General features: G+C 36.2%; 1 protein-coding gene and 1 long non-coding RNA gene across 3 annotated transcripts in view; one reads left to right on the top strand and one right to left on the bottom strand.

Annotated features, from left to right (window-relative positions):
* Positions 1–4,589: 4,589 nt before the first annotated feature.
* LOC145691058 (uncharacterized) lies at positions 4,590–39,278 on the top strand. Of its 2 annotated transcripts, XM_081766706.1 has the most exons (4): positions 4,592–4,937; positions 15,844–15,993; positions 17,004–17,350; positions 31,824–39,274. In XM_081766706.1, exons 1-4 carry the CDS (start codon positions 4,767–4,769, stop codon positions 33,433–33,435), a joined length of 2,280 nt encoding a protein of 759 aa, XP_081622832.1. In that variant the 5' UTR covers positions 4,592–4,766; the 3' UTR covers positions 33,436–39,274. The 2 variants fall into 2 exon arrangements, with proteins under 2 accessions (XP_081622833.1, XP_081622832.1); XM_081766707.1 differs by lacking the exon at positions 15,844–15,993 and having other exon boundaries at positions 4,590–4,937; positions 31,824–39,278.
* Positions 39,279–63,421: 24,143 nt separating this feature from the next.
* The window catches only part of LOC145689095 (uncharacterized), a 10,126-nt gene continuing 1,458 nt past the window's right edge, over positions 63,422–72,089 (bottom strand). Inside the window, exons 2-3 of the long non-coding RNA XR_014132093.1 lie at positions 64,921–65,067; positions 63,422–63,919 (exon numbers count right to left, since the gene is read on the bottom strand). This is a non-coding gene — a long non-coding RNA (uncharacterized LOC145689095). The remainder of the gene's footprint in view (positions 63,920–64,920; positions 65,068–72,089) is intronic.

Consider the following 72,089-nt stretch of genomic DNA (forward strand, 5'->3'; position numbering starts at 1 on the left):
GTGCAGATTAATTTTACTACTGCTTTCCCGTAAGGTACAAATGTGCATCCTAACATGCTACATACAAGACTGTGCAATAATAATAGGCCCTAATAAATAAATAAAATCGGAATGCTATTTAATAGTGTTGGGGCAGGAGCATTGAAGGGGGTCCACGGGAGAGTTGTCCGTACGGATCAGGCGTGTCATCGATGGAGGTTATAGTACAAGAATAAGAATCCTATAAATTAGAATAGTGCAACAAATCCTTGACGTCGTATTCACTCATTTGAACTGAACTATATCTCTTGTAATGATTTGATACTGGTAACATTAAACTTCCAAACATAAAATGCTGGTTTCCTACATTATGCAGGCATGTTTCGACAGTTGGAATTATTACGGAATCTCAGATAATTCTCCTTCATACACACTCACATTTTAACAGTAAAATTACTATTCGTTTGACGGATTATTCTTAACCAGTACCAAAACAGGGATAGATTCGTGAAGAAAGTCTAATGCAGATATGGGCGGTAAGTCCTGTAGCTGAAAAATATCATTATTTCGTTTGGTTTTCTGTGATTTCAGCCTTTTCTTTAGGCAATCTTCGATGCCAAAGCATAAATAACATCAAATGGCAGTCATTGCCTCGTGATACAGACAATCTTAGAAAACAGTTCGATTTTTTTTCTTTCTGAGTGTGGTTCTGTCATCAGCACGCCATTTGAAGAATTAGATTTTTTTAAAACTTAGTATAGGGAACGATTTTATACCTAAGCACCACTTTACTTTTTAACGTCACCTAGCCTAACTCGTATTTAATGTTTGGCTAAGCTAAGGCCCAGGTTCGATTCCCGGCGGGAGCTCATGTGGTTCGGATTCCACGTTAATCAGTAGGAGCGAATGCACTCAGTACCTATCCTAAAAAAAATGCTTTTTTTCTTGTTTATTTTAGCTTTCTGCGCCTGATAACTGCTCTCATTTAAATATTTGGACAAGTCATTTGATTTTTAGTTCTACAATCTGGTAGATCTAATGATCTACAGAACATTTTTCAGCTGATACACACTCCCCTATGTTCGTATCTCTCAGCTGAATTTTCGGGTGCGTATGGAATTCTACATAATCCATTCTGTAGAATTTTTTGTAGGAAACAGGATCCTCTGTAAGTTGTTTATTATTCACCACTGAAAATGCTGCTTTCCTGTGCATTATTGCGGCAAAGAATTCACTCCCTGGTCCACCAGCTTTCTTTACTCTCTCTCTCCTTTTTTGGGAGAGGGGAAGGTAGATTTTATGTCAGCTACAGAGCAGATATCGCTGCTATGGCTATTTTAACCTCTTCGGATGAACTCATATTCTAAAATAGAAAAACAATGATATTTACATTACGACAGTCGATTGCCCTGTGCGTAACACGTGTTTCGTCTGTTTAATATCTAAAGATATGTGTAACTTAAGCGTGAAACGATGTATATCTTTTTCTTTTCTTTTTTCTATATACCTACGAACGGGTTGAGATCAAGCAATTGATATTTTCTTCTTCCAAATTCTTTCCCATCTGATCACGATTGCCTAATTGTGTTCTTTCCTCGCGTCAAACAAAATATATCAACGACAAAAATCAGTGTCCTTTTTACCCCCGTGTAAAAAGACCGCTTGGAGTGAAATACGTCGAATTCTTCATACTTTCCCATGCTGCCACTTGCCTTTAGTCTCAGTTGACGATGCAACTGACTTATTTACTGACGTCATACAGGCTGTAGGTAAAGTTTTTGTACCTTTCCGTAAAAGACTTTCTTCAAAGTTCCCCCCGTAGTTTGACGAGGCACTAAGGTGCATACTTCGCAAGAAAAAGTGCATCGAAGCTATGGAAGGATTTTCCCAGTGAATATACCTACAAGAACTTTACAGATATTAGAACACATAGTAAATATCTTATGAAAAGAAAGTACGAGGGTTAGACTGAACACATTACAATCCATACAAAATAATAACCCTAAGCGTTTCTGGTCCCTAATAAACAACCGAAGAAATAGTTCTCGTATACCGACAGAACTGACCTACAAAAATGCATGCCTAAATGAAAAAGACAGGGCAAAGTTGTTAAATGAATATATTTGGTAGTAGCTTTGTTTCATCCCCTCTCACCTTCCCTTCTTTCTCCTACCATGTTCAACCTATTTGTTCTAAATCTTTGTCTTCTATCAATACCACTCCGACCGAAGTACTTTCTCTCGTCTTGACAATGCCCCAGCAGCGCGTCTTGCTTCCAACGCAGTGTTGCCAGTTCGCTTTCTCAACCCCTTTCTAATTTACTAAATCGCTGTTTTGCAGAAGGTCTTTCCACCTGTTGGAAGAGAGCTAATATCAATCCTATTCATAAGTCTTGTAGAACAAAAATATGTCCTCCTATCGACCTATTTCTTTATTATCACTTTCTCACTCGTTTGTAAAAAGATAATCAAAAAGATGATCCTTAAATTTGTTGCTCCATTTATAAACTCCTCACAACACTGCTTTTTGCCAGGAAGATCGTCTTACTAGTTTCTCTGAGCGATGCTGTGGATAGCACTCAGAAAATTATCAACGTGGCATTTTGTATTTCGACCTGGCTAAGGCATTCGATTCCTTTCCACACAATCTTCTTATATACAAACTCAATTCTAGATTCAATTTACATGGCAAATTGCTTAGTTTTCTTGAAACCTATCTCAGTAATAGCACACAGCGAGTTTCACTTTCAGGTTACTTTTCTGATTTTATTCCCGTAACTTCTGGAGTTCCTCAAGGCATTGTTCTGAGTCCACTTCTATTCCTTTTATACATGTGCGATCTGCCTTGTTTGTTCACAAACAGCTATACCAATATTCTATTCGCTGATGATTGCAAACTCTAGAGACAAGTTCAATTCGAGTACAATGCGCTTGCTCTTCAACATGATGCTTCAATCCTTGTCAACCGGTATAACTCTTGGAAACAGCTTAAACATCGAAATATATGCTTCTGTTACGATTTCTCTAAAGAAGAAACCTATAAAACATATTTATAAAAATGGTCAGAAGAACATAAATCCTGTCTCCTCTTTCAGAGATCTTGGTATTATCGTTGACAGTAAGCTTACTTTCGCAAATCATATAAACACAATATATTGTACTGCTATGAAAAGACTGGGACTCCTTTATCGCTTCACTGCAATAAAAAAATCCTAATTCCTTAAGCTTGTTCTATTAGTCATATGTTGCTCCCACTATTGTTCTCCTATCTGGTCTATGGCCTGCCCTACTCATTTAAAAAAATAATAAAATCCTTAATTAATTTCTTTTTAGCCATTGTACCCTACCAAGTACCTCGCCTCCGAACGCTTCCAAAAAATGACAATTTAAAATCCCTCAATGTCAAACCTCTCCTAGTGAGAAATAAAATTTCTGACCTAATATTTTTGCAAAAAATTGTAAATGGCCACATATCATGTGAACAGTTGTTAAGTCAGATAAATTTCCGCGTACTCGCCAGAACAATACGGTCTAGTGATCTCTTTTACACTCGAGCGGCGACAGTTAATATTGTCCAAAGGTCCCTTCTAAACCGAACTGTCAGTAGGCCTACCTGTAATCAGATACCAGAAACTGTAGACGTTTTTTTCAAGTGAGTATACTTTCAGATCATCTATAAATGAAATATTTTTTGTAACGGCTCTGTTGTTTTGTACCATCGTTACCTCAAAGTGAATTGAATTGTTATGTTATCAAGTTGTTAAAATGGTTTAGTGTATACGGCCTAGTACTGTATCTGGAACCTGTTATAAATAAATAAATAAAATAAATGTCATTCATAATACACAATGCCATCCACGGACGTTTTTAGCATACATAAATTAGGTTGAAAGAAAACTTTTGCAATGCCGATTCTGCATAAGAGTATAGTCCCGTTAATTACTACTAGATTACATTATACTATCGTAATACTAGATCACAAAGTAGAATTGATTTTATTATTTTGTACTTTATTTCTCTTTTTTTCTCTTACCTCACTTTTTCTGATACCTCTTTTCAGTTTCTGTTTATAACCAAAATTCGTGGAGGATATTTTCCATTATTCCTCATGACTACGTCTCCGGCGTTAAAGTCATTCGCTTTTTATGAAAGTAAAATGAAATATTACTCGTGCTTTTGAGAGAATTATGTTGTTTGAGCTTGGCAACACTACATACATTTGTTTTGTTATTGCCTGTATCAAGCACTTGGTGCTAGTGCGTGCCCCGCAGCTGGTAGTGCTCCAAGAGGAATGATGTTATGTGGGCCCAATGATACACCTACACTACACTTACACTTTCTGTTCCATTTACACGTACATACATTTCCTTTTTTGTACTCTTTCTGTTTTCATTTTACACTTCCCACTTAACTCTACTTTTTGCCCTGTTCACTTTGGCTTTTCGCCCTCTTTCCCTGTCTGAACTCCTTTCCCGACTTTGACATTGACTTTTTCCTGATTTTGTATTTTTTCCTGACTTTTGTCAATTCTTCCCGATTGTGTCTTGTATATTATTCTATTTTGTTTTTCAATCATAAATCCTCTGTTTGTTTGAGGTACAGATTTGACCAATTAGCAATAGTAGCACATATGACTAGAAAGCTGGTGCACCTACCTGTTTGACTAATAATAGTCTTATGAAGAAGAAGTATCAAGTACTTGGCGAAGGTAGCAATGATTCTTAATATATGTATTGTATATGTCCAATAAGAAGAAAGTAAAATGAGTTTAATTGTAATGACTCATATATGATTATGGATTATTCAAGCAAGATGCGAAAAATTCGAAAAGACAATTTCCAAGAAGTTTGCCGATTTTGTTTAGCAGATTTGCAACGGAAACTGAAAATAAATATTTACAATGACCAGCCGAATGGAAGGAGTGTTTTTCAGAAGATTTTGCTTTGCTTCTCACTGTATGTAAGTATAATGTATTTGTATAAATCGCGTGGTTCACTCGAGCAAACGGTTCTACTGAATAGAAAATATATAGGTAAAATAAGAAGTGATATATTTTTGATAAAGAAATGAGAGTGTGAATATAAGTAATTTCTGTTAATGCACAGCATATTGAAATGAATTTTGAGTGGTAGCGACATTATTGTAAGAGTGTGCTCTTCTTCTCCGTTTATGCGTATGCATCCCGTCGCTAACGCCCCTGTCCTCTACGGATGCAACCCCTCGCTAACTGCTCCACCCCCCTGCTAACTGACTCGGCTAAATAGGAATCGTTCTTTTTGTGGCCATCTAGCATAAGTTTTCGTGTTTTATGCACTGTAAGTTATATATCATACGTCCACACTGTATTTATACTGAGACTTGCTAAAGTCAATCTGTAAGTAGTAATGCAGTTTCTGTATTAGAGCATCTTCTGCTAAAAGAAATACAAAGCTCTAACTTTACATCAAAATGTGAGAAATGTGTCAAAATTTGTTAGAACCGTGTGCTCGAGTAATGACAAAACGTATTAAATACGACTTTATTCCTTAGTGCGACAGAAGATTCAGCATAAAAAGGCTTAGGGTTAGGCTAGCTCAGTTCAATTTAGTTTAGTTCATGTTCATATTCATACTTGTAGACATACTGTAGCTTCCTACATTTAGCCCGGGCTAAGAGCTTTTATTACTACGTTAATTCCCCTCCACCTTTTCAACATGACAACTATGATATGTCAGTGGGTTAGTATAGGTCGTGTAGGTGAGGTAAGATTGACCCCATACACAGATGAAATTATTGGAGATTGTTAGTAAGGTTTAGACGAAGTCGATCAAATATTTACCATTCGCCAAATACACGAAAAAAAAGTGGGAATACAATACCCCGGTACATCAACTATTTATTGATTTTAGAAAGGCGCACGATTCGGTTAGGAGAGAAACATTATACAACGTTCTTACAGAACTTGGAATATCGAGAAAGCTCATTAGATTAATTAAGATACTTTTAAATGAATCCTAAAGTAAAGTCCGTGTAAGAACATTTTTGTGCACGAGCTTTCACGTCGAAAATGGCCTGAAACAAGGAGATGCGTTGCCGCCATTACTATTTAACTTTGTTCTGGAATACGCTATAAGGGAAATCAAAGATAACAACCATGGCTTAGAGTTGAACGGTATTCACCAGGTTATGGCATATGCTGATGATATAAATTTAATAGAGCATGATAGGACAACAATAGAAAGAAATGCAGAGAAAACTAAATACATAGAAGTGAGTCGGGACCGTAATACAACAAATTATGGATGCGTTAAAATATTAAATAATACTTTTGATAAAGTGGATAGTCTCAAATATCTACGATCAATATTAACAGACGAAAATCATATTAACAAAGAAATTAAATGTCGACTAAAAGCAGAAAATTCGTGTTACTCGGTTTAAAATCTCTTGTCGTCGTGAATTCTGTCGTGGAATTTGAAGCTTAAAATATGCAAAACGATAATCATGCCTGTTGTTCTGTATGGTTGCAAAACATGGTCATTTACACTGAGAGAAGAACATAGACTGAAAGTATTTGAGAACAACATCCTGAGACGAATATTCGGACCTAAGAGGAACGGGAATGGGGAATGGCGGAAACTTCATAACGAGGAACTACATAAGTTATATGGTTTACCCAACATTATTAGGGTCGTCAAGTCTAGGACGCTTAGATGGGCGGGTCATGCAGCTAGAATGGAAGAAAGTAGAAACGCTTTCAAAGTCTTGACTGGAAAACCAATCGGAAAACGACCATGAGGAAGACCTAGGCGCAGATGTGTGGTTAATATTAAGATGGATCTCGCAGAGATTGCAAAACAAAGTAGAAACTGGACGCAGGTAGCTAAGAATACAAGTCAATGGACGCGGCATTGAACCTTCGGGTCTCATAGACCATAGAGTTAGTTAGTTAGTTAGGTGAGATTTAGGTATACCAAAAGCACGGATGCTATCTAACTAAGTCAGAGTAAGAGCAAACAGGGGGATCTGAGCGGTATCAGCTGTGGGTATGTGCGTGTACGAAGGTTTACTTCCAAGGTTCTATATCCGTGTATTATATGTATTCTTGGCATCTGTGCTTTATCGGTAGACCGTACGAAAAGCGAACAAAAAGTACCAATATATAGTACAATTGTGTAGATTAGATTACATTAGGTTAGGTTGAGTAAGAAGTCAGTTCCTTCAGAATAGAGACGTGTAGACTTTTACACTTTGGTATATAAAATTCCTCATTGCTTATAAGTACAGTGTCCGGATGTATGGCATCAAAACTACAGTGAGAAAACAGAAACCATCGTGCACTAGGTGGCCTTTAAAACCATGAATGCTAACTATCGTACTCAAGGCAGGTAAAACTGGTTGACTCGCACGATAGCGCGGCCGGTGTCGGAATGGAGCAGGCCCGTCAACGAGGGTAGTGAAAACAGGTTGTTTTCGCAATATGGGTTTCAGTAGCACTTCTCGTAGTTTCGTGCTAGAAATCCTCCACTTGTAAGCATAATATACAACTTGGTTGCCATCACTTTATTGTCACATTCTCATTCAACGAATTATAGAGTAATAAATTATTGTACTAACAACAAATCAAAATGCTAACTATATAACAGTAAATTAAATCAATAAGGAAATGCAGAAAATCTCTGCTGTTACCGAAATGATTTTTTCTTTCTTATGAAAACTTATGTAAGATTTGCATTTTAATGTGTGCAATTCACTCATGTAGAAATATTTGAGAGTATGCCGGCGTTCGAAATTTGTTCGGAAAGAACAGGAAATATCAGTTGCTGAAATTGTTTTCACTTGCCCAGGGAAATGAAAAATGAAATGAAATTTTGAGTTTTACGTCCCACGTTTATGCCGGTTAGGCTAAAGGAGACGGTGATAATGAGTAATGAATGAAATGGTGGAATGAAGAAAGTGGGAGGAAACGGGAGAACCCCGAGAAAACCCACGCACACGGTGTTTGTCCACCACAAATTTCACTTGGCGGGAGCAGGGTTTGAACCCGAAACCCCTAGCACCAGAGGTGAACGCTCTACCACTGAGCCACCGCGGCCCCTACTTGCCCAGGGAGGCAAAGTTCGAATTCTAAGGTCATCTCGAGAAAAACATGCTTCCCCTTTGCCCTCGTCTTGGCCATCTTCTGACTAGATGACAAGTCAATCAGTAAACGGTCAGCGAGTTCATCCTGATCTCCTTTTCCCAATAAATTTCTTCGCGTTTAACATGTTCTACCGCCTTGCTCCAGTCTCCAGTTCAGTGGTCCCAGAATCACTGAACTTATAGCCTCGGACAGAAGCGTTTCAACAGCAGAAATTTTAAATGTAGTATTCCGTTTTGACACTTAACACTTAACGTGAGCCCATATCAACTTTATTGGATTATAATTACAATCGTAAGGTGATAATCCAAGAACAGTGTGTCCTTTAGATTCTCCTATAGTATGTACTCTATACTATTTCCTATTATAAATAAAAAATTCTAATAAGACAAAACTGAACAACTCACCGTAATTTAAAATTAAAGCCCAAAGGGATTAAAAATAATATAAACATTAAATATTTGAACATCGTAATACAATCATAGAGTTCAAGTAATCGCCTCCGTGAGTTCGAACAATAGATACTAAAATTGATAGACCCAAGCTATCTTCACAAACTCTAAAAGCTAAAAATAATAAACAAAAATATCTTTCAACATATAAACTGGTATTTCGTATTCTCGTCTTCGCTCCCGTTTTTCAATAATCAACTCATAAAGTCTTTTTCTGAGCATTGTATTATCGAAATAAATTTGGCTTAGTTACACTCACATTTGCATCGAAGATTACATTCTTTTTGAAATTGGTGTTTGTTTATTTGCCATGAACGAATACACGCATTATCCATTATTATGGCCGAATGCTCCGGTATATTTAGCAGTAATTACTTTTTAATAGAGATGCAAGGGCTCGGAAAAAAAACGGCTTTTTTGAAAAAAAAACTCGGTTTTTTCTGCTTCGCTGTTTTGCTTGGGAAATTTTGGGCTTTTTTAAAATTTTGCTTTAAACTGATAATGCAGACTTTGTTTCGCTTCTCTACAACAAAAAATCTCATTTAATTAGTGGTTGATGCATATAATAATATGAAACCTCGAAAATAAACCATAAATTTGAAAAATATTTTTTAAAAAATTCTTAACAGATTTACATTATGAATTCCAAAGGATTAACCAATATATATAATAATATTTTAACCTCTTATATACAATAAGTACTTTAAAAATGATACACAAATAACTAACAGAATTGTATGCACTATTTTTACTTCAAAATATAACACACCCTCTTTTTGAAGCAAACAAAGAAAAAACATGAGAGAAATCTGCATATCAAGAACTTCGTTTCAGGAGGTTCTGTACATTCTTGAAATTTTTCAGTTAAGTTTTAACTTTCATATACATTGTATGAATATTTCGAACAGATTTTTTAGTGATTGATCACATATGTAATAATCTGTTACCCCTATCAGGTACTTCGGATCTGCAAAATCGGTAAGCTCCAAATTTTGTAATGCACTGGCTGTTCCTTAAGCTTGCTCAGAATCGGGAAACTATCGAATTTTCTGTTCATGGATCATATACGTAACAGACGGTTCATCTGAGCGTATGGTTTTTAGGCTGTAGAATATATAACCACCATCACGGTTTACCCAGTCCTGAAGGTTTCTGAACTTTTAACAAGAAAATTCAACATATAGTTACGAAACTTTTTTTTTTTTTTTTTACAAAAAAACTATGGAATACATTTTAAAAGAGTAAAAGAATCAATCACACTTTCAGTTCGAAGGAAAGACGACAAAATTGATTGTAATAATTATCGAGGCATTTCTCTTAACATTCCATTAATAAGATTGACCCCATACGTAGATGAAATTGTTGGAGATTATCAGTGTGAATTTAGTCTAAATCGACCAGCTATTGATCATTCGACAAATACTCAAAAAAGAAATGGGAATATATTACCCAGTACATCAACTGTTTATTGATTGTAGAAAGGCTTACAACTCGGTTGGAAAGGAAACATTGTACAACATTCTTACAGAATTTGGAATACCGAAAAAGCTAGATTTATTAAGTGTTTAAATGAATCCCAGAGTAAAGTCCAAGTAGAAAAGTGCGAGCTTCCACGTCGAGATTGGCCTGAAACAAGGATATGCATTATCGCTGGTATTATTCAACTTTGTTCTGGAGTACGCTATAAAAATCACAGATAGGAACCAGGACCTACAGTTGAATGGTATTCACCAGATTATGGTGTATGCTGATGATGTAAATCTAATAGGAGAACAATCGAAAGAAATACATAGGCCTTATTAAACGCTTGAAGGGACAGAGTAAATGCAAAGAAATCTAAATACAATGAAACTCACAAGGATCGTAATACGGCAAATTATGAATGCGTTAAAACATCAATTAATACTTTCGACACTGTGGATACTTTCAAATATCTTGAATCAGTATTACCAGACCAAAATCATACCCACAAAGATATTAAATATCGACTGAAATCAGGAAATTCTTATCATTCAATTCAAAATATTTTGTCGTCGCGAATTCTGTCAAGGAATTTAAAGCTTAAAATATATAAAATGATAATCATGCCTGTTATGCTTTATGGTTGTGAAACATGGTCGCTTACGCTGAGGGAAGAACGCAGACGGAAATTATTTGAGAATATAATTCTAAGACGAATATTTAGACCCAAGAGGAACGGGAATGGGGAATGGGTGAAGCTTCATAAGGAGGAACTACATAATTTATACGGTTTACCAAACATCGTTAGAGTCATCAAGTCTAGGAGGCTCAGGTGAGCAGGTCGTGTAGCCAGAATGGAAGAAAGTAGGAACGCTTTCGAAGTTTTAACTGGAAATCCAATCGGGAAACGTCCATTAGGAAAACCTAGGCTCAGATGGGAGGACAATATTATGATGGATCTAGCAGAAATAGAAATACAGAGTATAAACTGGATTGAATTGTATAAGGACAGAAGTCAATGGACAGCTTTTGTGGCCATAGAGAGAGAGAAAAAAAAAGAGAGAATACATTTAAGTTAAGCACAATAAACATGAGTGAGTGGTTTGCTTTCACGCTTCTATCGTGAAGTCCGGCATTCAGCCCCGCATTCGACTATTTCGACAAAAGTTTTCTTAATTCCATCTGTGAATGTAGAAATAGTGCGTGTAGTGTGTGTCCTGGCAGACTTCCTTTCTAATCGTTTTTTAAATCTTTCTTATTACTAATTACCAGCAGTGATGGGTTAGCGAAGAGGGTTAGGGTGGGGATGTCTTTCGGATTGAAGCCTCTACCCCGAAATCACGGAATCTCTAAAACAAACTAAATATTAGTTTTCCCTTCACTCATAAACTTCAAGCTGTCCTCAAATAAAGAAATTAGGAATTTTTAGAAAAACTAAGCATTAATAAGAAAAGTCCCTCCCAAAATACTTTTCTAAATCCGCCACTGATGATCAGTATAAAATGGTCTTCAATGTTGTGTCTGGAAGATTATAGCTGAATATACAAACGAAACGAAATATTTGTTATGCCTGTATTCATAAACAAGCTCCTCTTGAATAAGAGTTAGGAATTTTTAGAAAAACCAAACATTCAGAGAAACCCCTCCCAAATATTTTTCTAAATCCGATACTGATTATCAAATGGTTATTCAAGGTTGTGTCTGGAAGATTATTGTTAAATCACTGCACAGCTACAGTATAGCAGAAATGTGTAAGTACGCTCTGATGGATATATTGAAAAACATAAGTGTAATTATGTGCTAGAAGCTAGAGTACTAAGCTCTAAGAAATGAAACACGGATGACTAAAAAGAAATGATCTAGAGAAGAAAAAAATGTCGATAATTCAGAAGTTAAAATAAAGTTAAATAGCTATTAAAATTGCCCTCAAATACTACATACTTTATGTTTACTTTAATTCATAATCAATGTGCTCCATCCATCATGATGGTGAATTCCAAAGCGAAATAGGGTATTTAGGTCATGAAATCTTATTTAACTTTAGAGTATACTATAAGAAATTATTTAAACAGAAAAATCATGAAAATAAAAAGGCCAAAATTTCCAAAATTCTCGTTTTTTCCCAAAAAAGCCGGGTTTTTATGTGCAAAAAACCATCAATTCAAAAAAGCATCTCTACTTTACTCTTTTTTGCATTTCTACTTCTTAAACTTTTCACTGTCCATTTCGTCATGATAATCCTTCGCCCATTTTGTCCGGAATACAATTAGCGCGTTTTTGACAAATGCTGTTAACATTCCTGCATGGATGACAATCATTTTTTCACCTCTACCTGGAGAAACTACAAAGAAAATGACTCTTCTTTGGGCACCAAAACTATTAGTTATGTATGATGCGCATTAGTCCAAGTTTCATCCGGGTAATACCATGGATAATTATCTACTCACACAAAAACGGAAAATAGTTGCATTAAAGGAGATCGGGAAACTTCCAAATTCTTCTTCCGTGGTATAATACGTGACGTATAGTACGATTATCCATGTTACAAAGACCCTCTGATCGTAAAATATAAAGTAAGAAAGGAAGTTGGCAATTCAAAATGAGATTCAGAAAGAAAATCCATCATTTCAGTCCCTCCAAAAAAAATGTAAACAAACTTATTTATTTTGTTAAATCGAATTAAACCTTTCAGTTTTTTTCTTTTTTTTTAGGAAGATTATTATCATGGCTGAAACGCCATTCCATTTAGAAGAAAACAAGCTTTTAGATGATATGCACATGTGTACATGGTGTACAAGAAGGAAAATTTGGTACCCCCTGGAGCGGCTTCGGTTACAAATACCCTAACATAATATACCTTGAAAAATCTTAATCTGCACGCAATGCGTTTGGGAAGGTTCATTTGCAATATCTAGAATACTTACGAGGACTAAATATTTCTCAGTCCCGTTTGATAACACCAAATTCCACATATTAATAAAGAAAAAGTACGGTACACAAAATAAAAGTTTCCAGACATTGAGCCTTTTACCTTAAGTATCTTGGTTACGTCATTCTCTTCATAATGAAACCAAATTTGAATTGGTTCCATCCACATGTGTTCATAATTACGATAAAAGGGAAATTTGGGATACATAGGAACATTTCCTTCTCTTTTTTTCCTTTTGTGGGGAGAAATTCGCTTCACCTCTGGCGCGATCCTGATTACAGAGACCCGAATATAATCTACGTTGAAAAATACTATGGGCTATACGTAATGCTTCTGCCAAGTTTAGTTCCAATATATGTAATAGTTACAAGGGAAAAATATTTCTCAATCCTGTGTGACAACACAAATGAAATGCTAACAAGAATCGAAACCAGTAATAACACTCTTATCGTTCTAGTATACCATGCACTACACACAAATTACACCACTCAGTTACTATTCGCTAATAAAAATACACAACAAATCCACACGGTTAGAAGCTAAAGCAACACTCACCTCCCTTGTTTGGCGTAGAACTAAGTCGTATAAAATTTTCTGGTTGTAAGGACGGGAAGTGTAAAAATGCTATAATGGTCATTTCTTAATATATGCACATATAGACCTCAAGTACCGACAATCCAAACCGTTAAACTTTCTTTTTCTTCCACTTTGTCGAAAGAAATATTTCTAAGCTACCCCAAAACACGTTGTTTCGTTTCAAGCGTAAACTTCAAGGGGCGTCATCATCATCCTATATCGCAGAACGCAACGAACGGAAAATGTATTTTGTAGTAACGTTATACCGCTGGACATAAAAGAAAAAATCAATTTAAGGCATGCATACAGGATAATAATTGTTGATATAAGTGCGTGATATAGCGTTTGTGCAAAACGGGTTTAAACAGCCAGTTTCCTTCAACTCTGGCATCTGACTTGAGGTACTATCCTAATATTTACCTGACATGTTTTGTAGGAAATTAAAAAAATCTTTAGACAGAACCACTGGTTTTCGAATTCTGAGTGTAATATGCAATTATAGTTTTATAATATGGTCTTGCGTACGAAATCATTCATAAGAGATTTGTGATTCATCTTTAGTGCAAACTTCTAATTGAGCGGAGATGATCTATCTTAAATAAAAAGGAAGACAAATGGAGGAATTGGGATCAAACTTTCATAGCATGACCACACCATAAGAATAAAACAACCGAGGACAGAGATCAGTATGAATAATCTATGAAAATGTATAGCCACATTGTGGGTAATTTTCTACTTATTCTCGTATATAGAATTACGCAAGAACTCGGCAATTTCATGATTTTCTTTTTAATATAACTATTTGTTTTTTATATGTGTAAGGATCCAAATGTAGTGTTGAGAAAATGTAGGTTGAGGTTTAGTAATTTCCTGTTTTTTTATTAAGCGTTTCTACTGTCTTTGATTCAAATTATATCACAAAAAAAATTGGAGTTGTAAATATCTTTCTTTTTTTACTGTAACGCTTCCGTTTCTATGCATATAGTAATGAGTGAATAGAGGCACATACATAGTCATTTCCTTCTTCAAGTGAAGCGTTTTTGATTTCTAATTAACTATGGCATAAATAGAGCAATTTTTATTATTATTATTATTGCTAGAAAAACAAAGAGAACGTAGTCGTATTGCTCATTGTTCCAAATTTCGGTTCCACATCGTTACAGGGAATTTGATCAAGCACAAACAAAATTCATTTTGCATAATTCTCAAACTTTTTTTCAATGGCATTATCTTCTAGATTTCCTCCTGACAAAAAAAAATATTTCAAGCTAATTCTGAAACTCGCCATATACTGAGTAACATGATTAAAGAAAGTAATTATAAGAATATGAAAGTTGTTATTCCAATCCAAGTTTTTTTAAATATATATATATATATATATATATATATATATATATATATATATATATTTCTTGTGTTGATTTTGGACTAGGGAAAATTCCATCAACCCTGTTTGACGTGCACAGAAACGAAGATCCCTCAAATTCTAATTTCGGAATTTCTTCTTTAAGAGTTCGAACTCGGCTGTAACTCTGCCAAATCAATTTTCTCCCAGGAATCAGTCACAGCTGAGCAACCTGGTGTTCAAGAAAGTTTTTCTTGGATTTCAGGAACATAAATGATCGGAGATCAGTTCGGACAAAACCCGTATGTTTGAAGGTGGTGTGCGAGGCAAATCTGGCAAATGCTATGAAGCAAATCTGATGACGCCCCCGGGAAATTATTAGTTAAGCTTTATTTCTCACAGTTTACAGCATGCCTTCATCTCCACAATCCCGGAAAAAGCACCCGGAGCTGCTGCTGAATTCTGACTCATGAATTCACCCCAGCTTTCAAACAGAGAGGTGAGTGGACGCATGGAACAAACTTCTAAAAAAAAAACAACCGCCAAATACTGCTAGTTCACATATAAGTAAGAGTATAAGATCATGCTACGAAAAGTAAATATCTGCCCAAAATCCTACTGCATATATGAAGTGATTGAATAAGGGCCAGGTACCGAAGCCTGTCACAATACAAGGTGTTGCACCTCGTGAAGTTATAAGAGGATGATTTTCGATGTACACAAATTTGGAGGATAAGAACATGATTTGAAAATATTCATCACATCCTGACTACGTTTCAATTCTTAAAAGACTTCAAAAGAGCAAGAAGAAATCACAATTATTGCCCAAAACGTTTTGCATCAGTTGAGCACTTCGCGCTTACATCTTGTGTGCATATGTATTGTGTGCGCGTTCTTGCTGCTTATTTGATTATATTAAATTTAATACCAACACCCAAATTGTAAGAATGGTTCCGTGACATTTTCTCTTTTGTTTGTTTCAGATCTCTAAGGAGGAGAATCTTCCTAACTCAATTTGCGAGTTGTGCTCGAAGAAGTTGGATTATTTTGACAAATTTCGAGAAATGTGTGTCAAGTCAGAAGGTTATCTGTTGAAAGTCGCCTCCACAGACAATGACAGTTCTGAAGATCAGGTAGTTATTAATGTCATTTGTCTTTGTTACCTCTGGGTTCAACTATAATGTGATTAGATAAACAAGTCAGAGTTGTTGGAAACCCCCTTAGGTGTAGTTATGCATTAGCCCGGTACTGAAAATCCATTTCCCGAAAGACATGTCTCCTTGACCTCTTCAATGGAGCGTACACTTTGGTGAGAGGGGTCCCAGGCCATGTGGGTTTGTATTGGAAAACGTGGTGTGAAAACCATTGTTTTAAGTTCAAACTTGCTTCGACTTCAAGAAGTGCTTTGAACGAAGACGACGAAGGAAAATCCAAATCCAGTTCCATGTTTTAGTGCTTCTCGAGGTTTGTGTTTATACTTGACGATATCACTTTCACTTTCTGTACGTGAGACATGCTTACAGTTACACTTGAAATATCAAGTTTGGTTACAAGAAGTTTTACTTCTAAAGTACATAGCATCCAAGTTGTTTTTAATATTACAGATAAAATCATTTGTATATTTCATTAACCATGACACCACCAAAGCTTATTAATTTTAATACTACCACAAAATTTTAATACTATCACTAACAGCTGCTCGCATACCCGAAACACTGCCGTAGGCTATTTAGGATTCCTAACATGTGCGTGCTAAGAAGAGAAGAGAGTTCAAAATTCATGTCAAGAACGAAGTATCTGAGGATCCTCTCAAGTTAGAGTGATGAAACTCGGCATATGAACTCCCCTTTATAAATAATTGCATACGTGTGTCATCTTTATCAAAAATTCTGCTCCAAAAGGTGTGGAAATTTCTTTGATTTTCCTCCACATTCAATATCATTAAAAAATACGTAAATTGTAATATGTCGGCAATCATATGACAACACCAACGAATTAAAATTATTTTAACTGAAATAAATTCACTGGTATTATAAGGTAACTCATATGTTAATAAAACTACTCACACGTTTTCTAAATAGCAGGTGTGGTATTTCCTCCTGGGAGAAACATATCAATAATAATAATTATTATTATTTTTCAGAATGTAAGAACAGACGAATGCCAGGAAGAAGTATCTGTAAAAGCTCCACCGATTGACATCGAGGAAATGGATCTTGATAAGCTGGAAGTCTGCTCTTTTGGCAATGAAAGTGACCGTGATTCTAGTGAAAACCGGCAGGGTAACGTAGAAGTAAATAGTGTCGGGGAGGGTCATGGGACGTCGAGCAAGCTGGATACAAACAGTTTGCTTGATATGTTTGAAGAAGATAAATATGTGCAGCTTTCAGATGAGGCCTCTGGCAATGAAGGGAATGATTACACTGCCAGTGATAATAGAGCAGCTACACCCACAGAAAACAATGAAGAAAGTTCCGAGGAGCCGGAAAGGTCAGTGTTACATTTTTCCTTGCAATTTGGACGGGCCATGGTCTGCTTTAATTCAACCTCAGTTATTCGCGCTTTCTGTAGAATGAGTATAAAAAAAAAAAAAATTAGTCTAAAATAGTACATTTCCTAGAAAAATACCGAAGCTTATTAATTAAATGTTCAAAAATCACTTATTTCTAAGAAGCTTCTTACTCTGACAAATTTTCTACAACTAAAATTACTTATCTGTATGTTTAAAATTCCCACTTTTCCGCACATAGATTAAGAAAAATGTTTTCAGGCTAATTTTTATCGTGTTCTTTTCTTAGTAGCTAGATATCAATTTTCAATATTCGTTTATCTCTACATCAATTCAAAATTGTCAGGCTTTCATGCCTCCGTGTACCCATGTACACCACTGTAAAACTAAAAACTTCAATTTTTTTTCTTTCTTTACTTCCGAGGGAACTGTCATAGCTATAATGTTTCTAAGTACAGCGCGGAGTTGTATGCAAAATCCATGTTTATAGTAACGCGCAGAAACGTATTCTAAGTATCTTTTTCTCTTCGATAGACTTGTAATGATTCGTTTGAAACGCATATGATAGCACATGCAAGTGCGTATTGTGAGTGAATTTCGATGTGCGTGTATATTTCATAAACTTTGCAGGATACTGCATATTTCCGAATTTTTTTGTTCCATACTTCAGAGTAATACATATGTCAGAGTAATATATCAAAAAAGTAGGTTATGTCTAAAATGAATTGAGTTGCTTCAAAATGTAGAATAAAATGTTGCGTAGAATAATAGGGTAAAGTGTTGTATCCTAAATTAGTACACCTGATTTGTCTTGCACACAGTCTTCACCGTCTAGCAGATAGAATCAGATGTCAGTATCCGGAAATAGACGCGTTTGTATCAAATGTAAACAAAGTGTTTGTGAAAGCTCCGTCACGCTTACGTATTTTCGCGAAGTTGCGAAAAGTGTTGCTACTTCCGCTGCCAGTTTTAACCCAATGGGTCTCGTGGCTAGAAGCTGTGTCGTATTATGCAAATAACTTAAAACAAGTAAAGGCAGTTATAGACTCACTATATTGCGATGATGCAGCCGCTATATGTGTCACAGAAATGTTACTCTACAAGTGGCAACAATCACTTCTCTAGAACACCTGAAATTATCAGACAGTTGGTATCCCATAACTGCGTTGCGGCATTCACTCTTCATGCTGCGCGAATTATCGCAGACTTGGTCCAGTGAACTCGCCATGTTGCAAAAATAGCGTCAGATATACTTTGCCAAATATTACGCAAAAATTACGGATAGAAAACAATCTGTGACATTGCAAATGTACTTAATCTTGAAACTAAAGAATTCGAAGAAGACCTAACGCACGAAAACGTTTAGTGTTTTTCATATGCACCAGTGACTTCTGATGATGTACAAAGGAACGTTTCGATCTACAAGACGTTTTATACTCATAAACGCAAAGAAAATGAAATCTTTGAGTTTTACGTCCCACGGTTATGCCGGTTAGGCTAAAGGAGACGGTGATGATGAGTAATGAATGAAATGATGGAATGAAGAAAGTGGGAGGAAACGGGAGAACCCCGAGAAAACCCACGCACACGGTGTTTGTCCACCACAAAGTTCACTTTCTTGGAACCCGGGACCCCAAGCACCAGAGGTGAACGCTCTACCACTGCCACCGCGGCCCGTCATAAACGCGGAGAGTTTACTGAAGAAAACTTAAGAAAGCGTTCACAGTTCATTGTAACAGATGTCATTAAGGTAAAATATTTTTGTAAGAAATTGAAAATTTATTTTGTCAGTGTATATTTCAGCGTATATATTTTAAATTTTAATGCATATGTTTAATGTTTTCGTCCATATTTGCATGCATAATTCAGTTTTGGTTTATGCATGAAAGTCTGAACTCTATTTATAAGTATGGAATAAAAGACAAATAAACTCTTTAATGAAATAATGAAATAAACTCTTTCCTTCAAGCTTTTTCTTGTGTGGGAAAATGGTATTGAGTAATGCTCCAGTCGAAGAGTAACAGCTGTTTCTTTCTAGAGAAAGACAAAATGTGATGTAAAGAGGCATTGTGCCAAATTATCCTTTCTTTCATTGTTTCCATCAAAGAGATAGATTCGTTTGTATAGTTCGCAATATCATTTCCTTTGCCATTGTGGGGGCCGCGGTGGCTCAGTGGTAGAGTGTTCACCTCTGGTGCTAGGGGTCTCGGGTTCAAACCCTGCTCCCGCCAAGTGAACTTTGTAGTGGACAAACACCGTGTGTGTGGGTTTTCTCGGGGTTCTCCCGTTTCCTCCCACTTTCTTCATTCCACCATTTCATTCATTACTCATTATCACCGTCTCCTTTAGCCTTACCGGCATAATCGTGGGACGTAAAACTCAAAATTTCATTTCATTTCCTTTGCCATAGTGTTCTCTGCTACAGATATTTTCCACAACAAATAGTACTTTTCAGATGAGAACAGAAGGGACCTCTGCACTTAGCGGAACTCAAATATCACAGTTGTAGGGAATGGGTAGGAAAGTTTCGTTGAGAATAGGCACCGGTAACTTCGTAGACGGAAAGCAATAATCGAGATCTTCAAAAATTCGACTCACTTACATCGTCGGTTCCGTATTTTCCCAATGTAGTAACTTACATAAAGGAAGAGTTGTTGTGGAATTATTATTATTTATTTTGCCTTACAAGAATTGTAAATACAAGGAATGAAATTAAAGTTGAGACTTCATCATTGGATGATATTCAAGACCCTCATACTTACTGACTGAGTGGACACATGCACCACCTCATTTCTATTTTTTTTTTATTTTATTTTATTTTTTTTTTTTTTTTTCACGAATAGAGCTAGTTCTAGGTGAGAATAATTGCAAGATCACTGACAGTTAGGCATCTTCGTCTCTCCCCTCTTATTTCCAAAATCCTAAAGTTTATTGTCCACTCACCTCACTTGATATAATAGAGGATTAAGATTGGGAATTAGATTTCTGGGGTGTTGGCATCTATGGCAACGTATGAAGGATGTCGTTCCTCGGCGATCACACTACTCAAAGAAAGGGAAGGGAGAAAGAAGCCTGAGACCATTATGTTAGGTACCATCCTGGCATTTGCCTTGTGTGAATGAAAAAAGCCTTAGAACGGACGGCCGACTGTTCGCATCGGGAATCAATCCCGGGACCGCTCGCATGAAAGACACTTGAAGTATTAGACACCTTTTGTTCTGAATCGATTTGATTTGAATACTCTAAATTATAGAATATTTGTAATAGTGGGACTCTACATATATCCCGTTCTATGAACTTACTGATAGTTTACCGCTGTATGTATTTATTTTTCAGCATAAGGATGTGTTTAGTTGGAAGTGTATTAATGTCGATATTCTTCAATCGATATACATGCGAAAAGAATAAATTATTCTTTACATAGCTGCCAGAAAGGAAAGTAGATGCTCAATTAAGGACTTCCCGATTTTGACAAATGTCTTCAAGGAACCTAGAAGAAATTGCTATTTTTGAATAACTGCATGAACTGTCCATCACTTTCTATGTATATTGAAAATGACTCTCTGGCAGTGAGTAAGGAAAAATCGGAACAGATCCGTGAGCAAGTGAAACATTCCGAATCTTCAATATATAGTTCACTTTACACAACGACTGCAGATGCAATTTTGACAAATTCCACTTGCTAAAAACTTATTTTATTATATTTTGCCGAAATTTAACCCTACTGCAAGTAGGCGCAAATGATTGCCGTCTATTAAAATGCTTTTCCAGCGCAGAGCCAAAACGAGTTGTTGAAATGGTGGTTATTTTACTGTTCAAGGTACAGTAATTAATGACAACGTTCATATGTTTCTGTGATCATCGTCGGTGACTAACGTTTTCTGGCGTTTTATCCGTTACCTACTTATGCGTAGGAAATACGGATTTATTTTCAAAATGTTATGTTACTTGGCGCGAAATATACACCAAATATTTCCTACAGCTATAGAAAACGACTCACTTTACTGAAGTCACTGCATACAATACACATTCGACGATACAATTGCATCAATATTAGACTAGCATCCCACAACTAAAACAGTAAAAATTCATAATACACACGCTTACACACTCACTATACACACTTCAAATTTATGAAAAGTTATTTGGAATACCGGTGTGTACATCACTAATCATAACTACTGCTACTGTTGCTAGAATCACTCTTATCCTCAGAGATCAGCTCTTTGGATTTCTCCGTTTTCATCGAAATGAGAGTTTTCCGCTGTTCTTCACCATCAGCAAAAGGATTTCCCACAATAGAATACATTAGAAAGAGTAAGCATTCTAATTACAGCTGAAACAGAGTAGTACAGCTCATGATGTCATAAGTCCTATTGTCCTTATTTTCTTAGGTCTTATTAGAATCATGATCGTGGACGTGGCAACACTGCAATGTTAGTACTTCCACACGAAAACTCTTTAATAAAGCGAAGTTTGTGACCTCAGCATATACCTTGCAAACGCTGATATCTTATTTATTTTCCTTCTCTCCTTAAAAATGTGGTATGAACATATTTTTAATATGCAGAGTTTAGTATAACATGGTTTTCATTAAATATTGTAAGTGTTGATAGCATTACATAGGTGATAGGCATTTTTTTTTTTTTTTTTTTTTTTTTTTTTTGTTCCAAGCATTAATTTTAATATAGAGTCCTCTACTTTACTAATATTTTTGACGCACACGATGATGTTTGCAAAAGAATCCAGAAGTATTCAACAGCATAATGTCTCAAAATATTTAATTCATAAAGATGAAAGTGCATTTACATGCACTCAGTGCAACAATTGGTTTTCTTAATAAACGCATATGTTGAGACATTTACTAATTCATAAAGGAGAAAAACCGTATACTTGCGCTCACTGCAACAAATCATTTTCTGTAAAATACTATTTCCGAAAGCACTTATTAATTCATAAAGCGTAAAAGCTGTTTGTCTGTATAATCTGTGAAAAATGTTTCTCATGCAAATCTAGCATGATACGTAATACAATATTTCATACGAGCGAGACACCATTCTGTTCTACCAGTTACGAAAAGAAATTTTCTATTAAAAGTAATCTTAAGCAGCGTGTGTTAATTCATTAGACTCCAAATCACATTTCTTTATCTTACGTGGTAAATCTTTTACTCAAAAAGGTTAATCTAAGAGACATATGTTGACATACAGAGGTGAAAGGCATACCCGTGTAAACAATGCGGTTTAGCATTTCCCCATTTACATAATCTTAGAAGACATTTATTAATTCACACATGACTGAAGCCGTTGTCTTGTAAGGAGTGTGGGAAAGTTTTGCTCGAAATTACTATCTTCAAAAGCTTTACATAACTCATGGATGAAAGGCATTGCGTAACCAGTAGTATGCTTAAGATTGGTTATTTGTTTGTTTTGATTACACACCCGTAGGTTTTAGTTAATTAAAATATATTAAAATACTATTTTTTATTTATGAAAGTGGTTTTCATAGTTCGAAAAGCGATATATAATGAAATCTTTTAGTTTTACGTCCCACGATTAGGCCGGCTACGCTAAAGGAAACCGTCATGATGAGAAATCAATGAAATGGTGAAATGAAGAAAGTGGGAGGAAATGGAAGAAGCACGAGGAAACCAACGCACACAGTGTTTGTCCACAAGAAAGTTCACTTAGCGCGAGCTGTGATCAAACCAGAAATTCCGTGCACCAGAGTTGAACGCTCTGCCACTGAGCTACCGTGGCCCCATCATAGTTCAAGGCCACGAGCACATCTTTGAGATGGGACATTGTGGCTTTCTATGAATGAATGTTAATAATTATATTTGGTATGGCATACTACAGTTGACAATTTCAAGCATTTTATACAAATTCCGGTAGAAAAAAGTATACACTATTTGTCATCCTGTATCAAGATACTGGTATTGACAATTCTAAATGTAAGTATGCTGTAGTATGGTTTTTCGCCCAACAGATGTTGGCATTGTTTTCAGTTGAAACTATGCTGTAGTATGGTTTTTCGCTCAACAGATGCTGATAATGTCAGCATAATTAATGAGATAAGAAAATTTCAGGAGCATGCTTAACGTTCGTGCAGCGCAAGAACGTTTCGAAGTGTTTTATTAGGTTTGGGAATGCGATCGAAGTTCATCGTCAGTGGCGAGGGGAGTTTGGTACTGAACCACCCACCCACCTAAGAATGAAACGCATTGTTGGCAAGTTTGAGGCGCATGGAACGACGAGCGGTAAGTCGGACTTATATTGAAAAGATAGATGTTAAAAGTTGTAGCGGTCTGTTTTAGTCTTTCCTGTATCTCTTCTTGAGTCCTAATTGATATTTGTTGTTTTCGTCTTCTATTTTGAAAGAAAACTCGTCTACGTCCTCTTCTTTATAAGCAACTGTGTGCCTTTACTTAAAGTTATTATGCGTGCCGTGGGTTTGAGATTAATAACGTAAGGTCGTTACTCGGAATTTTCATGGTCTTTGCGTCCAATTCGTATCTTTCTAATATTGATTGCAGTGAAGTGACAATGTAAAATGCTGTGTCATGTTTCTTCTTCGGAATTGAAACCTAAAGTAGAAATGTGATTTTCCTGGGATCGTTATTTTATTAGCTGTGAAGCGATTTGCGTTTCTCTGCAAGTACAAAGAACGAGTGGTTGCTTGCGACATTTCCTCCGTCTCTCTTTTTTTCTATTTAGAGTAATTAGATTTAAGTAATTAGTGCTATTTACTTCAAAGTCAGAATTTTCTTAGCAATGCCCTTAATACTAGTCTCAAATGGTATGAATTTGCAATTTGGGGGTACGTCTCGTCTGGACCATAAACTAAGACTGGAATCTGTGTCTATTATTACTGATAGACTGCTTGAATTTTCTTTAATATTAAGTGATAATTTATTATTTTCTGTCCCCAACTTGATATGTTCTCTGCGATCGTTGCAGGTCGCCTGAGTGAAAAAAATTGTCCTCTGCATCACTAAAAATTTCCGCTATTGCCCGATCTTTTTGAATGTGATGGTTTTTAATTGTGCTGGTTTCTGTGTGGCCTGCGTCGACTTTTCTGGAATGGCCCGCAAGGCTTGACTTTGGCCTGCGAGTCCATCTATGCGTTTCCCTGGTTAGAATTTTTAGGATTATTCCAACACGAAGATGCGCCGTCATTCTTCTCATAATATTGCGCATACAGATATTTTATCGTCTTTTACAACTTTTTTTATTTTTCCTACCACCGTTATTTATTTTGTTGGTATTCCTTGTGCCCGGCTTTTCCTGGCCGTTTCCTTGACGGTGTTTCCCTCCGTTATTACGCCTGAAATTAGTCTTCATGGCATTCTGTGCTACCATTAATGATAGTTCCGCCATTTAATTGGCTAGTTTAGTAACGTCCCTGTGAGGAGTTTGTGAGGGCGCGTTTTGACTTTGGAGGGTGCGCGGATTTGAAACTTCAGGTTGAGTGGAAGTTGACTGTGGAGGGTTGAATATTTTGGAATGGAAGTGCAGAAAGTAATGATTGCGAATAACAAGGAGCAGGTTGGGTGTCATGCACAGTAGAAGTTGGCTGTTGTGCATAGGTTGGCATTAACGATCTAGGATTCGTTTCGTCAAAAAGTCATATAAAGAATTGTTGAGGGGCGGTTAGGTTGGCCGATTAAAGAATGAATTGCCTGTGACAATTTCACATAGTTCCTAATATCCATGAGGTCCTGAGCCTTTTCTGTTTCATGGAGTCGATCCTGAAACTGCTGTATTGTTTAAAATGATTCCAAAGCTATCTTCTGTAAAAATTTCTTTGTAGATCCAATGAAAGAAAATGTATCTTCTGTTCCTCGGAAGCTGCTGGCATTAACTATGAATCGACAGACTCATTTTCGTTCTGCTGTATTTGAAAAATTTGTAATTCTGCCTTATATGCTGGTAAATTTGGACGAGACAATGAAATTAATTTAGTTTTAAGTTGGTCGTAATCTAGGTTGTTAAATTGACTTTAATTTTGTAATTGTAATACAAAATCGAGAGCTACATCCTGTAAATACAATGACAATATTTCTTTCTTCGGAGGTCCATGCCAGGAGTAAAACCAAATGATCAAATAACATAAAAAATCGATCCGGGTCGTCTGTACTGTGACCTGTGTATCTAGTTAGATGGGTAATATTCACAGGTATTCGGGAGCCTGATACTCCCATATTACTATCGTTCTCTCTACGTATTTTTTCCAGACCTAGTTGTTGGCATAAATGCCTGCCAGCTTAAAACGAATCAATTTACCGCTAAGAGTAACGGGAGTGCTATAACAATACGGATATTATCTTTTTACAATCCTGTCTTATTATCACCAACAATAGTACACTGCACTTTAAAAGTTTCTAAGTCCGTTTCCATTCATAAAAATAGCGTGCCGTAGGAAAGTCCTTAAAAAAATGTCTGAAAAAAGACACCGACCATCTACCATGTAAATTTCTCTCAGTTTGTGTAAGGTAGAGCAATTATCGTACTCGGGAGATTGGGCTTTCCCATCACCTTTTATTATAAAAGATCCTTTTGAACACAAAAATATATTACAGTAAGTAGTTTCCTTTAATACTTTAGTAAAAAAAATGGAAGGAACCCAATGACCAGGCGTCGTAGGGCTTTTGTATGTGAGGTTACTCTCTTTGACCAGGCGTCGTGAGAGGGGATGAGTTTGTGTGATTAGGTGTCTCGGTGACCGGGCATCCTGAGAGGGAATAGGAACCTAATAACCACGCGTCGTAGGCCTTTAGGAAAGGTATCTCTTAATTGACCAAGCGTTGTGAGAGGGTAAGTTGTCCCCAATGGCCAGGCGCCTTAGTGCTTTTGAGTGTTTGATCAACCTGGATAGATTGATGCTTCTTGAGGTGTACTGCTGTCTTTTATCCTAAAATGTCGGCTACCTTCGGTGATCTTCGTCTTGCCGACTGTTGGCGATGGTGGGCGACTCCTCTTCCGTACTGTCGTCTGCGCTGTATTTGTTTATTCCAAACACGTGTAGTACACACATGGTTACAGCGTGACGTAAAGACATGCGGAACCTTACAATATGTTAATAACAGACGTATATTTTAGAGTTTAATATACGCTAAATATTAGGGATTATAAATTTCTTCCAAAAAGGAAATGCATTGGTGGTACCACAGCATTCTAACACATAAAAGTCGTTCGTTCTCTATTGAAAAAAACTAAGCAAAAGAGATGGAAGACTTTGATCTTGTAGGCATAAAATTATATTTGTAGAAAAGGGTGTGTTTTTTGTAAGTAACGGCATTGATATCTCTGTTACGAGACTCATTATTTCCAGAAACTTATTTGTTTCATAGAACTTTTCTGTCTTGAATTGATATCCTCTACAGAAAATTATGCAGATCAAATATGTTTTCTTGCACTTTGAAAATGCAGGGGGAAATATTACCATGATATTGTAAGCACTAATCTTTAATCCTTTCTTCGAAGAGTTTATAACTACAATAGAGTATCGTGAATTGTAAATAAATCAAATTCAATTCATACAACGCAATTGTTGTGTATTCAAAATACAGGGTGTTAATAAATGAGGTCAAAGAACTAAGCGGGATTCCTCACATCAAAATAAAATCAAAGTTTATGAATTGAGAGCTAGGTCCGTTCAAAAGGTTTGAAAAAGTACATCGCAACACATGCGAATTTGAACACGAAGAATGATTGGTAGCTACCAGCTTTAAAAAGCCACGGATTTGCCATACTCAAATGTTTAAGTGAACGATATGAAAGAGGTACACAAGAAGTTTCGACAGTGACAAATAGCAATTGTACTCCTAGTTCAAAGTGGGTCCAAGTAGGTTAAAACACAGGGTTAGGCAGCAATGAGACGGAATGTCAGAAGAGTTAGGGAATTTTTGCTCCATTCTTCATGGTGTTAAAGATAATCTATGTCACGATGGAATTTTTCGCGATTTTGTACGTCTCTTACACCCAAATGTGTCCTTTTCCTTACATCCACATTCAACTTTTTCCTTTTGTTTCTTAATATAGGAAATTTCTTCTTACGGTTTCTTGGTCTAGCAGACTACACTTGGTTCATTTTTATTTGAGAAAGGAAATGTGTACAGGTCGCTGCAACAGATGATGATAATCTGGTTAAAGTATAATGGACAGAGAGCAAAACTTGCCTCGGTGTGAAGCACAAAATTATACGATCACATCAACGTAATTTATCCTATACATTTTATGGTTATTAGGTTGGAACTTTGTCAAATTTTAATTGACATATTCCAATTTAGATTATTCAAAATGAAAATGAAAACACATGCTTGTCAAAATACAAATGTACATACACACAGACATACATACATACATATATATATGATTAATGCTTTAACAAATAAATTAATGCTTTTTTAAATGAATACCGTTGCAGTTATATGAAAGATAAATATATCTTACAGATTGATAATGTGGGTCAGCCATAAAATCACTTAAAAATATCTTTTTTGTTTGCTAACAGTTTCAACTTTGCCGTACCTGAAAATATTTCCCACTTCATATCTCTCGCGCGCAAATTTCCAAGAGCGGAGCGTAAAGGCAATAACCATATTCATATTTCGTTTTCTGAACAATAAACTCTTAACAGCATAAAAACTACTGAACTATTAGCAATGCTCTATTTCCTTAGGAATGATTGTGTGATTATTAATCCAGAAGGAGTAGAGTAGTACTGATCGTTGGGGCGCTGATAACACTGTTTCAAAGTAACGTAGAAATTTCATTACAACTGAAAGCAAGCAACGTGCAAGAACGTTAGGATACCAAAGGTACTGAGGAGAGCGCTATTTACAATAATGTGGCGCAAAACTACTTTAGGAAAGAGTTCATATTGTGTATAATTGCTTCTTGTGAAATAGATTACACAGCAATGACACTGTAATCGTAATAGTTCTACCACATTGCTTCAGTTACAAGCATAGATTGGATTATTTCTATCATATAACGCTAATAATTAATTTTGTTAGATGTTACTTTTTCTTTGTGAATCCATAGATTTTAGCCGTAAATCTTGGAAATAGTGTCTACATATTTTTAATCTGAAGTTACGAAATAAATCCCCTCGTCCAAATATAATCATAAAAGAAGCTTCAAATATAATAAGAATTTGATGAAAATAAGAACAGGGTTTAATGGAAAGATGCAGTATTTTATGTTCTGTAATGGTTCCCGTTATTTAACTACACGGAAGGAATTATTTGTTCACAATCATTTCATAATGATTACAATATATGTAATGATATGAATTCAAAGGAATTTATTAAAACTTTCATAAATATATAGAAACAAATTTGAAATTATTGATCTGTATTTCACTTATGGTCAGCTGTCAAAACTGCAAAATGTACGGTAAATGTCATACTACTGTCTCTCATACCAGGCCCTAGCCAAGGGGGGAGGGTCCGTGGGTCCGTACCCCCCACCTTCGAGACCAGAAATTTTGAAAAATAAGGAAGTATGAAACAAAATAAAATGAAAAAAAAAGGATCAGCGTTAAAAATAAACTACGGGAAGCTTTTGGTTACTCTTTATTATGAAGAGATTTGTGTTACTTGCAATACATGGTGGCGAGGTGAGCGAGATATCCTGGAAGAGGGAGGGAGATTTCAAACTTCCGAAAGCATACTGCCGTTGTATAACAACGTGAACATTTTTTATCATAAGTTTTCGTCATCGCATTCTTGCAGTATCAAACATGTTATTTCAAAAACAATTTTCTACTGCTCCTTTAACCTGTCATTTAAAACAGACAGTAGTTAACGGAATAATAAAAACAAAAATTTATGTGGAAAGAAAGTTCTGTTAGCATTTGATTCAACAGAGAAAGAAACGCAGATATTGCAAAATACTTTACATTATTGAGTATGCACTTTTTATAATAGTGAATATGTACTTTTTATAATAGTTGAGGTCATAATGAAAAGAAAATCGTTATATTTGAATAGACAGAGGAAAGACGTAAATATTGTATAATCTTTTTTTTCAATACGCCTTTTTATTTTACTCCAGATTTTTTCGTAGTTTGTTATTAAAGTATTTACCAATATATCCTTACTTTATTGTCCAAACAAACCAATATATGTAGATAGTAAAGTAGTTTCGATTGATCGAGCTCCTGGGCCTTCAGAATTTCATGTCACCCCCTCCCCCTTCACGAAATCCTGACTACGTGTGTGCTCATACATACAAAGGGGAAGAAAGTATAGCAGCTTTAAAAGAGATTTGTTTCTTTAGAATCAAAACTGGAAAATTAGGCCTATCTACCTATGAATTAACATTTGCAGCTGAACTTGCAGCCATAGGACAAAAAATAATCTAATATCCCATTGAAGTTTGTAATTTTACGAACAAAAAGCTGATTAACGATAATCTATTTATCACAATTAAGCTACATAAACCATGTTATATTTTAAGCACAAATGTTTTAAAGCATTATTGAAGAACTGATCTGGTTGCTTTCCCAACATTATTTGAAATTCCATTGCATACTCGGAGAACATATATAAATACGTCTGTTATTTGTTTAATATTTTTATATTCCATTATAAAATCACTAATTTCTTTATTTAGAAAGTAAATTATTATAAGATCAGTTCACAAAACATTCACCTTAACCAAAACATTTAAAATATGCCTTTTAAAATTTTATTGGGACATTTTGATAATGTCGTATTTTCTATTAGAGTAACCGCCATGTTTAGCACGAAAGTGTACTAACGTAGTGTACATATTTTCACACTACGCACTATGCACTCGCAGACATGTGAACTTGGACCTCTTAACGCATATTCTGCTATTTCTCTGATTAGCGTGTAATCGGTGCAGTGATGAGATAGTAATAATATCATCTAACTTTTTAAGTCAAAAACAAAAATACGCACATTTTGACACTTTTCAAAAGTACGGTAGGAAGACTCACTCAAGTATTAAAATACAAACTGTCCGTACAAACTATGGAGTTATTGCAGTCTACCTTAAGACATAATTCCCAGGTAATGTTGGTTCATTGTAGGCAAAAGTAAGCCTTGACTGTAGTGAAAGCGGAATGCGTGAACAGGAAGTCCGAATTCTTAGGAACCACCAGCTCCATGGTTCCTCGTTTTCTAAATAACGCGTAGTATCAAGTCACTTCTTAAAGTTTCTACATATAGTCTATTAATAATCATATATTAGGCAAGTGGCAGTGGGAAGTATACACTTCACAAAAGTGTTTATGACTCACAGACATCCCCAAGATGATATACATTATGGCTTACGTAATAACATACAATTTGTTGTGTTCATTACAAATTAAATGTTGAAAACTTTTCCTCGTGTACTTTGGTGTATGGAAAATCAGGTAGAAGTTAGTATCGAATATCACTTGGCGCCAAACAGCAGTTTTCAAAATTGCGCATAAGAGCAGATTAAGTGTTGCACACAAGGTGAAGGTTTACTTTTTTTGTTTGTTTTTTTTATACAAAAAAAAAAGTTTTGTAGCAACACAGACATTTACGTGAACACTTTCGTACAAAGTGGGCTCCATGTAAACAGACTATTTAAAGATCGTATCGTCAATTTGAAGCAACTGGCTCTGTGGTGGAAGAGAATCGACAGCGCGAACCAAGTGTTTACACCCCTGAAAACATTTTTCTTTGATGAGAGGGTAAACTAAGATCGATAGGACAGGTTCGAAAAGAGATTTATTGCAGAACTTTTACAAACTGGTCTTCCATTACAAACTCAATAGTACATTGAAGGCGGAGTCCGCCCACACGGTCCAAAAGTTCAGCTTAACTCACGGCTCTCATCATGGAGTTGTGCCGTCTAATTTCGGAAGACTTGTGAAAGAAGATAATGCCAAATGTAAAGTTTCGTTTGCAAGAAGTTGTGAAACAAGATGGTGATCACATTCAATATATACTATATTGAACTAATTTTTCATGCTGATAAAAATAAATCTGCACCACTTTTATAATATTTTGATGATAAATACATGTGTAATGAACAAAACAAAATGGTATGACATTTCATGCGCCACACTGTAAACTACCACTCTAGCTACAAAGGAAATAAAGAGATAGAGCATAGTCATCTTCCCGTGTCGACATGGAACGTGTTCTCTACTTCCGAAATTTGTTACAAAATAGAAACTGTCAATTGAGAAAGTAAAACGACTCCCACTTGTGAAATATAAGCGATTAGATTAAAGTTTGTAATTATACAGTCTAGTTAATAAAGTAGTTACTCGCAAAAAGCAACATAGAATGAGTTACGGTACATTTTAGACTTAAGAATATATCAGCTATTCTGGACTTAGTCAGAAAGGAATTAATATTACTAACCATAATATTTTAAAAATTTTAAATATATGACCAATTTCTCTGTTCCTGAAATTTTTTATTTCATTTTTCTCTTGCAGGCTTCATCTTGAAGATAAGCAACGGTCATGGATGAAGTCCAGTCGAAGAGAAATGCTTTCTGTCAATGAAAAAAATGCAATCATAAATTTAAAGAATGAGAGTCACGCTCGAGAAATGTTTGTGTGTGAAGATTGTGGAAGTGATTTTTTTCAGAAATCGACTCTAGAACAGCACAAGGTTATTCATACGTTAATAAACAAGAGTCGAATTAAATCTTCCGTAGAGAAAGGGAGAAGAGAATACGAGTGTGCAAATTGCGGGTTGGATTTTATAGAGAAATCCATGTCAAATTCTCGTTGCGAACAATGTTTACAATACAAGTATAAGTGCAATGCTTGCGAGAAAAGTTTCCCAGAAAAAGAAATTTTAGACGTTCATTTAAGCACTCGTTGCAGTGGAAATGATTATGTTTGTATTGAGTGCGGTTTTCCTTTTGTCCAAAAATTCAATTTCAAAAAGCATTTGTTACTTCATAAAGGTGCTTTAATGAATTCAATTCTGGATGATGAAAGTATAGCACATAACGAAAATGATGATAATGCTTTTGCAGAGGATGGCAAGGAAGGAAATTACGAATGTGTACAGTGCGGACAGTGGTTCCACAATAAACAAAAATTTGAGGATCATCAACGGCGGTGTGAGCCAAAATTCCAATGCAACGAATGTCTGAAGAGTTTTACCAGTAAACCCTGTTTAGTTAACCATATGCAAACCCATTTCGGAACGAAAAGACACGTATGTGATATTTGTGGTCACGCTTTTCTGGAAAAAAACAATTTGAGACAGCACAAAGTGCTACATACAGGTGTGAAGTCATTTGTATGTGACTTCTGTGGGAAAGCGTTCGCCCAGAGTTCAGGTCTTAGAACGCATTTAAAATTTCACCAGACTGACAGGAAGTTCTCTTGTATTTATTGTGATAAAAAATTTTGTGTTAAATCTAACCTCGTGGAACATATGCATACTCATAGTTCAGAGAAAAATGCGTTGTGTACCATATGCGGGAAAAGATTTAATTCTTTGAAAAATGTCAGCAAGCATATGAAAACTGTTCATACGGACAAGAGACGCTTCACATGCAGAATTTGTGATAAATCATTTAAAGTCGGAAATGCTTTGAAAACCCACATGAGGATCCACTCCGATCTACGCCCTTTTCGTTGCACACAATGTGGGAAGTGTTTTAAATATAAAAGAGTGCTCCAAGATCATACCAAGACACATGGCAAGACCACTGCGTCATCTACAGAGATGAACTTAGCAGAAGAAACTGCCCCAATTTCCACCAACAATACTTACTCTAATGAATATCAGGATGCAGATAAAACTTTAAAAGGAAACACATCTGTTATCCATTCCACATCCGGTGAGAACCCTGATCCAGGGCAGATGGAATTTAAAGACGATTTACAGAGAACGGCCGAGTTGTTAGATTCAGCACTTCCTCCTAGTGACAACTGTGCTATTTTCTATCCTACCAAGACTCATTGTAAACAAAATGAAGCTGCTTCTATATTGGATCCCTCATATGCTATGCCTTACGTTCAGTCTGGTAATTCGTATCCGGTTCAATATCAAAATAGAGGGATGCATTTAACGGATAATACATAAACGCCCGCAATATCTGTATCCGATAAAATTTATCCCTTTTCCACTCAAAGCCATTACAAGGAATTTAACGAGTATTGTTACGATTAACATAAATAGGAATGAATGGAGAGTTGACCCACGATACAACAAACGTTGAGGACTAGGATTCAGTCGCTAAGTAGGTAGGTTGGCCTAAAAAAAAGGTGACAACAGTGTTGTCGCATAACAAGCGTGAGTCAGATAGCCGCAGGTATTTCTTGGGATAATGAAGAATGGGTGGAAATGGGTATTATCTTAGCCAAGGGGGCGCGGTAGCTCAGTGGTAGGGCGTTCACCTCCAGTGCTTGGGGTCCCTGGTTCGATCCCATCTCGCGCCGTGTGGACTTTGTGGTGGACAAACACCATGCTCGTGGTTTTTCTCGGGGTTCTCCCGTTATAATCGTGAGACGTAAAATTAAGGATATCCTAGCCAAATGCAGCAGAGCCGGAGATTCTTGGAATCTTAACGGCGAGGGGGATGGGTCAAATCTGAAGTGACAGGTAGTCGGAATGCATGGGGCTTCTTTCACTGACCCTATTAATCATGTGGAGACAAAGCGTGCAAAATCAATTAGTGGCATCAGGGGTTAAAGTGTTTCGGGTAGATAGAGATGATGTTCAGGACGACCCCAAACTAACAACCACTCAATTTGGCTCTGCTCTTCCGTGATAGAGGCGAATCGCTTTTGGGTTCTTCATCAGTTAGCCGCGGAAGCAAGTGTATACTACAAAACTTCCTATAGGTGCTGCATACTTTTTAGTTATCCAAAATTGTTGTTTGGGCTATCTAATCGACAAAGGGGAATTCATTGAATTGAACATGACTTGCTGTACCCCTACCACAATGAACATAACAGTTTCCCTGTACGGATTGCCACTATAGAAGAAATCTGAGATAAGTTATATGAAACATGCTTAGTGTGGCAATCCAATGCGTAGAAGCATTCTGGATCTCGTCGCTCAAAAGCACTGTATTCTACATGGCATAATCCTACATCACGATACAGCCTACTACTGCATTTTGTTCCAGGACACTCAACGAGGAACTGCTAGTATTTGCACGATATACATCTTATTGCGCAACAACAATATGCAGTGTCTTCTTGCATGACTGGCAGTACCCGGATACTAGTAAGTGCAAGAACAATCTCCAAGGCGGAGCCACTTAGCAGGAAGCATAACGACACGAGAGAATTCAACATCAGTTATATATTCCTGAGAAACATCGAGAAAAATGGACGCGCTCGAGGTTCGAGGTGTACGACGCCTTCCATACTTGCGGGGGTAGGTCGTAAAAATTGCGGGTGATTACATTAAAAAAATGTTACTGGTATGTATTACTTTCAAGTAATTGTATATTGTCATGTATTCCGTGAACAAAAGCAATTAGGTATCGATATAAAGATACAGGAAGATGTTATGCCTCAGTAGATATTTGTCATATTGTTCTAATGTAAAGTGGATACATTATTGTATGTTTACAGGCAAAAGTTCCTACTTTAAGTTCTCAACTTGAGTTCTTACAAAACTATACCTGAAATGGTTTGAACAAACCATTACCACGTTGAGTAAGGTTCAACAATAATCCAATGAATAGAAGCATTTCGGATCTCGTCCCTCAAAAGCACTGTATTCTCCGTGGCATAATCTTGCATCACGATCCAGCCTGCTATTGTATTTTGTTTCACACTTAACGAGAAGGTGATGGTATTTGCACAATATACATGTTATTGCCAAATAAGGATATGCAACGTCTTTTGCATGACAGTACCCAGACACGAGTAAGTGCAAGAACAATCTCCAAGGCGGAGCCAGTTCGCATGAAGGATAACGACACGAGAGAAATCAACATTAAAACAGTACTACTGAATTCGGTTCCCTGTGGGGTACTGTTTATGAAAACATATATGATGGTATCGGGTTTTATACATGTACGTTCTTGTATTGATTCACGAGAGAAGACAAACTCTGGGACGGGGCGATACCAACCCACAATTCCATATGTTAACCAACGGAGAACAGAAATAGTGAAAGTCGGGATTCGAACCATGGGTTATTGTCATTAGGTTAACACCGTGTTTGTGGTACATTCCTGTTTCCACCTCAGCAATATCAGCTGATTGTCCCCAATATTGGTTACGCAGTTCTACGGTCAAAAGTTCGGGAAACATTGGGTTAAGTACATCTGTGACACTTTACATACTCGTTAGAAATTTCTCGTACCACTGCACTGCAACTAAACATAATCACAACAAAATATACGCAGGCACAGAATGAAATATATTACCTGTGAGACAAAAGTATTATTACGTAGCACACGCCATTACACTTTCATCATTGTATTACGTGAAATAACAATTAACACTCACTATTTAGATTTTATATATATATATATTAAGCTTTTTAATTATCACAACCAAATTTTTAATAATACAAAAAAATATTTCTCCGAATGCAATAATCAAGCTTTTTACGAACCGAACACTGGCGGTAGCGGTACCGATGATCACGCACGAAGTACGAACGTAACGCGATAGGAGAATTACAATTTCTTATTCATTGGTAGTAGGAAGTTAGTGCACTGTTTGTTCAAATTGTTTCACTTTTCACACGTTCTGGTTCCACCATACATTGTGGTTAACGAAGGTTAATGTTCCGTTCTTCCACTCGCCTTCATTGACGGTTGGAACCTCCGTGGCAATTTAATAATGAAGGTATTCTTGTAAGCCATCATTTACATGGATTAAAAGCACTTTTCGAAATAGCTGTTTACAATGGAAAAAGGTTGGGTATGATGTCCAATTTACCATTTTTAGTGACTCAATTTTTAAATTTTGTTTATCTTAGTTAGCCACAAGAATCCCACTGCAAAACAAATTTTGGATGAGTGAGAGGCGCTGGCACACGTGAGCGCCACTATTACATATCAAAGTCTCATTGCTCGTCCCGCGAACGTTGCTTCCTGCACAGACAATGGCTTCGTAAGAATACACTTCTTTACGAAAAAATATTTCTGCCAAAACAGTCAGTTTTTTGACAGCTGCTCTCTTTATAGGGTCTACTTCATTAATTCTTGCGTTGTTAATAGTATAATGATTACACTTCCACAAACATTAAAATGAATAATAACTATTGATTAGTACATATGCAAATAGTGAAATATGGTTCGTTGATTACAATATATATAGTGGTAAGAAAATATAGTTCACCTTCCACAGGTGTGGGTGGAAACGTCACACTGTGTTGAATTCCTTGCTTAATCTGGCTATGCGAAGAGGGATGCGGGCGACAAACACACACACACATACAGGCGCTTGTGAGAAAGGTATTTCGCAGTTCTGCTTTTGGAAGAATTATCTCTCGCCAAGCACTGATTCCAAGAAATCCTCCTGTATGTACAAGGGTTGCTTAAGGACTGTATACCGATAACATTATAACATCAGTCATATATCCCTGCGAACATCAACAGAAATGACACGCACGAGGTTCGAGGTGCACGACACCCGAGGGAAGGTAGTAAACTTGGCGGGTGGTTATATTGTAGAAATGTGACTGATATTTAGACTGTCAATAAAACCACGTTAAAATAATAGCATTGTTGTATTATCTTAAGTCCACCCTTCTATTGACAGACAGCCTAAAATTAATAGAAATAAGGAGAAATGTATGAAATGTGTTGTTTTTTTCAGGTAATTGTATGTTGTCATGTAGTCCATGAACAAAGGGATTCAGGTATCGATATACAAATTTAGCAAAATGCCATGCGTCAGTAGGTCGTTTTTATATTGACCTAATAAAAAGTGGATGTGTTATAATATGTTTACAATCAGAAGTTCTCAACTTGAGTTCTTACAAAATATTCCTGAAATGGATTTGAACAAACCATTACCACATTGAGTAAGGTTCAAGAATGGTATCTCTAGAGAGTGTTTATTCGTTGATTTTACAGAGTATTTTGATGACATAAATGCAAGTCAAATAATTTACAATGGCTTCTACTCGTATACTTATTTTAGTAGACTATCATCTTAGGAACATAAAATAAAAACCAGAAAAATCTATTGTTAGATATCCAGCATATCAAAGATAGACTGCTGATTCTACCATGCTGCTTACAAACTGGAAATTCAGGAAACAGGTTGAAACTGAGGAAAACAGGATAAAAGAACTAACGCTCATACTAACAGTGAAAGTGGTCGTTTTTGGGTAAATTTTTAATCGTGCTTTCTGCATTAATTTGACGAAGTAGAAGCGACGTTACTATCGTTAGATGTGTCCGTTCATGGAATCACAAAAGAAATCAGCTCAAGTTTGGTATATAAATTTTTGCTTGTATCTCACGTACTATTGATCACAAAAAGAAATTCTTTGAATATACCACACTCCAAACATTACTTAATGATATGCAAATACTTCTCTTAAACTTTCCATTTCTTACTGATGCCATTAATTGAAAATATGTACGAATATGAATACATGTTTACAGTTAAATTTTTGAAATATAATTGCACTATCTCGTCAACTTTTTCAAGTTACTGGTTTTGTAATTCCTTTTTGCTAAATATTTCGTAGTTATTTGCAATAAGAAGTGAGTGAATTTTGTTCCGCAGTTGTGAAACTTCGGTCGAATTCCAAAGTATTTTTTTTTTCCCTAAATCAGCATTCAAATCTTACTTGTTGCTGAAAGTCCTGAATTGTGTGTCGTAAAGGCCTTCGCCAGAAGTATATTTTGTAAACATGTTTTAATCAATTCAGGTAGGGAACTATCTTTTGACGTCTAGAACACATTCAAAATACCAGCAACTGTAAAAGGGACAATACAATTGATGAAGTTTGTCGATATTTTGCTGTAAATTACTTACAAAAACTTCAGTGTATTTTTGATTGAGTAGCATTGTTGCTATATCTGTAGCTATTCCACGTTCAGATAATCCGTAACTCTTGTCTATACAGAAGTAATATTAAGAGTGGTTCTATTCTATTTTTTAAAAAATCAGTTCTGTATTATGTAACTAGCTATATGTATAAGGTGTTTCAGAACAACACTGAAAACGTTTGAAAGGTGATTCCTGACACCATGATAAGACGAAAAGTATAGAACAACCTGGGTGCAGAAATGCTTCATTTCGGAGTTATAGGCTGCTGAAAACATGAACTGATGAACTTTAAAGATCCATAGCTCCAAAACTATGGGACCTACCGCAGTCACGTGAAGACTTCACTTAGGAACTAATATCTTCCCTATCCAAAACCCCATGTTTCAGAATCCTAAGGTACTCACGCAACAATTTTTTATAGAGAAAGTTTGGCTACGGGGATAAAATTTAAAGTACTCACCAACTACCTCTATAAAAGTTGTTTCGGAATTACTGCAGGATTCTGAAACGGATATTTGGATAGGGCACATGCTAATTCCTAAGTAAAGTCTTGACCCGACTACAGTAGGACTAGTGATAGGTAAATTCCCGGGAAGATATTTTTCGGGAATATTCCCGGGAAAATTCCCAAAATGGGAATTTATCCGGGAATTTATGTTCAATCAGAAAGAATATTGCATTCTATTACTATATTATGATTTCAAAGTTGAATTAATTTATATATCACAGCATATTATTACTGTTGTCCACAGTGGATTCTTTAAAATGTATATTCTGGACGGTACTATGTTACTCTATTCACACTTCATTATATTTAGAGAATACGCATAAATGTATATGTATTTACAATATGTTCCATCAATTAAATATGTGTGAAAAAATTATATAGTAACAGTTTAAATTCATATGTAAATAGATTTGCTCAACTTGACTATTACTGATATTATAAACACATGAAATTTATAAATGTTATAAACTAATTAGATTGGGTAAATGCTACAAGATACATGCCTCACCAATTTATCAACAGTTGCGCATACATATTTATGTTAACAAAATTTGCAAGATACTTACTTACTTATCTTTATATTTTAGCACGTGACATTACCATACACGACCTTTCATTCTACCTATTTCTCGAAATTCCATACGTTACTTCACATGTAAAAGAAGTCCGAGTACCTCTTCAGAAATTCGAGTCAGAGAGAGGAGACAGACCAACGTCTATTACTAATGGTGGTTCAGGGTTTATTAATAGTACTTCATCTCTATTTCTACATAATTCTAAATTACTTTACAAAATGGTTCCTTTTCATCACTTGTAAATTAGTACTTTGCTAATATTGGCTGTTCTTTAGCATTGGGTCCAGCTTTTGCACCTTTTTTTTTTTTTTTTTTTTTGCGATATTCTATTCCGATGCGGTTGTTTTATGGTGTCATACGTTAAATTAAGTTACCAACATTAAATTCAGAGGCATTGTAGAGCGAGCGTTAGCGAATGAAGGCGGGTTAAAGCTCTCACGGCACGTTGTTTTCTGTCTTCGTTACCAACATTTCACTTTCTTTTCTCACATAAATCACTTCCACTTACCTTTCTGTTTTGTATAAATCCGCTACTACCCTAAAAAAAATGTGTTCGATACTTTCTTGACTACTTGAACATCACTATCAACTCATTTCTTCCGTAAATCATCCTACTTTTTGCTACTTTTGGCGCCCCAATAGTAAACAATTGTCTTACATTTTGGTGCAAATGGAAATGGAACTTAAAAAATCATATTATTAGTTATATAAAGTACCGTCAAATAATTTTAATTTTTTTAACCTCCAAATTCTTTAAAACCTAGAAGTAAATCATAAAATTTTAAAATAAAGTAATTAGTCACATGGTTCTTATAATTTGGAAGATAAAGTAAAGAAATGGAAATAAATTCCTTCCCGGGAATTTATAGGCCAGGGAAAACACCCGGGAATATTCCAATTTTTAAATTCCTTCTCACTGGGAATATTCCCACTGCCCATCACTAGGTAGGACCCATACTTTTAGATCTAGAGACCTTTAAAGTTCATATTTTGATGTTTTCTGCAGCCTATAACTCCTAAAAGAAACATTTGTGTACCCAGGTTGGTCTATACTTTTTTGTCTTATATTGGTGTCAGAAATTGTTTTGAGACATCCTGCTGTATATATATATATAATTGTGTGTGTGCTAAAAATATGAAAACAAACCATGAAAGAGATGCAAATTATTACGTTCTATAGACCAAATATTACCACTTTAGATTGGAGCTAAGAACTGTTTCTGTTCTATTTTGTAGCATCATGTTCAAACAAAGCCGACTTTAGAAGAGGAAGACATGACAGAGTAAACAATAGTGTATTTCTCTTAGTGACAGTAAAGCTTTACCAAAACCTGTCTTTTGGCCTCAAAATTCAAACTTCATTGTCTCCAATACAAACATGGAGCACTCGACAGAATTAACAATTAAGACCTGGGAACCATTTCCTCAGATGACTGGAAAACTCTTTATGGGTCTTATCAAATAAATATCTTGGCGTCGGCCCATTCAAATTTCTGACTGCCCATTCAATTGAAGCAATTCAAAGTTCCTTGTTTCGACAACAATGCAAGCAAGCTGAAGAAATACAGAGGTGTTTTTACAAATTTGTTTGGCTTATTTCTTTCACTCTTGATCGGGCCATGCGTTGTGTACGTATGTGTATGTTTATGTCGGCATAAGGAATGGCTCTGCGAACTCGAAATATTTTAACAACTGCTTCTAGCGAACTTGTTGAATAGCATCACTGGATATTAATGAAAAATGTTTAGGTGTGCAGGTGAGAAGACAACTGTGTAACAAACATGGAAATAATGTTTGGCTGTAAATACTAAAATAAGAATCAAAATGCGAGATTTTATGCAGATAAAATATTAAGTACTTGTTAGAGGCACATTAATCGATTTCCGATTAGTACCGAGAAAAGTTTTAACACTAATTTGTTGATCAGTTGCTTTCGTTTTATAAGTTGTAAGCCGTCGTTTTTTAAAAAACAAAATATAAGAAGTAGTTATTTTTTAAAAAAGAAAAATCTTTATAAAACAATACTTTTAGGAATTATCCAAAAGATTGGTTTAAAAATTGCGACCTTGGCCAAGAATTTTAGGATTGATTCAGAAAGATGCATCAAAAGATTGTCATCTTGGCCAATAATTACTTTTTAGATCCGGACGCAGTTCCTGATCTTCCAACATAGCGTAGATTCCTTTTCACAAAATACAAGTAACCTTTTAATAAATTTCGAGTAGTGAAGGCTAAGAATCGCATTGTCACAACAAGCACTAGAAACACATGGTACAGTGTATAATGCAGTAGTTTTTCTATCCATGTGACAGAAACTTATTTGGAGACATTCGTGTTTATATGTGGTCTGCTTCATTTATCATAACTCCAGAAACTTTCTTTTTACATTTCGAAACAATTTACTGTTATTTCATTTCTCATGAAAATACAAAATACAGGGTGATTCGAAAAACGGAAAATTTTAAAAATTAAGTAATTTCCTGAAAATTAAAAACATTTAATAGTAAAAATAATTCCATTTTAGAATACCTACAGTATAAATTTAGTAACCGGTGGCCACTGGTTAGCATTTGGTAGCAAGATGACCATTATTCTCTTAGATATTGATCAACCCCAACATGATCTCTATGACTTGCTGTTCCCTATATATGACTTATTAAATCTCCTGAAATCGGAACTTTCTTTGGCCGATATCTCGGGAACGGTAAGTCACAGATGATATTGGTGTTGATCAATACCTAAAAGGATGGTGGTCTTTTTGGTACCAAATTATAACCAGTGGCCACCGGTTGCTAAATTGTACTGTATATATTCTAAAATGGCTTTATTTTTACTATTAAATGAGATAATTTAAAACAAAGTGTTTTCATGAAGTTATATATTTTTCAAAATGTATCGTTTCCTTTTTTAATCAGGCTCTATTTAGAGCCCAGCCAAAAAAAAAACTGAAGTTTACGCTTCAATTCTATCGATAGTTATTATAAAGATGTTTTCTATTGCACAAACTGGCTATTTTCTTGGTTATTTACCTAGGTATATTGTTGAATATCTGAGTAAAGAAGAAACTGAGTATTAAATACTACACTCCAATTATTACTAAGTAAAAATCTACAAAGTCATACGCAAAAATATTTCTGGTTTCTGCAGGATCGTTCATTCAATTCGTTGTTACGTACTGATATTCTAGTTTCTTAATCTGAAAGTAAGTTTGAATTATTGATTGACAAAGTTTTCCTGTAACGAACAATTCTGGATTTGAATTAAAGTAACGAAGTAGTTATACGAAATTAACTAACATAATTTATTTCCTTGTACGAGCTGATTTAAATACAAAATATATATAAATTGTGAAGTGTAGCTATTGTTTGAGACGAATACAGTGCTTTTTACCTGTTACCTATTACATATATGATTTACTTCTTGAGTAATTATGCTTGATTTCTCCAATATAATTCTTTGACCACATTTCTTTCTTTCTTTATTACGAGAAGCTCACATACTCTATACTTTTCTGAATAAATATATCATTTGAAGAGAAGAGTACCTTTAACCTATTTTCTGAGATATATTATTTATATTCAAAAATTGTACTATACCGGATAATTAATAAAATTGAGTTAAGGCTCCATAAGTATGATATGCATTATTTCTCTTCAGGTTAGAACCACTGGCGTACGAAGAGTATTTAGAAGTTTTACCTTCACCTTCAGCAAGATATGCAAAAATAGGCATTTACTATATGTATACAAACAATGTCAATTAGAGGTCTATATGAATTTGCGAACTTGGACCCCTTCCTCTTCACGACCTTGTGCATACGCCACTAGTTGGGTCTGAACGAACGTCTGTTCTGCGGAGCTTTTAATGAGCAATTGAATTATTCATTTATTTGCTATGACTTCGTATTTGCATATTTGAAACGAACGTTTGATACATTATAATTAAGTGTTCTCTTTAAGATAGTTTTACGTTCGTTTTGTTTTTTCTTAGATTTCCCAACTATGCTATGTTTGGAAGCCATCCAAAACGATTATGTCCGTGTCCACAGGTATCAGAACAAAAACGGTAAGGGATACCGAGAAGCAATTTTCTGCAATCAATTCAGCACCTTAAGGGGACATACCACCCACAACACTCTACAGAAACCGGAAGTGGTTGAAATTTACTAGTACTTCCGGTTTCAATATTAATTTTCATGGAGCAAAAACATTAACAAATATTCGAGAAGCTGTTATTTTTTCTGCAATATTCACTGAGCAAAGAATAGAGTCTTTTCCTCTGTTAACACTGTAATCAAACTGGAAATGATAAAATCGACAGTTTCCTGTTTTAAAGTAGATCACCATATTACAAAAACTAGTAGATATCGACAAGCTGTTTCCAGGAATATATTCAGCGTCTTAAGAGAACATGCCATTACCATCCGCAACATCCCATTAGAACCGAAAATGTTTGGAATTTATTAGTACTTCTGGTTTCAATTTTTATTTGCATAGAGCAAAATCGGTAAGAAATATAAAACAACTGGTTTTGAGAGAAACTGAGCGTTCCAACAATGAGTTTCGTCTCGTCTTTTAATTATCTCTTGAAATCAAAAATTGTGAAAATGTGCTACTTTTCAGTTACAACATTGATCGCATAATAGATAAAACGCAATATACTTGGTAACATGAAGATTTTCTTATGTGCATTCACTACGAAGAATATGTTTCATCCCTGACTATTATTTTTGCTGTAAGCACAAGTGATAGACACTAATTACCAGTTCCGGTTTTAATGTTAATCTCGATAGAGCAAAAACATTTCAAAGATAGCGACTAATGGCCTTTTGATATGGATTCATCGTTCCAGGAACTGGGTATATATTTGATCTTATTAATATATTGCAGCCAGTATTTATAAATGTACTATTTTTAAGTTTGAGTATTCAATTTGCATAGTTTGGAAATCAACCGAAGTTTCACATCTTGAATGGAAAATCACTTGTTGATACCTAAATCGTCGTAATGAATGCTAATGATAAAACGTAGAACTGCCTAAGTGAAAATACATTCAAATATTGAAAGATAGTGCAATTACAATAATTTGTAAAAGCAACAGAGTTTCATTGTAATATTGCAGTTCCTGTTCCAGATTATTGAAATAAAATCACAAGAGACTTCCTATTTTTCACTTTGCCCAGCAACGAAATCAAGGTTCTTTCGCTATCTAGCTTTTGTCTGCTTCCTGAGAACAAAGTCAGTCATGACTTTCAGCAAAGTTTCATATTTCTTATTTCGAGACTTCAGGTCAGCCGTAGCCCACACTATCCATTAAATGTTAGAAGTGTCATTACAGTGAAGAAAAGAAAACAAGCCAGAGCCGTCATGATCAAGTGAAGCAACGAGGTCACCGACTTCCTCTCCTAAGGTTTAGGTTCGGTCCCCTAAGGCTGCCTTCACACTAGGACCTTGTGAGCCGCTCATGTAAACCTGTAGTGTGAAAGCATTGCATACTTCTGAGCCGCTCAAAACATCGTGATACCGAAATGGCAGACACACTAGAGTCAGAAAAAGCTTCAGCTTTAATCTTGGTGACAAATTGAATATAAAAGATGATATAGAAGAATTTGGATTTATCCTATAAATCGATCAAGAGTGGAATAATGTTTACTTTATAGTCTGTTTCCTAAACTGAGAGATGAAAGAAAATTTCTCAATTTCTTCAGGAGAACTGGATAATAGTACAAAGTGTGCATTTCTTCAGAGTAAGACCAAAACGAGACAATTTTGAACATCAAATACAGTTTTCTCCATTCCAAGTGAGTTCACGCTCACGTGTGAAAGGCTCTCATAAGGCTGCGTGTTATTTTCTTACCCGCTAGCAGCCTGCTCGAACCAGCTACTGGCGGAATGACCTTTATAACAGATCAGAGCCGCGGCTCACTTGCAGCGAAGCGCATGTCTGAAAGCGTACATTTAAGAGAATGTAAAGCTTGCAGCTGCGGCTCATAGGATTCTAGTGTGAAGATTACGTAAGAGACGAGGAGCCATTCGTCGGTTGAGCATTCTGGAGACATAATGGCTGCACGACGAAGAATGCGTCGAGAACATTATCATATAAATCATTGGGACAATGGTAAATAGCTCTGAATTTACCTTTGTACATCAACATAAAGCAAAATTATTCCAGAAGAACAATAATGTTCACTTATACTTACGCTGCAAGAAGCCAAACGTGGAAGAAGAAAAGTTATCATTTCCCTAAAAGTTGATAACATTGTAAAAGTTATTTGCATTCAATCCAGAACAACATCAGCTAGAGTTTTGTGACCATTACTAGAAACTATTTGAGATAGGTAATAGTAACTTGCGACCACAAGCTGTTTGACAGTGTGTCGAACTTAATGTAGAAGACAATCAAATACTTACTCTTTACAAAAGCTGTGTAAGCAGCGAGAATAGGGAAATATCCTAGCGATGACTCCACCTCTAGCCTTTTGCATGTTAAGCTTGGGACAAAATGGGAGATATACTAACATATCTGAATGGATCTTTGTTTCAGAAAGTGTCAACGTCCTAGTACCACCTTATCTTCAGAAGTCAACCATTTTAACACATTTGACTTTCTGCTAGAGATTTAAAATGTTTAGTAGATGTAACAAAAAGGAACTGATGGAATCTATGGACAATTAAACTTCCAATATACTGAATAGTTAAGAAGCTTTGTTTTTTACTGATCGCCTTGTATAGATATATTATTTTGGGAACAGCTGTAAGCATTTGTATGTGCACCTCTGAATCGAGTCGCACAGTATGACGTTTTCTGTAATAGCACACTTTAATAGATAAGTGGCTAACAGCTCAGGTTTCTGACCACAGCGCTTTCACTGTGCGCATCTCATCACGTAACAGAATTTCCCCTCCCATATGTATTCCGGCTCTCTGACTAGCCTCGCGCCAGAAATCATAACTGTTCCAAAAATAATTTGCCTATAACATGAATCCAGTATTTTTATGAAAATACCCGTACAAAATTGAACATTGTCAATTATAAACGATCTGTCTTGATCCCTGAAATGGTTTATGAAAATAGCCATTGATCCTTTTAACCCATTAGTGCCCAGAATTTCCCACTGGTATTTTGAAAAGTTTTTTTTCGCATTTTGTCTTAATAGTACTCTAAAATAGATATTAGAATATTTTTGAAAAATATTTATTTTTTCTTGTTTTTTTTAGCCCGGCAACTTAACTTGCCAACATGCATATACATATTAAAAAAAAGGGAAAATTTTCAAAAGTTACAATTTTTAAGGAGAAAATACACTGGAAAATCATACCTATTAAAATCAAATCAATCCTTCCTTTACAGACCTTCAATTCCTTCCTTCTGTAGTATTTCAAATCAATCCAGTTGAGTCTTTCTCTTCAAAACACATTGTACCCAAAAAACAGTGCTAACCTTCCATTAATATATTATACAAAGAAAATGCAAGAATGCTATAACGAAACAGACTCCAAAATTACTTTACGGTTAAAACCAGCAATGCCAATAAATGAGTTTTTGCGCTATGACGAAAAAATTGCCGGTGGCAACTTAAGTTGCCAAGGGGCAGCAATGGGTTAAGTTTGGTGTTTTTTGAGGCATTTTGTAAACTTTCAGTCAATCATCTATTGAGTAAAGACTATTTATCGTGGGATCATCGTTCATACTTAGTTTTGTCCGTAATTAAGCAGTTTCCAAATGTATTAGTCAAATTTTCCTATTATGTACCTAAGGCGGGAATTCCCGCCGAAAGTGAGAAAAATGGACTTTTTAAAGAGTCTCCGTTTATCGCGAATTTCACCCTCAGGTATACGACACGAACATGCAAATGCTACAAAAAAATTGCTTCATTGTGAAGAGAACGAGGTACAAAGAATGGTTCGAGGAAAAATAGTCTTGATGATCTAGCTGATTTACCAATTTTCCCTGGATAATACATTTCAGTCAATTTTATTCAATCAGCTTCAGCATTAATACTATTCACTAAAGGAACATGAATTGTACCTCTTTTACTTCGGAATGGATCAGCCTTTTGAGTAGTACCTCTCACACGCCCGTACATGTACCTCAGGAGAGAAAATTCCCTAAAACGATTTTTGAGAAAATCTCTTTTTCCAAATTTTGGACCTTTCTCGGCCCCACTGTGTAAACGCTCGTATCTCAAAATCACCTTGAAACATGCTACGTATGTATGTATAACCTGTGCAAAATTTTTAATCTCATATCTTGAAAACTAAGAGCGAAAACAATTTCCCTATTTGTGAGGAATATGCCATGCCATTTTTATCATGGCAGAGAATATTATACCCATCCCTAATTATCATAGGACCATGAATCGTAATTCATTCTGTTCGGAATAAATCAGATTTTCGAACGGTATGACTCCCATGTATCTGCGGAGAGAACATTTCCTAAAAAGCGGAATTTTCTGTGAAAAATCCCTTTCTTCAAAGTTTAAACACCGTTGAGTGCCCCCTGTGTTAACGCTCTTATCTCAAAATCACCTAAACATACTATATAATGTACGTGATATTATCAATACGAAAAGTAGGGATGTGTCAGAAAAAGTATATGTGTTTCTGTTATGATATAGGGGAACGTAGGATATTCTTTACACGTAAGAAAATGTTTTTCCCACCCTCACTTTTCAAGATATCACATTGATATTTTACACAGATATTATATACATTATGTCGAATGTTCCTGGTGATTTTGATATACTAGAGTTTACAAATAGACTCTCAGGAGGGTCCAAACTCCTGATTAGTACCTCGTTTTTGTTTCAAATAGGCTAGGTTTAAAACTGTACCACTCCATGTTCCTGTCGTGTACCTGAGGAAAGAATTTTTTTAAAAGGGAAATTTTCTCCTTAAAAAATCCCTTTTTCAATATGGACGGGATTTTCCCGCTTATGGTACATAATATGGAAATTTGAGTGAACGCTGCTTCATTACGAATACAACGAGGTACGAACCATGATCCTAGGATAAATAGGGATGTGTCAGGATTCTTTTATTTAAAAAATCTCTAAAATTTACCCTGTTTAACCTTCTTCCATGTTTGTGACATCACTACCCCAGGCATTGCATGCATGATTACAAAATGCCCATGAAACATGTTTCTTGATGCTTCCACGCTTAAATGAATGCAAAAAATTCGGTGCGAGAAGCTTTACTAGAAATTTATAAAGCAAATTCCGAAGTTTGACATCATGGTCGATATATAAGCCATAAAATGTAAACAAGTTAATCGTATAATTAGAGAGACAAAGCTATCCACTTTAGATGCTGGGCATTTCTGTTAATAATGCTCGTCTGTTATATGATACTAGACAAAATAACTGGTCTAAAAAAGTACACTGTGGTTTAAGAGTGCCTAGTAACGCATATCATGATATAGTTGTTTGTAAACTTCACAATACCTATCTAATATTAGAATGTGTTTGTGATTATAAGTAAATATCTGGTACTAGTTGAAATTTATGTAAATCTAATATGTTGATCTTAAACAAACATTTATCAATATTAGTGATATTAAGAAAGAATAATAGCGACTGAATTATCTCTCTCTCTCTCTCTCCAAAAAAGAAAAACAGATCCACAGGTGTTCCTACGGTCGACGTCTGTTTTTGCCCAGCATAGATAGTTTGTGAAATTACATAATTATACCTTTATATGATATTGCAGGCAATGAATATTTATGTACAAGGTGGTCTAAAAGTGTCGAAGCACCCAAACCACGTAAAAGGCAAAATTTTAAAAGAATTCGAACAGTAATACTGTAGGGTAGTAGAACATATGGGGGAAACACTTTTAGGACATGCAGTGTCGATGGCTTCCATTTTGAATTAATTTTCTTAAATGGAAACCGCATGCTGTGATATTTGTTCTAATCTGAAATTTACTCAGGGAATCCAATGTTGTGTTTCTTTTAGTTTTATCACTTACCATAACGAAGTTATGACTGTTTTTGTTTGTGAAAATTGGAATCTCAATCACCGTAAAGCGTCACTTTTCCATGTTTCCTCACCGGGAATCAATCCACGTGCATTAAAGGCTGGAACATGTATGTACGGTTTTGCAGTGCCTTTTGATCTGCATATCGACAAGAGACGTTTGGTGTAATTTTCGTGAGCTTTTCTCTTATTCCTGCAAGTATATAAAACAAAACTTTGCACTCAAGCGGACTCGAGCTGGGTGAGCCCCTAAATACGCCTGACCGGAAGCATCGAAGGTGAACGCTCTACCACTGAGTCACCGCGATCCCATATCAGCTAGAATTAAATCATGGACTTTATCGTTGATTTTGGGTGTCACTACTGACTTTGGAGCTCCAAGACGTGGTGCATATTCAATGTGTTCTGTCACGTTTAAATTCATTCTATGAAAGTTGAACAGTTTCATAGGAAAAATAACTAAATCAATGTAGGTAAATTCCTCTCATTAGTTTGCTTCACTAATTTCCCTTCCATAAAACAAAATTCAAAAACGAATTCCAGTTTTATTTTATTGTTCACTATTGCTCAAAACAGCGAATTATTGTGACAATTACTAGAGACCACAGATTATTTAATCATAGAAAGCGGATTTTACAACTGCATATACAAATGACGTTAGTGCCATCTAATAGCACGTTAACCAAGCTACTTATCAAATCACCCTGCTGTTTCTTTATCGCTTCTCTTCCACGAAAATACGCTATATATATGTGTGTGTGCTGTATATAGTGTGTTCTAAAAATGACGCTAACAGACCACAGAGAATTGTTCTACAAGCCAAAATAAAGCATATATATATATATATATATATATATATATATATATATATATATATATATATATATACAGAGGGTTGATTAATTCGTGTGCCAATTTCATTTGTTCACTGTGCAAAAGTGGTATGAGGTAAAGCCGTGAAATTTGGTGTAACTTTAGACGAAGGACATAAGTTTTGTTTCGCCGTAGAAGCATGTCACTTGTACTAAAAAGTGAAGAGATATAGGCTGAAAGATCAAATTTCAATTTTTTCCTTATGGGATTGCAAAGGTAAATTCTGAAAGAGCCTGAAAAAACGTAAATCGAAGTGATAACAAAGAAAAAGCTGTATGGTATGATTCTATGTCGCAAGCCGACCAAATATGCATCAATCAATTGTCAAGGTCAGAGATCACGGTCAGATCAAGGTCACAGGTCATCTTGAGAACTCGTTTGAATACACTGAAAACAACCCAATGTCCGTACTTCTTCATGTCAAATGGGTTCTCAAGGTGACCTGCGACCTCGATCTAACAGTGACCTCTGACAATGACATTTGATTGCGCATATTTGGTCGCGGCTTGCGACATAGAATCATACCATACAGCTTTTTCTTTGTTATCACTTCGATTTACGTTTTTTCAGGCTTTTTCAGAATTTACCATTGCAATCGCATAAGGAAAAAATTGAAATTTGATCTTTCAGCCTATATCTCTTCACTTTTTAGTACAAGTGACATGCTTCTACGGCGAAACAAAACATATGTCCTTCGTCTAAAGTTACACCAAATTTCACGGCTTTACCTCATACCACTTTTGCACAGTGAACAAATGAAATTGACACACGAATTAATCAACCCTCTGTATATATATATATATATATATATATATATATATATATATATATATATATATATATATATATATATATATATACAAGGGTGAATCAAAAAGTGAGGTGAATTGTTGATTTACAGAAAAGCGTACAGAGATACGTCGATGAAGCTTTACTATGTTTGAAGTATGGTATTACACTATTATTCGAAGAAGGAACCGTAGTTGTCTAAACATTTATTCCAACGTGGCACCAAATCATCCAGGCCCTGTTCAAAGAAATGTGATTCCAGATTTCCTAACCAGGTATGTGTAGCCTGTTGTGCCTCTGTCAGTGTCTGGAAACCCTGCCCACGGAGCTGTTGCTTCAAGGGACCGAACAAATGGTAATTCGGCGGGGCTAAATCAGGGATATATGGGGGTGATCGAGAATTTCCCACTTGAACCCGCGGAGGTGTGTATGGGTTCGTTCGGCTGTATGTGGACGTGCGTTATCATGCAGTAACAACACGCCCTCTCAGAGTGCCCCCCGCCGTTTCTGCCGTATGGCTGCTTTCAGCCTGTCCAGGGTTTGGCAGTAGATATCTGCATTAATGGTCGTAACCTTTTCCAGGAATTCAACATGAATAACACCGAGACGGCCCCAAAAGACAGTAGCCATTGTTTTCTGGGCAGATGCTATTGTCTTGCATTTCTTGGCCTGTGATGACGATGGATGTTTCCATGTCATGCTCTGACATTTGGATTCAGGTGTCCATAAAGGTATCGGAGTTCCATCGCCCGTTATGATGCGATGATGGAATGAATTTCCTTCCTCGGCATAACGTGTGAGGTGGCTCAGGGAAATGCCCATTCGCTGGTTTTTGTGTCCGTTACTCAGAAGCTTGGGTACCGAGCGCGCACACACTTTTGTGAAGCCCAGTTGGTCATGGACGATACCGCTTACGGAACCATAAGAGATAGTCAATTCATTGGCAATGTCCTGCAACCGCACTCTTCTGTCTTCACGAATCATGGCATCGACGACAGCCACATTCGTGTCGGTGATGGACGTTGATGGTCTGCCACTTCTGCCATAATCTGTGACAGTACTCCTACCACTTGCAAATGCGTTACACCACAAGTACACTTGTTTCAGCGACATAACACTATCTCCGTAGACCTGCACCAATTCTCGATGAATATCACATGGTTTTGTTCCCTTGGCGCAGAAAAAACGAATGACACCGCGCACTTCCTCCTTGGTGTAATGTTCCAGTCGTTGCGCCATCTTTGAGTTGCTCTCAGCACCAGACGGGTGGACATAGAATGTTGTACAAGCCGTCACACTTCTATTACCAGATTACCTGTAACATGGAAAAGAATTAATTAGCTACACACAATACTATGGGTTTCACAGGCAATTTCACCTTACTTTTTGATTTATTCTTGTATATATATATATATATATATATATATATATATATATATATATATATATATATATATACAGGGTGGTCGTGCATGAATGTCGGAAAATTCGTGAGGTGAATCTACAGGTAAAAACAAGCAAAAAATGTCATATGAACATTGGGTGAATGCGGCTTCGTTTGGACGCTAGAGGCGTCTGAAATGTCACCTTCCGAGGCGGCAATTTGCAATATCTCAAGAACGGAGAGAAATACGAATGTCGGGTCAAAACATATCAAAGGAAACCCCATCCGAAGAATCCAATTATGCATAAGTGGTGGCGAAACAGTGGCGGCGCTAGAGGGGGGCACAAAGAAAGTGAATGAAACATGGAGAAAAGTGAACAATTTACACTGACAAACTGTAGGAGCGGATGCTATATGGAACATGCAGCAACAAATGTTAATGAACAAAGGCAACAATGGCTACGCTGTAGGGAAACTATGAGAGGTGGAATGTTGAAATACAGTATCATTTTAACGGAGAGAAATAGAAATGTCGGGTGAAAAGATATCAAAGGAAATCCCATCCGAAGAATCCAATTATGCACCCGTACTGCGGAACAGTGGCGGCGTATGGGAGCTGCAAAGAAACTGTTAAACACTCTTAGTGATGAAACGTGCAGATCGTAAAAAAAAACGCATGGAAGATGAGACCCAGTGTACTGTAAAACCAAGAGGTATTGTACTTACCATGGTCAACATAATGCCATTCTATAGCAGCTGTTCAATATGTCCTCCTTGTTCTTCGAGACAGACAGTTACACGATGGCGTAAGGATTGTCTGACTGGTGCCAATATCGCTGGCGTTTGCCGTAATGTGGCAAATGCAGCACATACACGCTGGCGAAGATCTTCAACATCATACAGGGGCTTAGTATACACGAGACTCTTCAGGTAACCCCACAGGAAAAAATCTAGGGGATTCAGGTCGGGTGAACGTGGGGGCCATGCTTGTCTTCCACCACGACCTATCCACCTGCGTGGTAATGTTTTGTTCAGATATGCAAGAATGGTGTGACATGAGTGGGCAGGGGCGCCATCATGCATAAACCACATACACTGTCGTGTTCTCAGTGGCACATCTTCAAGCAGAATAGGTAGGTTCTGAGTCAGAAACTGGAGATACGATATTGCGTTCAATCGCTGTGGTAAGAAATGTGGTCCCACAACGTTGTCGCCAATAATACCAGCCCACACATGCAATTGGAAACGCTGTTGATTCTTCGTCTCTACAATTGCATGCGGGTTGTTGAGTGCCCATCGATGGTCATTGTGGAAATTTGTGATGCCATCCCTTGTGAATAATGCCTCATCCGAGAACAATACCTGTGTTAGATGGCTGGTGATACACGGCAGTGGCGGTATAACCAACGACAGAAACGTCGTCGGGTTTCATAGTCACCATCGTATAACGCATGCGTTCGTTGTACGTGGTATGGTCTGAGATTATTAGTATGCAAGATGCTTAGCACGACTTGATGCGAAACGTCTTCCTGCCTTGCTATTCGTCGGGTACTAATACTCGGGTTCCGGGTCACATGTTGGAGTTCTCTCTCTTCCAGGGGAGGTGTTCGAACGCGTCGTCGTCTCGGAATGTCTGTGTTGGGAAGGAATTACCCAGTGTCCCGCAATCGCTGATGAATACGAATAAACATCCCCGGTGCTGGAATTTGTCGATCTGGGTAGCGTTCCGCATATAACCTACGTGCTTCTTCTGCATTACCTTCCGTTAAGCCGTACATCAAATGCATATCTGCCATTTCGGCGTTAGTGTATACTACCCTATTCATTGTGGTGCATTACACATAGCGCTTGTCAACATCAACACTGTTTCACACGATACAAAGTAAACCACATTCACATACACATGGATTACTGCCCTGCCTGTAGAGTGTAGCACTAAAACGCTTGTGCTGTTGCTGTCATTGCCCCATTCAGTACGAATGAACTGTGCGCTGTCCTCTGCACCTTCGATGCGAACGCTCTCGTTACCCACGCTTTCACTACTCCTATAACTAACTCTACTACGCGACGCTCTGCACGCCCCCTTGTTCCACCTACTGTAGCTATGCGCCCTCTGTCATCGGACATGTATCATACAGTACACCTAGAGTTGTATTCCTTGTTTCCTGATTGCTTTCAAATAGTTGTGTTTTCACGAATTTCAACTTTTCTCCATGTTTCATTCACTTTCTTTGTGATTCCCCTGGCGCCGCCACTCTTTCGCCATCACTTATACATAATTGGATTCTTCGGATGGCATTTCCTTTGATATCTTTTGACCCGACATTCCTATTTCTCACCATTACAAAGATACTGTATTCCTACAATCCGCCTCCCATAAAGACCCTACAGACTAGCCGTTGTTGACTTCGTTCATTAACATTTGTTGTTGCATATTCCAAGTAACATCCCCTCCTACAATTTTTCAGTGTAAATTGTTCACTTTTCTCCATGTTTCATTCACTTTCTTTGTGCCCCCCTCTAGCGCCGCCACTGTTTCGCCACCACTTATGCATAATTGGATTCTTCGGATGGGGTTTCCTTTGATATGTTTTGACCCGACATTCGTATTTCTCTCCGTTCTTGAGATATTGCAAATTGCCGCCTCGAAAGGTGACATTTCAGACGCCTCTAGCGTCCAAACGAAGCCGCATTCACCCAATGTTCATATGACATTTTTTGCTTGTTTTTACCTGTAGATTCACCTCACGAATTTTCCGACATTCATGCACGACCACCCTGTATATATATATATATATATATATATATATATGTGTGTGTGTGTGTGTGTGTGCCTGTGCGTTTTGAGTCCTCGTCTGGAGACAAATTGCACTATGTGGCAACGTCGCAAATAAAGAACCATAGATTACATCTACCAATCTATCAAATAGTTACATCGATTATTTCAGATGATAGCTAAAGTCGATATTGATTGACACTAGCATCACTTATTAGTGTAGCAATCGATTCAACTGATTGTTGTATTCTTGGGGTAATGCTGGACTAGCCCTACGTTTGTTTTATCTTGGCACATTTTCCCAGTGCACTTGGTTAGCCTTTAAAGTATTTTTTCTAGCACTTCCGTGTACATTTTTATCCAATAGCCGTCTTATTGGCTTTGTCGTGTAGGTGACTTTAGTTGCCAGCTGGTCCATCAAATGAGGTGATTGCTATTTGGCGGGTATTTGAAGTGCTTAGTTACCACACGCGAATAAGTGTGTTACAGTGATTTGCGAGTGATGTGGCGTTTGCTGTTTTCCAGTGTATTGTTACTAATAACTTAACTGCGGCGTGGCAAAAGCGAGCTGCAAACAGACCCATCTTTCAGGCGGGAAGCGTACCAAGTAAAAACTAACGTACTATAAGCTTATTGCTATTCGAGAATGTGTTTTTGATGCGTTATCCCATGCAGCGAACGCGACCTAGGTGACTACTCGGTAATTTTACTTTCGGCAGAGTTATAAATCATACTATTAGCCAGTCAGGGTTTCCAGGTCTTTTTGGCCAATTCCAAGTGTGTAATAGCAGAGTTCCAATACTCTGCACAGAGCATCTTCCAAGTAGCTGTTTCTTACTAAAATCCCCTTGCCTGGCAACACGTCTTTCCATTTTTTCCTTCCTTTAAACATATTTTAAATAGCATGCTGCCTATTGTTCCGAAACGCACCAAACACGCTCGAGCTGACGTTTTATCCGCGTTTTCATTGGTTTCGCGCTTAAAGCACATTGTGATTACAAATGCACATTTAAATACATGGTCAGCGTATTCCAAACGTACGCATGAACAATATAAACCCTTTGCAAAAGCTTGAAATAGAAGCCTACTAATGGCTCCGAGTTAATCTGCGACGTTGCTACATTATGAAATTTTGATTCCCCATAGCGACAGAAGGAGGGCCCCGGAGGAATAACATATAATATTTTCGCTTTATTTTGACCTGTAAAATAGTGCTGTGTGGTCCGTGTCGCCATTTTCAAAACACCTGATATATATATAAAGAACCATAGCTCCACTACTATGCGACCGATCGTAGTTTTTAGTATGTCCTCTATCCAAATATCTGTTTCTGAATCCTCCGATACTTGCGCAACAACTTTTAGAGGCAGTTTGTGAGTACTTCAAACTTTCTGAGTGTATATTTTGATATAATCATATCATACGTGTACTATAGCGACAAGTAGTCCAGTCCCTAGCAATACCTTTGTAGGAATTTCATAGTTGACGACATTTCTCTTCATATTCATGGATAACATGTTTATTTGAATTAAAAAATATGAGGTAGACATTCTGCGTTCCAGGCATAAGTTCAGAATCCGCCATTTTGGAAAATGGCCGATTGACACCCGTCAAAGTCCGCAGACATGCACTTTAGCGCTCCTTATACTCCTTCTAATTATCCAATTGTCATAAGTGATACATCGTTGGAAAGGGCATAGAACGCAGATTAAAACGATATATAACTTGTGTTCATACTGTCTAAATTTTAGAAGAAGAAGAAGAAGAAGAAGAAAAGTTAAAATTTAGGAAAAAAATAGGTTGTATTTCTATTCTTAGGCAGCTGGCAACACTTACACTTACCGTACGCCAACAAAAAAATCCAGCGTGTAAATTAGATATTTCTGTAAAACATACGCAACAATCATGCAGATCGGTGTTATACTAAGTAAGAGAAAAATCAGAAATCAAATATTCCCAATGAAGCACGTTTATTATTAGGCTTATGGAGGCCCCTCCTTTTCCCGTACTGTTCTCCACTAGCACTACGCAACTGAAACTAACTTGTCCATATACAATTCAACTTCGACTATAGATGTTGTAGTGTCATGTATGAGGAAAAATTTAACAAATAACGTATGATATAGTTCACTTATACATTCACAGTAATCAAAAGTTTGTGACACTTGATCTTCATTTATTTTCCTTATTAGCACAAGTCATGAAGCACGCACAAACTGAACAGCATATAACATTTTCACGTTTACAAGTACATCTCTTATTCGAACAACCGCTTTTACACCCGCAAGATTGGAAAATTCTGTCAGGAATGAAATTTATGTTCTGTACAGGCATTAAAACATCGTCAAGGTACCACCCATATTCTACTGGATTTAGTCTGTGATGAGGCGTCATGACTGATGCGCAAGTATGAACAACATAGTAACAACGTTTTAGATGAGTATACAGAGAATGTGATGTAGGAGGCAGTTCATTCAGTGATTGCAACAAACTTTTGTTGTACATATAGCACCTCAACTCATTAAATGTTTTTCCTTCACACTTTGGTTTAATAACTTTAACAAGGAATTCTTCAGCTTGAGAAAAAATCTTCTGATCTGGTGGAAATGATAGCCCGAAATTTTGTAAATAGAGTTCTGGATGTGCTTTCAAGGCTGACGTTTTAGTGCCAATCTTACTAGTGACATCTGAACCTGTTAATATATGAAGAGCAAGTAAAGATTTACACAAAGGTTGACCCAAGCGTTCAGCTAATGTATGAATGGGAATTGTGTTGTTTGCTGACCTCATCAACCAAAGTTCCTCTAGTCCATAAGAAGTCATCATCTGATAAAAGTGCAGAAGTAGAATGGCAACATCCGTATCCGATTACATTACAACGATTATCGATATTCCTTCCTGTAAAGCATGGATGCAGTGTGGTATAATTCTAAGATCTGCTTCCTCAATGTCAAATTCCAATTCAGAATGTGATTTTATTACAGAATTACAAATGGATATCACTGGGGTCCTGGAAGAATTTGTTGTTGTGCCACTGATGTATGTTCGAAATTCTAATTCTTGTGCCTTTGAAATTATTGTATCTTTAAAATACTTTTGCAGCAACTCTTTGTTCCTAGAAGACGCCCAAAATGTTTCCATCTGCACCGGACAGCACGTGGAGCTGTCAACTGTTAAGAGTTCAATTTTATCAGCCATCTTTCTTCTCTCTCTAGTTCCTTGCTTGATTGACCCTTCTAGGTAGCTGTCCAACACAAAGTCTACTCGATATGGTTTCCTACTCTTTACAGACATATCCAAGACCGTTTTGCACATTTCCTGGAAAGTTTTAATGTTTTTGGCTGGAATTTTTCTTAGTTGATTCATCACATCAACAGCAATACAAAAAGGTTTGTTGGTTGCAGTAGGAAATATACAATCATCAGGTACTAAATTCTTGAGTAGCTCAGATAATAGTATGTGTTTCGTAGTTCCTAAAGTAAAGCCATCTGAATCAAACAAATTATTGGAAAGTGTGATATTGTACTTCAAAATTTCATCAATATCATAGCCTATTTCCTTAGCAATTGCAAAAATCCTATAGCATTTTGCGTTCTCCTTCAAAGTTTTTTTTGCCATAAGATTGTTTACCTTTAACTGGTTGGTCTCGTTTATATCTTGGTTCCTTCAGTCTTACAATAGGATCAGACAACAGTTTAGATTTATTTACAAATCTATAAAGACGAAAATCTTCGTAAGCCTTGACTCCTCTCTCTAGAACACTTAAAATTAATTCTGCATCTTCCGAATGAACAACTTCTTTAGTCAGAAAGTTATGCAACTTCACAATTCCAGCATGTGGTTCGTACGGATTGCCACAATGAGTCTGCATAAATTGTAGAATGAACTGAACGTGAGATTCTAGCTGAACTGCAAGACTTCCTGTCAGTTCATGATGTAAGTAAAGCTCGTAAGTGACCAATGTGGTATTAGTCAATTCCCTAAAAGTATTGCATATAGACAGAACTTCGTGGTAAACTAATTCCCATTCTGCAACATATTCTTTTCGCCGGGTTTCTCCAATTATCCCACCACTGGATTTTTGACTCCGGTTTATAGTTTGTTCTAAAGCCATATCAGCTCCCACAGCATTGAATTGAGTATTTGTACGCCGAACAACAAATGACCTTCAATAAATTTGGTATAGATATTTGGATGATCACTGCTCAGCAAATTCATAGTTTCCAAGTACAATGAACACCATCTGACATAATTAATACAATTGAAAGTTCTAAATATTGGTAATAACTGTTGTACTGTCTCTAAATGTTGTAGCCATAGCCCTTCCCTATCAGCTCGAATAAGATTTTTTAGAAGTTTACCATGTGCAAAAATCCATTCCAATAACGAGCCATTTCATTTCTTTCCATGCAATCTGAGACAAAAGCATTTAATTTGTGACGAAGGTCAGAAATTAAATCACTCAGCTTTTGATACTGTTCTTGAGCATAAGGCTTGTTCCTATTATGCACTTCATCTAAGAGGAATTTTTGCTTCATCTTTTAATTTTTGAAACTGCTCCCCAAACATCTGAAAGAATGATTTCCATTGCATACGTTCAATAGCATCTGCTAGCATTAGAAAAGCTTTTAACGAACGATTGAAGTTGTTTCATTTTAGAATTGATGACATAATGTTGACACCGAATATCCTATTCTCTGTAAAAGCATGCTTAATTCCAGTTCCTGAAAAAATACGTTCCAATGCATTTCATAACAATTTTGGACATGTGGAACGATCCTAACATCAATATAATATCTTTAAATTCTTCCGGGTTCAGAAGTTTTATAGTTGCAGCAATATGATAGATTCCTCCATCACAAACAATTGGAAGTGCTTCTTGACGCAGCTGTTTCCTTATGTCTTGGAAATTCTTCATAGCTGTGTATACAGCTGCCTCATTTGTTGCAGGATATGGGATAATTGGAAGAAATCCTACTTTTTTCTTTGGAACGTTGGCCGAAGATATAACAGCATTGAAGCTATTCCATGTAGGCACAGTAGAATCATACTTGTCCTCTACATGAGGTAAGGCTCGGCACAAACTGATAATTTTCTCTTTGTTTGCAGCTAAGTTACTTTCTTTATATGATGTTTGCAGGGCTTCTGGGAATTTCATTGATTCTGGGAGATGTAATACCCTTTCACGATGGTAATAATTTCTAAGGATTTGGCATGGTAGGTGCATTGGCATTCTCTTACTTTCATTATCTAAATTCATGGATGAAACACTTGGCTTTGTCGGAAGAGTCGTTGAGGCATCTTGAAAGAGAACCATGACAATGTCGTGTGTTCCATGTAATTCAGATAAAGTAGCTTCCTCATGATCAAAATTATCGAAAGCGCCTACTGTAAACCCATGTCATATTAGATTACTAGGTAGTGGCACACTACTGTTGCTTGAGCTAATGGCATATTTAGCTAATATTTGCCGATTTCTCATAAGATCATTGTAGCTTACAGATAAAACTAGCTTGTTGAAAGATGTAATAAGTAGCTTGCTTTTGCATTTTTCATATATCGCATGAGCATTCATTAAATGAAGAGGAGTTTTCTTCTGGCCTCTGTGAACATTGTAGTAGACAATTTGAAATAGTGACATTGCTTTCAGTCCTTTCTCTGTCGCATTTTCAGAAAAGTTCTGTGGTTCACCTTCTTCTTCACATTCCTCCTCAAAATCTTCGTTATTTGGAAACATTTCTGATCGTTTCATACTAAATAACTCAACAAAAAAGCTTTGAACAACACTTGGTATCTTTATACTTCTCCATGCTGTGTTAAGTTGCGAAGCATCACAAAATTTATCTCCCAAACCGAAATCAACATCTCTTAAAGCTGATTTAAGAAGTTGTGCTGCTTCTTTAACAACATCATATGGTATTACTTTGTCTGCAATTTCTTCTGCACTAATTTTAGATGAAAACGCCATCAAAGACTCTTTTTTTCTTTAGGTTTAGAAAATCTAATAGCTTCTCCATGTTGTCGCAATAAAAATATCTTAACTTCTTTGTTGCTTATTACAATTTCGTTAGCAGTATCGTTTATCATATCTCTTATTTCGCTTAGTGTAAATCCCCAACCACTTTCAAGCAAGGGTGAAATCATGTCATTCACTCTCTAGAAAGCTGAAACTTTAATGTTGTCCACCTTAGGCACATTCTCACGACACTAACGTTCATATTTAGCAAAATATCCCTCAAGACATAATTTGTGATAACCCACACAGCAATGAAATATTTTCAAAACGTTTCTAAAACGTGTCATCATTTTCCTTCAGAAAATGTATCCTACTTCCCTTAAGGAAATATATTCCATATGTTGTTGAAAACATTTTCCACATAATACTGAAAATATTCTCTGAATACACTCAAAAACGTTGTAGAAATATTTTATACGCCGTTAGAAAAGTTTTCCAATAAATGTTTCCTGTACGATTTCCAAACATTACTGAAAAGGTATTTGAAACGTTTTATACAATGTTAACGGAATGGTTTTTAAAATGTTTCTCATAGAATATTTTAAAATTATTTACCAATAACGCAGATAATATTTTCCTACATATGCCAAAATATTTTCTTTACATGACAGAATATATTTAGTGAATATTTTTTTGTACATCACAGAAAATATTTAGAGAATAGTTTCTGTGCATGACAAAATATTTAGGGAATATTTTCTGTACATGACAAAATATATACAGAATATTTTCTGTACATGATAGAACCCAAAGCCCATAGGCCAACTCGGTTACTATTGCAGATACGAAAACAAGGTAAGATACAGAAGGAAATTTTTAAAATGCAGCAAGTTTTGTTTTTATATTAGTATACTGCCCAATAATAACGAAAAGTACAACGCTGCCACTGTTGGACAACACTGAATGAAAGAAAGTGTGGTTTGAAGTTATTTGGACCAAAGGGAACGGAAAGACACAATGAAAAATATAGTGCAAGACCCAATTTCGCGTCCTTCGTATCTGCTCTCCCCCCCCCCAACACCGTGGTTGCTACGCCACTGGCGTGGATATTGCATTTGCATGTTTATCCTTCACTGTGTCTCCTTTCAATTCTTCTCGGTGTAACTAATTTCAAACCACACATTCTTTCATTCGTGTAGCCCGACATGATGTATGGTAAGGCATTTTCTTTATTGAGCGGTACACTAGTGCAAAAACAAAGTGTTGCTGGAATTTAAAAGAGTCCTTGTGTTACCTTGTTTCCATACCTGCAATAGTAACCGAGTTGGCCTATGGGCTCCGGACTTTTGCGTCACTCTGCATATATGACGGCTTCTTGCTGGGAACAAATAGTGGGTTGAAAACAAGGCGGCCAGGCTGTGACATAGCAGCTGGAAGAAAACATAAGATTCTTCTGTACAATTTTACCTGCTTAGACATCTTTGCCTCACTCTGTCTTCATGACGAGGAACCATAGCGGTCTACACTCAGACAAAAAAATAAATAAATAAATAAAAACAAAACAAAATAATAATAATAATAATAATAATAATAATAAACAGTGTAAATTGTAACTACATAATGTTAGCTTGCTCTCATAATTTTAAGCATTTTTTTTTAAAACTCGAAATCTTATTTACACAGAATATTTCTGGGTGTTTCGCTGGTACTACTGGTATGTGGCCACGCCGTGCATATATGTTGGGGGGGGGGGTCTTATGTGACTTGCGAGATTCAAACTGCATATCAGTGTGTTCACAATCGTCGCCTGCCAGTTTTGAAAGCGGCTGTATTGGATTTTTTTTTTTTTTTAATACGAAAAGGATTGAAGTTTAGACATCCATTTCAAGAAACAATTGTTGGCAATCCTTTTCCTATCTTAAAAATAATAAATCCAATATAGCCGCTTTGAAAACTGGCACGCGATGATTGTGAAGGCTCTAATTTGCAGTCTGAACCTCGCAACATCACATAAGACACCCCAACATACATAGACGGCGTGGCCACATACCAGTAGTAGCAGTGAAACACCCAGAAGCATTCTGTGTGTAAATAAGATTGAGTTAATAATAATAATAATAATAATAATAATAAAAGCAGCTGATTATGAGAGCAAGCTAACATTATGTAGTTATAATTTACACTGTCCACTATAATAAATATACATATATGTCAGTTTATATCGGTTAGTAGCTAAATAAAAATATAACTGCACACTATTCTGGCTTTATTTCTTTAAATTCTCTTCAGCAGCATCTTCATGCTGCTTGTATTATTTGTTTCTATACATTAAGAACAATCTTCTCAAATATCAGAAATTCACATTTTAACTTGTAAACACTTGTTCTAGAAAATTATGTCACTGACACTAATTAAATAAAAATCAACAATATTTACTGAAAATATGTTCTACAAATCTACGGCGCATGGGCAATAGATCTTTTCACGAAATGTCACTTTTTGTACTTTCAAGAAATATCACATTGCTGAATAACCAGATATATATATATTTGCTTCTTTATAACGTCACTTTTGATTACCACAACTAACTATAATTTCGATGCTGCGAATTGTCAGTTAAAGTTCTGTGGAACTTCAGCTGAATTCTTAACTGATCTTCTTGATCGTCCCTGTATGACATGCTGAAGCCATATCCCAATAATCTACGCGATATCATCGTTAGTTACGTTTCTCTTGTGTTACACAATTTCTGAAAATAAAAATAATAGGCAGTGTTTAATAACATAATAACAGCAAGGAATGATTAAAGATCAATTATTACATCTTAAACTTACAAAAATATTTAAAATGTTTGTGTAGGGCCTACAGCAGCATGTGAAGACAATATTGTGTTACAAAAGTAAAATCCTGAAGAAATGTAAACGGCAAGGAAGACAACAGCTACAGCTGAAAGTGACATACCTCAGACTGTAGCTTACTTACGGACGTTGTAACATGTTGAAGCGGTCACACATTTATTTTTAAAAAGTATAGCATCTTATAAATATTAAACCTAATATTTAAAAAAAAAAAAAATGAAAACATATGGCAGCATTTGAGTTGATGAAGAACCAGCGTTTCATTCTGGAGGCTCTGATATCATATCTGGACCCGATCATTCTTTTTCCCTCAGTCGCACCAGGTGAATGCCGAGGTGGTTACTAAGGCCTTGATGACCGCTACCGTGCTCGATTTCTTTCCCCACGGAGCAGGCCATACATATTACTTTGCCTTATACAAATGAATAATTTTGTTAACGTTGCATTGCAAAGAATACAAAAAATCGCGAATGTAGGAATGAATCATGAAATGCTCAAGAAAACTACCATGACAGAACAATTCAGTAAAAGGATGAAATATACTCTATACATATTTAGCTCTCTCTTCCACGGACACTTAAATGTAACGTGTCACTTGAAGATGGGAAAATTGCACATTTTGCTAAAATAAGGATTTTCAAAGTGTTTTAAATGTTATAACAGCGCTTGTAGTACATGCTCTTGGGAAATAAAGTTTATAGGAAGATGATTCTGAGAAGTATCCATGGCACAATAGTATGTATTTAAAGCGAAAGAAAATAAAAAGGGCACCAGAAAGTTTTTCCTTTTTTACAAGAATTTAAACATAGTGTATCCCTCTTCAAATGACAACTTCTATAATTTTTTTCCACTCTGAAAATGAAATTAAAGAAGAGTAGGGAGAGTTTCTTACCTATTATTGTGTTAGTGATTAATGAATGCAAGCTGTTTCCTTTTGCACCGTGCCAACTAAATTGCTCAGCTATTACACTTGTCTTTTTCATGATGTTTCATGTGATGGCTTCTGAGCTGTGACCTCCAAGTTTTTCATTTCTTAGACCTGTAACGAAATATACACTAAGCACTCAAGTAATAGTAATGGAAATTTAGAACATACAACTGATGCCCTTAAACAAATTACATTGATTTTAGACGACGGTGTCACAGAGTATTCTCAAAAATTAATATTTGCACTGACATTTCGTTTTTCCAATAAAAGAAAGTTACATACTAATTTTCAAGCAGTTGTACAGGTTTGGCAAAAACCATGGTTTTTATTGAAAAAAAAAGTTTTTTTTGTTTAAATAATTTACTCTATGTATTTATATTAGATATGGACAGAAATTAGTTTGTTTCCTCTTGGTGTTATTATGCAACAACAAGGTTATGCTGGAAGGGAATCCAAACCGTTTCTCGGCTTACATCCAAGAGAAATTGTCTATTTCGACAGGAAACCGGGACTAATTGGTCACAAATGAGATTGCCCACTCACTCACGGACTCCTGATAAAAATACGTTGTACTGATCTTTACATAGGCCTAGTTGTTAATATAATTGTCAAGAGTCATTTCAGAATTACAAAAAGATAAGCAGTTACACAAGTAAAAACATTATACAGAATTACATATAAATCGGGAAACTCCCGCCTTAGCCACTGGGAAAATCCTGTTATTAGTTTAAATGTGTTTGTATGTAAAATTTTAAGGTCAACGTATCATATTAATTACAAATTTGTTATGTAGATAACATTCAACAAAATTAAAACAAAGTCGAATCCAAGATGATGTTGGAAGCTACGTAGGCAGTTGATACATTTTGCCAATTTCTATCAATATATTTAAGCAACCTTGGCTTCTTTATAAAACAACAGGCATTCAGGCAAGTAGAAATATATAATTTGGTTTCGTTTCGTATGTTTAGGCTTAACATCCTTATGAAATACCAAGGTTATCACGGAGAAGACTCTCGCTTAAAGGGACACCTTGAATCGCTACTTGGTTTACACTTGAAAGATGGGTTGTGGTTCGAACCGAGAATTGAACACGGGAGCCCTTGATTAAAAGGTGAAAAGTACATAAACGTAATGCAGATGGTGCGATATGTAAAGACGTCACCATGAAGTTCACATGATATAAAGTTTTTTTTTTTTTTTGTTTTGTTTAAACCAGCTAACCATGCAGTTGTAAATTAGGAATTGATGAAAGCAACGTATGTATAAAAATATTACGAAATCTACAGGAAGACAAGGAATAATTTAACAGTTTCAGAATATACACGGTGGTTGAAAAGTCAATACCTATTTTTAATCTAGATTATCCTAGAAACTAGCATCAGCTTTAGCTGGCGTGTAATACTGTTAACATTTTAGAATTTGTGAAAAATGCGGGTGTATACGTTGAAATTTAACTTAACCAAATGGTACACTCTAATAATGTATTCGATGAAAATAAAACTGTGATAGGTTGTTTACTTTTAGAAATATACATTGTTACAAATAAGAACTGACTTTACACGCACGCTGTATTCAGGGAGTAGTAATGCAGAAAACACAAACTATTCGCGAACTTCAACATGGATGAGAGATACTTTCCGGCATCCATTGAACAAGTCACGTCTTTCCAAATTACTTCCAAAGCAAAGCCTACACGAAGTTGTTCTATCAGAATTCATAAACAGAAAAAAATGAAATTTTTGAGTGTTACGTTCCACGATTATGCCGGTTAGGCTAAAGGAGACGGTGATGATGAGAGATGAATGAAATGGTGGAATGAAGAAAATGGGAGAACCCCGAGAAAACCCACGCACACGGTGTTTGTCCACCACACCATAAATATCAGAATTGTAGGCACTATAACGTCAGCAACCTATATTAATACACTAGTTTAGCATTGTTCACGGATTGAAAATATTATGTATAACTCAAGAAGCAGGTACTTTTACATGGAAATTAAGATGAAATGAAACATTTAGTTTAACGTCCCACGATTATGCATCGAGGTTAAGTGAGACGCTGATGATGAAAAATGAATGAAATAGTGGAATGAAGTAAGTGGGAGGAAACGGGACAGCCCCGAGAAAACACACGCACACGGTTTGTCTACCACAAAGCCCGATTGGCGCGAGCTGAGATCGAACCAAGGACCCCATGCAGCAGAGCTGAACTACGTACTTTCTAATCGTTTCAACTAGCTCTAAACGTACTCGTTTCGCTGTCAGACCAACAATTAAGCCCCTTTCACTCTAATATACGAAATTTTCAAAAACTCTTGGACACGTGTCTACTAATTTTTACCAGCTCCATTCTCCCTTCATCGCCGTCAGCACCCTTCTTCTTCCCTTCTAGGACATATATTTAAAAAAGAAAGTTTAATTACGTATCTAATTATTTTAAATTAGAAGTCCAAATACCAAATTCCATGTTTCTAACCTTCAAACCAATTTTTTTTCCTTTGCCCCTCTTTTTTTCAAATTTTTACTAAAATATCAAAAATCAGTGAAATACGTACAAATTATCTTGAATGAGGAGCCTAAATACAAAGCATCAAGTTTTTAAGCTTAAGGGATTCGGAGATGTGGCCATCTTATTAAAATGCTTTCACCCCTTTCCGCGTATCTGCCCTTTTTTTTTCATTCTAAGTTGTGTCAAAAAGTATATATATAATAATTTAAAAAAAAAACTGAAATACGTGTCTAATTATGTTAAATGATGAGTCCAAACTCCATGTTCCTAACCTTCAAATGTTCCAGGATATCGACATCTGATTATAATAATTGCAAACCCATCCCCTGTTTTTCATTTTCCCCTCTTATCTTCCCATTTTTACTAAAATATCAAAAAACCTTTAAAAACGTATCAAATTATTTTAAATGAGAAGTCCAAATAAAACTTCAAACATCTAAGCCAACGAGATTCAGAGATATGGCCACCTTATTAAAGTACTTCCCACCCTTTATTGCCCCTTTCCCGTAGAATTATTAAAAAATCTTCCTTAGTGGTACCATATGTCACAAATCCTATGTACTGTCCAAATTTCAAGTTTTTAAGTTAATCGGCTTGGCTTGTGCGAGGATCAATCAGTCGTCACTCAGACCTTTAAATTTTAGGTGCTGGTTTACTTTTCGCGCACCACATTTTGGAAGATATACAGATAAAATTCAAAACTATTCAATACAGGTAGATTTAAATGTATAAATACGAACACATTCAATGTTCTTGTGACGTGTCCAACTCATACGTTCACGTTGTGAATAATTTGAATGAAAACGGGTAAAAGTAAATACAATACAATCAGGGTTTGAAAACCCCGGCTTTTTTTTAAAAAAAGCCCAACCCACCTGGGCCCATATGGGGGTCTTCGGATATTTTCGGGTTTAATTAATTTTTCTTCGGGTTTAATTGAGTTTTTTTTTTAAAGTATTCCAATGCCTTTGGGGTAAAAGTGTTAAAATGTGATTTATATTTCAATATTATGATTGTCACAACTTGCAACGATTTTCTATTCACTGCTGTTTTGAAAAATGACTGTCATTTTGAAATTTTACGTTGGATCGCCGCCAAAATATATACAGTTAATGTAGAGTGTCTTGTGCTTCTACTCTGAAAATTTCAACTCGAAAAACAGAAAATTGCGGCGTGGATACCCGCTATTTTGAAATTTTAGGTTAGTATGTCGCCAAAATCTGTACAGGAAATTTAGTGTGTCTCGTACCCTGAAAATTTAAACTTAAAAGACGGAAAGTGGTACCCTGTTGTATGTGTGGTACAGGCAGACGAACGAACAAATGTAGAACGACTCAGCCCAATGCCCTCAGTGACATTCGCCAAATATGAACACCAAATATATTAATTTAAAGCAAATATATTAATTTAATTTAGAACAACTCAATCTATAACTCATGTTTTATAAAATAAATGTTTCAAAATGTCTTAAAATAAAATTAAATATTTTATCGCGTAATTTTTTTTTTTTTTTTTTTAAGTTCACTTCCGATACTTTGTGCGTTCAATTACGGGAATTTTCCGAGCACTTGTTGCAAGACTGTTCTCCCAGAAAATTAATTTAAAACAATTAATATATATGCAGAGTGTTTCAAAACAACACCGACAACGCTTGGGAGGTGATACCTGACACCAAGATAAGACAAAAGTATAGATCAACCTAGATGAACAAATGCTTCGTTTCGGAGTTATAAGCTGCCGAAAACATGAAAAAGAGGTAGTTGGTGAGGCAGGATTCTGAAACCTGTATTTTTCTATAGTGCACATTTTTGCTCCTAAGTGAAGTCTCGACACGACTACGGTAGGTCCCATAGTTTTGGCGCTATAGACCATTAAAGTTCATCTTTTCATATTTTCGGCAGCCTATAAGTCCGAAAGGAAGCACTTGTGCACCCAGGTTGATCTATACTTTTTGTCTTATCTTGGTGTCAGGAATCATCTCCCAAACGCTGTAAGTGTTGTTTTGAAATACCCTGTATAATTCATATTTCATAAAGTAAATAGTTTTATTAGGGGCGCGGTGGCTCAGTGGTAGAGCATTCACCTCCGGTGCTTGGGGTCCCTGGTTCGATTCCAGCTCGCGCTGTGTCAACTTTTTGGTGGACAAACACCGTGCTCGTGGGTTTTCTCGGGGTTCTTCCCTTTCCTCCCACTTTGTTAATTTCACCATTTCATCCACTTCTCATAATCACCGTCTCCTTGGGTTTTATCGGGGTTCTTCCCTTTCCTCCCACTTTGTTCATTTCACCATTTCATCCATTTCTCATAATCAACGTCTCCTTTAGCCTAACAGGCATATGCGTGGGACGTAAAACTCGAAGATTTTATTTCATTTTTTTTCAAATAGTTTTATTGTTGAAGTATTCAGTTCCGATGCTTTGTGCGTTTAATTGCGGGAATTTCCCGAGCACTTCTTTCGCGACGAAGGTTTATTATTTTCCGAAAATGCAAGCTTTCTTTACTGTACATCGAAACTTCCACTAGTACGAAGTTTCAATGCAGCACCTGAAATAGTAAGCGTTACGTACTCTTCGAAACTCAGAGCATTAAGAATCTTAAGTTTGACACGAATTTTTATGCTATTGCTGCTGTTGATTCTACAGAAAGCTTATTTGAAAACTAGCAACAAATAACTAAACTAAACTGTTTAATACACTCCATATTTACTAGTAGTACCAGCACCTATGGCCCTAAATCTATCAGATGTATGAGGGATAATGTCCTTCGACGTCGGGGAGTGGGCGAGCACACTATTTACGGAAAGTATTTTCTAAAATATAAAATTGCATATTTTACTTCAAATAGGCTATAAGCACAATCCATACATTAATTTGTTCTATAATTATCTCAATCTAAGGTACGGCTTTTTTAATGCATTCAGAACTTTATAAAGGTCTTACGTTGAATGTTGTATATCTTAACGTGAAAGCAACTAATTCGCCCAAGGAAAGTCCAAAATCTAATAAGAATCACTTCCAATGTGATCACCTTAATTGCACCAATAATATACTAACGAAAACCTCAAAAATCCAGGTGGGTTTTTCCGGGCTGAGCCCACTTGGGCAAACCCGGAATACAACACACACACACACACACACACACACATATATATATATATATATATATATATATATATATATATATATATACGCAAATCGCAGAAGAATAATTGTAATCTTTCGGCAAATCTAGTCTGATGGTCCCCTTTTATTTTATATGTGCCAAGTGAAATATTTACATGTCGCCTGCCGCAAACCATTCAAGAGTCAATAAGAAAATCAGCGAAAGAATTATAATTTTTCAACAATTATTTCGAGCAGCACGCCAGTAGTAAACCTGCACGCAGAATTAGGCAATACTAGAGCAGACTGTTTTACCAAATTTTGACGAATTCTTGCATCTTTCGGTTCCTTTTTGCAGAACATGCACTAAACAAAAAGAAATCCTTAAGTTTAACGTCCTACGATTATATCGGTTAGGCTAAAGGAGACGGTGATAATGAGTGAAATGATGGCATGAAGAAAGTGGGAGGAAACGGGAGAACCCCGAGAAAACCCACGAGAAAGTCCACACAGCGCGAGCTTGGATCGAACCAGGGACCCCAAGCACCGGAGGTGAACGCTCTACCACTGAGCAACCGCGTCCCCCTATGCACTAAATGAGGAGCTCTAAAAGAAAAAGCGAAACAACTTCTGCTAGGTGGCCAGTAAAAAAGCACGAATGCTATCTAAGTGAATCAGGGCAGAAGCACAGCAGGTGGGCCCGAGCGAAAGCGTAGCGAGCACGCACGTCAGTGACAAGGAAGGGGGTACGCATAAACGAGGATGGTGGAAAAACATTTACAATATTTGCAATTATTCTTATCTTCAGAAACACTTAATTACAATCCTTGAAAGAAAATATACCTTTCACAGCTAATACACGAGTGTAACACCGCCTTTCTTTCTTATCTTTCCAACAGAAAATAAAGCATGTAGGGCTATTACCTCTGTTCTGAATTTTTCTTCTTGAATAAATCTTTTCCACACTTTGCGCAGTTGATTTTACGCGCTTCACCATACCATGACTGCAGAAACTTTATAATCCTTCTCTCTTTATTACATAATTCTTTAAAAAAAAAAGTTTACATTACGGCCATCGCAATGTCCACAATTGACGTATAAACCGCAAATTTCCGGAGCTTACTTCTACCCTATTTGCATTCAAAATCCATTTCAATAAGCTGTGCAATGACAGAAATATTTACATTAACACTCTCATTCCTTCACGAAAAATATTTCACATCACATGTTATCTATAAAATTTGTTCTCGGTGTAAACGTCTGCTCAAGTGAACCCCAGAATTATTATAGTCCAGTGGTGTATTTAAGGGGGGCTTCCGGGCTTAAGCCCCTTGAAATTGTTCTTACTATATTAAAGTAAATTAATTATCTTGCAGAAGAAATTTAGCCAAGCCCTTCTACCCTGAAAAAATCGTAAATACGTCATTAAAATACTAATATACGCGCAATTAACCCGTCATCAAAATAGAAATGTACGTGCCTACTCCCTTCGGAAGCACCCCCTCTGACCCCCCGCCTTCA

Source organism: Thermobia domestica, chromosome 7 (assembly GCF_964235325.1).
Source record: "Thermobia domestica chromosome 7, izTheDome1.hap1.1, whole genome shotgun sequence".
Taxonomy (NCBI): Eukaryota; Metazoa; Arthropoda; class Insecta; order Zygentoma; family Lepismatidae; genus Thermobia; species Thermobia domestica.

What these genes read in the sequence shown, in the direction of transcription:
- LOC145691058 (XM_081766706.1), top strand. Translation starts at nt 4,767, where the DNA reads ATGATTATGGATTATTCAAGCAAGATGCGAAAAATTCGAAAAGACAAT. An exon ending in TGCTTTGCTTCTCACTGTAT is followed by an intron (nt 4,938 to 15,843) that starts GTAAGTATAATG and finishes TGTTTGTTTCAG; the next exon opens with ATCTCTAAGGAGGAGAATCT. An exon ending in ATGACAGTTCTGAAGATCAG is followed by an intron (nt 15,994 to 17,003) that starts GTAGTTATTAAT and finishes ATTATTTTTCAG; the next exon opens with AATGTAAGAACAGACGAATG.